At 38.9% G+C, this 72,089-nt stretch overlaps 2 protein-coding genes and 2 long non-coding RNA genes across 4 annotated transcripts; 3 read left to right on the forward strand and 1 right to left on the reverse strand.

The window, feature by feature from the left end:
* Positions 1-15,986: 15,986 nt before the first annotated feature.
* Positions 15,987-18,890, reverse strand: LOC104113866 (uncharacterized). The gene is made up of 4 exons (XR_690283.4): positions 18,533-18,890; positions 18,345-18,416; positions 17,134-17,201; positions 15,987-16,533 (listed from the first exon to the last, which is right to left on the reverse strand). It is a non-coding gene; the product is annotated as an uncharacterized lncRNA (long non-coding RNA).
* A 7,241-nt stretch (positions 18,891-26,131) lies between these two features.
* On the forward strand, positions 26,132-29,572 carry LOC104119713 (patatin group D-3-like). Its single transcript, XM_033652415.2, has 5 exons — positions 26,132-26,410; positions 27,836-28,021; positions 28,127-28,429; positions 29,026-29,168; positions 29,286-29,572. The coding sequence occupies exons 1-5, from the start codon at positions 26,132-26,134 to the stop codon at positions 29,341-29,343; spliced, it is 969 nt and encodes a 322-aa protein (XP_033508306.2). The 3' UTR covers positions 29,344-29,572.
* Positions 29,573-30,950: 1,378 nt separating this feature from the next.
* LOC138903464 (uncharacterized) lies at positions 30,951-35,106 on the forward strand. The gene is made up of 2 exons (XR_011412555.1): positions 30,951-31,476; positions 34,837-35,106. It is a non-coding gene; the product is annotated as an uncharacterized lncRNA (long non-coding RNA).
* Positions 35,107-36,040: 934 nt separating this feature from the next.
* On the forward strand, positions 36,041-36,511 carry LOC138902364 (uncharacterized). Its single transcript, XM_070190222.1, has one exon. It carries the CDS (start codon positions 36,041-36,043, stop codon positions 36,509-36,511), a length of 471 nt encoding a protein of 156 aa, XP_070046323.1.
* Positions 36,512-72,089: the final 35,578 nt, after the last annotated feature.

Consider the following 72,089-nt stretch of genomic DNA (forward strand, 5'->3'; position numbering starts at 1 on the left):
CCTGTTATGCCAAACATGCCTATGTGGTCTCACACCTGCTACCAAATCCTTCGCAGGGGCGATCGCACTAGACGTGGTGCACTTCAGCAATTCCCCAAGTCAATTCTCAATCCGTTAACCATCCGAGGTCCCCGGGACCTCAACCAAACATACCAACAAGCCCTAAAATACGATACGAACTTAGTCGAAGCCTCAAATCATGTCAAAAAATATCAAAACTATGAATCGACAATCAAACCTTTCTTTAAACTTTTCAACTTTCAAATTTCGACGAACGCGTCAGATTCATACTTAAACATTCAGGAATGATGCCATACTTTATGCACAAGTCATAAATCACAATACGAACCTATTCCAAGGCTCGGAATCCAAAATGGACATCGATAACACCAAAGTCCACTCCAACTTAAACATAGGAATTTCTAAAACTTTCAAAATGCCAACTTTCCAAAATAAGCGCTGAAATCCTCTCGGACCACTCGATACTCAACCCGAACATACGCCCAAGTACGAAATCATTGTACGAATGTATTGGAACCTTCAAATCCTGATTTCGAGGTCGTTTACTCAAAAGTCAAACCCTACTCAACTCTATCAACTTAAAGCTTTCGAACTGAGAATTTCCTCCTGAATCAATTCTGAACTTTCCAAAATTCAATTTTGATCACATGTACAAGTCATAACACATGAGGTGAAGCTACTCAAGGCCTCAAACTGTCGAACGGCGCACTAGAGCTCAAAACGACCGGTCGGGTCATTACATTCTCCTCCACTTAAACATACATTCGTCCTCGAACGTGCCAAGAACCATTCCGGAGTTGACCAAATCACTATTTATCACCTCGTGCACCTACCCGTGCCATCACAACCCACGTGAGCATATTAGCACGAGCCATACTGAAGATCCTCCCTTTTACCTTAGCCAATAAGCCTTAGGACCAGATTCCAACATCTGAAATACTCCACGAGACCTGATTCGAACATACGAACACCGTAACAATCTCAAGCCACTGTACCAAATATGATCATGCACCTATGATGAGATCACACAATGCACCACACAATTAGTATGTCCATAATAACACCATCCGACTATAATAGCTGAAAATTCATGAACCAGATGCTCGTAGTATACCTCATAACACATATAATCCCGGTCTCAACCCTAACAATACTCCAACAATGAAAGAGATGTGCAGGAACTCATAACCACTCATCAAATCAATAATGCATGGAGTTTCTCCGCTTGAATAGAACCATTACCTTATTCGGAACTAAATAGTGACTTTTTCTCTTTAATATACCTTACATAAATCTGATCGCACTGATTTCAGGTCCAATAATCTCGTATCACCCAGTACAAGCTGCTCAAATAATAAGCCACATCAAACACTGACTAAAATCTCATATGAATCCATCAATGCACCAACAAGCTACAACTCGAATATGACATATAAGGAAGAACAAAGTCTGGCAAAGAACTACCCATCCCACGTAATGAATAAAATGGCCAATAGATGATATGAACCTTTATCAGGGATAAGGAACAAGACACACAAAAATAAGTATAGGGAACCTTACTCAACATCTCACTATTGCGGCGTGCAACCCGATCCACATATGATACCATTGCGGTGTGCAACCCGATCCAAACATCATACCCGTGGCGGCGTGCCGCCCGATCCAAACATAACAATCAATAAGGAGATACCCATCGATCCATGATTCTAATACCCACTAAATGCCCGAATGCCGAACACAAGCACGTTAAGTGCATAAACACAACTCTGGGGAGACAGATAGTGCCATACGCTACAAAATTCCAAACACGACTAAGGCGCAATAAATGCCCTGCATTTCAAGAGACATCTTGCTCATATCACATCACAAGCTACGGGGATCACAACAAATGTACGAATAATCAAATCGTCTCGCAACCCACATGGCATTATAGAGTATTACAGAGAATAGCTAATGACAGGAATAACATCCAACACCCGAAGATTCCTCCAATAAGCAATGCTATGATGAATGAACACATCCGACCTGATGTAGAGCATATATTCATATTAGATCTACTAGTGGACCTCAAGTCGATTCTGATAATCCTATACTGGGCCAATAACCTTTCAAGGATCCACAATGACACTATTCACGACACATAAGAGCAGCCGTCAAATCCGGAACAAAGTCCCACAGTCCACAACCAAAGGAATAGAGCGCCTCTCAGTCATAACCTCTCCCATTGGCAACAATACCAAAATCTCCATACCTGATTTCAATCTCTAACAATCAAATGAATAACACATCACATTTATATGATCTTCCCGTGGGATATACTCCCACAACCTTCCGCACCAGGTAGTAAAATATGAACATTAATGGCCATCGACCATGCTATTTACATAGTGCTAGTCAAGCATCCGCATTCCAATACCTAACACTTCTTCCACAAAATAGACCATCCTCAGGCTACCTGAAAATAATTCCATCATACTCTAAACATCTGAATTCTTCCCCCGCTCCTCCGAGCTCGTGACATTCTTATCAAAATCGAACCGCAACCTTGATCCTCAACTTCTAATTTCCATACCACTCACTGCATTTATCATGCTGCTACGCGAGAGTCCAAGAATTTCATCATAACCCCTGAACCACAAGTAGAATAAACACTTCATCGGCTAGAACCCCTTTCACTACTTATTTTAGAAGAACAATTGCAACACGTAACCAAATTCCCATAACTGCATAAAATCAAACCTCAAGTTGTGGTCTAAACCACCATTACTCTTCCGGGATCCATTTACACATAACAGGCCATCATAATCAAATACCTCCAAATAATCAAATTACAGTGGTTGTCATGCTCGCGCACACAACCACAAATCACATGTATAGCCTTAACACACCGAAGGAACTGATCATTTTCACAACCATGCCGATTCAAACCATTACGAACTGACTCAACTTCTTCCAACTTACTCTTGACTTGCCTTTGAAATAATAGTTCTATTCAAACACATAACAGACCTCAAGCAACACTAATCCCGACTGACCCAAATCACGAGGCCACATCGTCTCAATACCCATCAGCCATCTCACGAGCGCCTTCTTATGAGTGACCTCAAGCAACACTCATCCCGTTGCTCAGCCAAATTTCTCAAAAGTTCTTGTTGGAGTAATGATAACATATCCCGAATTACCAGCCACAATTGCACACTCGACCTCTTAACAGTCACACCATCTTCTTCAAGCGATCCAAGCTCACATCGCAGTACATGCATACCATGTTGGGAAGAAAGAAGAACTCTTCGTAGGAACCTCATCAAAACCACGCAACCGCTAACCTGCTCATAGGAGATAGCCCACCTGTGTAACCTCATATCGACCTCCTCCAACGTCATTGCTATAGTTACCTCCATCATGAAATCAACTAACCTCCCTGGATCCACACTGATTCGTCAGCCATAAGAATCCCTTCATTCATTAATATCACCTGAAGGTCCAAAAAAATGTTTGAAACTCGAAGCCGTATTGCATCCAAGACAATGATCGAATACTTCACTTTATCGTACATTCCCATCAAGCCCTTCTCGTCACATTCAAAATTCCTAAGCATAGAAACTACCTCATAGATCATCTCACTCGAACCATCAATAATGGAAACGCCGATTCGATCCTGTAGTCGCAACACACAACCATCTCTGATAATTTCCTCTTAGGTTCCATCTCACAACACCATTCCCAGAGGCAAGCAAATGAAGACCAACATGCCGATAAGCCGCAATGAATTCAATCAAGGACGACGACTCCACAATATTAACAAGAATTCCACAAAATTTTGAAATATCAAATCTCGACCGTAGGCCACACCAAAACTGGGCTAAAATGACAAAACACCCTTCCACAAGGCGACGATAATATCCCACTCGAATACGCAGGGAGTAAAATCATGTACCACATCTGCAGTATCATTACAACTCCTCGAAGCCCAATTGATAAAAAGCGCTCAACACTGTATAAGAATGAGTAGGAAGGAAATGAATGCATAAACTTCAATGGAATCAAATCGCACAACGAGGAATCAAGAAGGGAATTGCTCCTAACAGCCATGTAGCCTCTCAACGATAAGTACAGATGTCTTTGTACCGATCTGCAAGACTCTGCTAGACATGCTTATGACTCGTGAGAACTAAGTGAACCTAGTGCTCTGATACCAAACTGTCACGACTTAAAATCCACTATAGGTTATGATGGCGCCCAACGTCGTCGTTAGGCAAGCCAATAGTGAACCACCTAAATAATTATCCATTTTTAATTTTTAGTATCAGGAATTTTGTTAAACAAATAAAATAAAATGTGGCATTCATAGGAACATGTGCTTTTCTTTACCAAATTCCGAATGTAGACAAATTGTAAAGTGAAATGATAATAATACGTGGACTGCAATAATGATCCTCTACTAGGGACCCCCAAAACCAGATGTCACAAGTGCATGGGTATCTATGAGAAAGTACAATAACAATATAACATATGTCTGGAATATAAGATAGATAGGAAAACTAAATAATTATGATGGAAACTCTGTGTACTGTGAATCTTAGCATGGAATGCAGCTCACCAATGAACATGTCAGATCTTGCACCTACATGCCCAAATGACCCCTCGGCAACTGCACCTACATGCCCAAATGACCACCAATGAACATGTCAGATCTTGCACATTTAGTGCAGAAGTGCAGCATGAGTACGTAAATCAACGCATACCCAGTAAGTATCGAGCCTTACCCCGAAAAGCTAGTGACGAGAGGTCAACATTGACACTTACTAATGGTCCATTAAATCAAATATAAATAAGTAGACAAATATGAAACATGGTAAGTAAACAGTGAGTACAGATATAGGGAAATAATATGGTCTACAGCAGAACAGTGAACACAAAGTCCTCCAATACTGGATACCTCTCAAATGGAGTATGTAATGGGCAACACCAAATCAACGGTCACATCTCAAGTTTGGAAAATTCATGAGTACGCGGACTTCTTATCAAGTGTTTCACACGATTCTGCAGAGGCGAGCGGCCCGATCCTATAAGAGTGGTTTATAGAAATGCCGAGGCGAATAGTCTAACCCCACAAGAGTGGTTTATAGAAATGTCGAGGCAAACGACCTGATCCCATAATAATATGATATATGATACTGCCGAGGCGAACGACCCGATCTCATAAGAGTGTGTTACAATATCCTGTCGAGGAGAACGAACCGATCCCATAAGAGTGTGTTACAATAATCCTGTCGAGGCAAACGACTCGATCCCATTAGAATAAGAAGCTTTAACAGGTCCTTCACCCCACTCATAAATGTACGTGTAAGTTATGAAATTTAAGGAAACTTTTCGACGAATACGCACAACGCGGAAAAAATTCGTAAGGGAAGCACAATTTCCACGGTTAATCAAGTAGCTCGTCAAATTTCTAATATAGAGAGCCCATTACTCTACACAAGTCTAGTCTCAGGTCATAATGCGAATTAAAGCATTAAACAAACAAGAATAACTCAAATAGTATAACTAAGGCATGACGTGAGTCTAAATCTACCCGGACATATTCAGGAATACTAGCATATGCATAGACACTCGTCACCTTATACGTGCGTAACTCCCACAACACGTAGCACATAATAGTTATAACACCTACGAGGTAAATTCTCCCTCACAAAGTTAGACAAGAGACTTACCTCGCTCTGAAGTTCCATAATCGGCTTCAACGCCTCTCTAGCACCTCAAAACCGATACCCATCGATCCGAAACTGGTCAAACAACATGAAAACTATTAAAAATATACTTTAATACTCATAATTAATCAGTTTATAACAATTCCCAACTCCGCTCGGAAAGTCAACTAAGTTAACCCCCAGGCCCACATCCCCAGAATCCAACAAAATTAACAAAATCCGAATACCTGTTCACTAACGAGTCCAATCATACCACAATTACCAAATTTCGACATCAAATTGCCACTCAAATCCCCAAATCTTACTCTCCAATGCCTAGCCCAAAAATTTCCAAATTCCACCTTAAAGACACATAATCTAGGTGGACAATTCAATGGGTATTCAATACTAATAGATAAAAATGACCACAATTTGCTTACCTCTTGAAATATAGCAAAACCCCTCTCAAAAATCACCTCCAACCGAGCTTGCAAGGTCCAAAAATGAAGAAATCTCGAAACCCTTCGAATTAGTTCGCTGCCCAGGCATTTCGCACATGCGGGTCACTCAACCGCTTCTGCGGCCTTGCAGGTGCGGCCAAATCCTCGCTCCTGCGGTTCCCCCTGAAGGCCCCTGCCTTTGCTTTTTCAGACCAGATTTTGCATCTGCGGAGTCGCACCTGCGACCTGGGCTCCTCTTCATCAGAAACGCCTACCTCACGCCACTTTGCACCTACGCATCTCCCCCCGCATCTGCTTTCTCACAGGTGTACCCAAAACCTCGCACCTGCACATCCCCTCTGCCCAGCAAGATTCCGCACCTGCAATGCCAAACACGCCTCTGCGGTCACGCACCTGCGACCAAATCCTTCGCAGGTGCGATCGCACCAGACCTGGTGCACTTCGACAATTCCCCAAGCTCAATTCTCAATCCATTAATCATTCGAAATCCATCAGAGGTCCTCGAGACCTCAATAAAATATACCAACAAGCCTTAAAATATGATACAAACTTAGTCGAAGCCTTAAATCACGTCAAACAATATCAAAACTACGCATCGACGGTCAAACCTTTCTTTAAATTTTCGAACATTCAAGCTTCGACGAACGCATCCGATTCATACTTAAACATTTCGGAATGACGGCAAACTTTACGCACAAGTCATAAATCACAATACAAACTTATTCCAAGGCTCAAAATCTCAAGCGGATATCGATAGCACCAAAGTCCACTCCAAGTCAAACTTAAGAATTTCTAAAACTTTCAAAATGCCAACTTTCCAAAATAAGTGACGAAATACTCTCGAACCACTCGATACTCAACCCGAATATACGCCCAAGTCTGAAATCATCGTACGATTCTATTGGAACCTTCAAATCCCCATTCTGAGCTGGTTTACTCAAAAGTCAAACCCTAGTCAACTCTTCTAACTTAAAGCTTTCGAACTGAGAATTTCCTCCCAAATCAACTTCGAACATCCTGGAATTCAATTTCGACCACATTTACAAGTCATAATACATGAAGTGAAGCTACTTAAGGCCTAAAACTGTCGAACGACACGCTAGAGCTCAAAACGATCGGTCGGGTCGTTACAGTTACATGTCCTTACTTGTTATTCATGCCTTATTCGTTATTTGTCATTTAGTTGTTACATGTTTCAGTTTATTTATTTTTCGATAAAAAATTTCTTACCTGCTATTTCTTCATATCTGTATTAATTGTATATCTTCGTTGTTTCATGACCGTTCTTGCCTTTATTATTTTTGCTTTACTTGTTGCACTTTATTATGTTGTATTTGATTATGTGAGTCCTTTAGCTATTCTTGCGTTAATGATTTGTCGAGATTTGCGAATATGAGATATTGGTTGTTCTCTGTTGTACTGGTAGTTCCTTGGTGTTTTATATGCTTTAGTACCTTTTGTGTTGAGGTTACGAAATTTGGTTATGTCGAGTTGTTCATGTTGATGAGTTGATATTGGGAGCGAGTTATGCCGCAGCAATATTGAAATGAATTGATAATGAGAATGAGTTGCACACCACAATAGATATTGATATAATATTGGGATCGGGTTATACTCCGCAATAGATATTGATATGATATTGGGATCGGGTTGCATGTCACAATAGGTATTGAAATGATATTGGATTGGGTTGCGCGCCGCAACAGAGTATGGTGTGTTGTAACTGTTTGTAGCTGTGATGTTCTATTTCTGTACTGTGATATGAGTTTATGAGCTGATATTATTTTGGGGCCCTCTGTTAGTTGACCTTTGAGTCCCGTTCTTATAAATTTACTTGCTTTCTCTATATTTTTATTGTTTTTATTATTATTTGTACAGGTTTATAGTGAGTGTCTTGTCATAGACTCGTCACTACTTTGTCGAGGTTAGGCTCGACACTTACAGAGTACATGGAGTCGGTTGTACTCATACTATAGTTCAGCACTTCTTGTGTAGATCCCAATGTTAGTCCTAGCGGCGCATAGAGGAAGTTGCTCGGATCCGACTCACTCAGGAGACTTGAGGTAGAGCTGCACATCGTTCGCGGTCCTTGAAGTCCCCTTCTACCGTGCTTTATTGTTTATCTAGTTTCAGAAGGTTGTATTTCATTTCATACCATATTTGTTGTATTCTAGTCGCTCATGTACTTGTGACTCCGGATTTATCGGATTAGCATAGACTCCATTGTTTATGTAATTATTTCATGCATTTGAGAGTTTATCAATCGTTAATTATTATTATTCTGCTTTTAAATTGTTAAAATTGGTTAATTCTTTAGCTAACGTTGCCTAGAAAATGGATGTTAGACGCATTACGGCCCGATGGTTAAGATTTTGGGTCGTAACAGGGTACCGGTTCACTACCGAACCGGTACTGCTTCGGTACCTTAAGGATACTACCGGACCGGTACTATCGTTTCTTTTTCCGGTGCCCTCCTAATTCCCGTACCCTTAACCTAAATCCCCTACCCCAAACCGGACCGATACAAAGCGGTATCGGTATGGTCTAGGTCGGTTATGGCTACTCCCCTCCCCTTAGACAGCCTGAGTACTAATCTATAAAAAAAACATATACTCTAATTATCTGAAATGGCAACTACTGGATCTTTAGTTATTTTATTTTTTTTGGTACCGACAACTACTGGATCAACATCTCCTGTGGTGGGAGCAGCTTTAGAAATAGTGTTTGAAACTATAGTATACTCTAATTATCTGAAATGGCAACTACTGTTTCTTTTTTTTTTTGGTACCGACAACTATAGTATACTCTATCATAGTTCATAGCTTGAATTATGAACGTGCATCATAGCTTGAACCAATATTACAACATAAGTCTCTGTTGTGATTAAAATGAGAATACAACAAATACATACTATTTGAATTGTAAATCTTTGTGTGCATATTGCATTTCACGTGTAGAAGTTTTTTATGTTAAAGCTTTCAAATCTAGTGTTTAGTAAAAGAGTCATCTCGTGTAGACGATAATATACACTTCTTCTGTTTCAAATTAAACGAGCTACTTTCATTTTTGGTCTGTTTCAAAATAAATAATACATTTCTAAATTTGAAAATAATTTAACTTTAAACTCTTCATTTTACCCTTAATGAGAAGCTTTTATAACCATACAAATGTCATGGCCCACAAATCTTTTACCCCTTAAGATTTTAAGACCACAAGTTTCAAAAGTCTTTTTTTTTCTTCTTAAATTCCGAGCCGAGTCGAACTACTTCATCTAAATTGAAACGGAGGGAGTATATGTAATTTGACAGAATTTGCTCTAAAATTTAGATATATTTATTGCGTCACGTCAGATTTATACCTCAGCAAAAAATATAAAGAATTATTAGTAGTTATTATTTTAATTTTAATTATTTATTTTGTAAATAACATATATTGGCCTAAAATGAGTTTAAATGGAGAAACATGGTCACTGATAATTCACATATAACTAAGCCCAACAAGTTTAGGGCTGAGGCGCATTTATTATTCTTCCATGTACTTTTATTACATTAGGTTTAGAAGGGCCTTATAAGAGGTTTATAAAGATTAGAGTTATTCGAAAAATTATGCGGCTTAGAGTTTAGGGTTTGGAGTAAGAAATTCTTTCACTTTCCATAAATATTACGATTAGGATTTACGAGTTTTGTAAAGGCTCTAAATCACTCTCTAATTATCTTAAGACTTTGTAGTCAATTTCTCAAAAAAGTTATACTTTATGAGTAAGAGAATAAATATTTTAACATGTTTAAAGCTTATAATGGGATGCCTTTTACTAAGAAGACTAAATACGAAGATATCCATATAAAAACTAGAGTAAATTTAGAATGCACAAGCACTATTGAAAAAAAAACATTACTTCATAAATTGCCATCTTTGTATATATGAACATACTAAAACTTATACCATAAAAGAATGGCACATGCAGCAATTATTTTTATTACTTTTCTTTAACTTCTAAACAAAATAATAAATGGGGTCTAAGTGCTATCCAATAACATAATTCTAATAAATTAAAATATGTGTAGTCTAATTATAATCATTTTGGATTAGCACAGACGATTAAAGAAATCAAACAAAGAATGCGGCATGGATTTGTTTCAAATCCTTCTCGAAAAGGAACTAACATAAAAATGTTTGATTCCCTGGTTATTTGAATTCATTTCCATTCAGACAATGAAATGATTTTACAGATATAAATTAATTCTTAGTGGTGAGACCCAAAATCACCTTTCTCTTAGTTTCTCAAATCATAGGTTTAGCCATGGGAAGAAAGAGTAATGGTCGCAAAAACATTGACATGGTGAAGATACAAAATGAGAGAAACTTACAAGCGACTTTCTCTAAAAGACACGATGGCCTCTTCAAGAAGTCTAGTGAACGTTGTACACTAAGTGGTGCTGAAGCTGTTGGTAATCTGTGTTCAAAATCAGAAAAATATGTAAAGTAAAAGAGAAATAGAAATGCATAGGAAGAACAAAATTAAATCCGAACCCACTGAATTCATAGTGAGTCCCTAAGGAATTTAATCCCCTCACTGTTGCCCAAGGTATAAGGATTAATTCCTCCCAGGATAGAACGGAATAACTATTCTGTGATAGCGGCACTTCAAATCACAGAACTTCGGCGAACTCAACAAATGAAGCAAATTATACTTGACACTTATGTTTATTTAGAAAATAATGCAACAATGTAGGAAAGAGGGGAGAAGATTTTAGATTTTTCATTTCTAAAAATAAGGCCAAGCCTCTAAATTTATAGACAAAGGAAGGGTGAGATAGAGAGGTGCAATCCAAAAGGTGCCTCTTCCATTTCCCATTCACACCCTTTAAAGAAAAAATGCAACAATCCCCCACATGAATGGAGAATGGACAAATGTGGAAAAACATGCATGAAAATACTGTGTGATTCGCAAATAAGAATTAATCGCATCTGGATAAGTAGGTTTCCCTTTGAACTTTCCGTAGTGAACTTATGTCGGATATGCTCGGTCAATCGGTAGATTTGATATCTTTGAACCGTCGAGCTTTGGTGTATACTTAGACAACCATAAGTCATACAATCAATCCTTAACCGTCTTTGGTTCTCACGATTGTGTTCGTTTCAGCCATGAATACCGCATGGTTTCATGAGTGCTTAGAGAATGGGCCTTTACTTTTATTCCCCTTAAAGTGGCTTACACTTCACACTCACATAGGTGATTTCTAAACGTGTAATCCTATAGACACACTATCTGGTCATATCCTGCCACACTTAGCAAATCATTAAAAAGCTTTAAGCTTTATCGGCTCATCAAAAAACCTTAATGCTTTACCCAGATTTCTGAACATTGTCTTCATCACGAGAATGGGTTGAGTTAGTTGACAATGTTGAACCATCATTCATAACATTATTTTATCTCTTTGAACCTAGCTCTTGGGATCTCCAGTCTGCTAGGTAGAGTTACCGCCATGATGACTTGTCCTAGGCCTTAGCCCCATTCTCTTCGATGATCTTTCAACTGCCTCTCTAGATAGGCCTTTTGTAAGTGGATCTGATACGATATCTCTTGACTTTACATAGTCAATCATGATAACACTACTAGAGAGTAGTTGTCTAACGGTATTATGTCTCCATCGAATGTGACGAGATTTTTCGTTATACATAACGCTCCCTGCCCTACCTATTGTCGCTTGACTATAACAATATATACATATAAGTGCCAAAGGTTTGGGCCAAAATGGAATATCTTCCAAGAAATTCCGGAGCCATTCGGCTTCTTCACCGTCCTTGTCTAAGGCTATAAACTCAGCCTCCACTGTAGAGCGGTTAATGCATAGTTGTTTGGACGATTTTCAAGACATCGCTCCTCCACCGACTGTTTAGAATCGGTTGAACCGGTGATCTATTTTGCATCACTATACCCCTCTATTATCGCGGGATACTTATTGTAGTGCAAAGCATAATTTATAGTATATTTCAAATACCTCAAAACTCGTTTCATTGACAAAGTTCAATGCAAACTTTCTTATGTCGTAGACTAATACGTCTCGACTTTCGATTGCATATCAGATTATTGATTAAGCTTAATGTAGTAATAGTATATTATAACAATAGCCGGAATGATTGGCATCAGTTGTGGCTACAACCTTTTAATATATAACACATTTATCAATCACTCTGCCATTTTCAAGCATTTGTATGTTATTTATTCATACGCCTATATGATATGCAAATTATAGCACCTCCATTCATGAAACAAATCCAACTTACAATGGATTTTGGTCATGTTCATCGATTGGTTCACCTCATTATAGACCAACATATTAATACATTCGTCCATGAACGGTTATGTTTATACAAAATATATAAATGCACTTTTCATGAAAAGTTGTAGAGTTCCCGGTGACACCCTTTCATAAAAAAGCTAAACATTATAAATGTTCAAGAAAGAACAAATCATTTCTGGAATGGCACGTAAACAAATTTCGAATTTGTAGTTTCATCACTAGTCATCACTAAGACTGAGCAAGCAATGAATTCACCGACTATCATATCAATATCCACTAAGTATTGGTGGGGTTCAAAAAATTATATCATTTAGACATTACATCTAACATTGGCTTTTTTCATGCATAAGCTAAAAGCCCCCACATTTTAAATACTTCATCAACATATCATCCACATATAATTAAATAATGACTATATGATTTGAAGTATTCTTAAGGTAAATACATTTGTTTACACTCATTAATTTTGAAACCATTTGATAATATTATTTGGTCAAATCTCGCATGTCATTGTTTGGATGCTTGTTTTAGTCCGTAAAATAACATAACAAGTCAACACACCTTCTTTTCTTTTTTAGGAACCACGAACCCTTCAGGTTGTTCCATTTAAATTTCTTCCTCTAAATCTCCATTTAAGAAGATTGTCTTTAAGTCCATCTGATGGATTTCAAGGCCATACACGGTGGCTAACGCTATTATCATCCAAATAGATGTAATTCTCGTTACCGGTAAGTATGTGTCAAAGTAATCAAGACCTTCTCGTTGTCTTAATCCTTTGGTAATTAATCTTGCCTTATATTCGTCAATAGTACTATCAGCTTTCATTTTCCTTCTGAAAATATACTTAGAACCCAAAAGTTTATTTTCTGGAGGAAGATCAACCAATTACCAAGTATGATTACTTAATATGGATAATATCTCACTATTGACTACCTCTTTCTAACATTGTGCTTTCGAGCAAGACATTTCTTTTTTAAATGTTTGAGGCTCACTTTCCAACAAGAATGTTAGAAAATCTGGTCCAAAGAAAGTAGTTGTCCTTTGACGTTTACTATGTCTTGGATTAACCTCATTAGGTGTACTTTCCTTTGCTTCTTCCCGAGATCGCTTAGATATTTTACTAGATGACTCACATTCCTTTTTATACGGATAAATATTCTCAAAGAATTCAGCATTATTTGAGTCGATTACCGTATTAATATGAATATCGGGATTTTCTGATTTATGAATCAAAAAGCGATATGCCTTACTATTTGTTGCATATCTTATGAAAACGGAATCGACAGTTCTCGATCCGATTTTTATCCTTTTGGGTTTAAAAACTTGTATTTTATATGAAATATTTCAAGTTGGGTTTTCTTCCTTTCCATTTTTCATATGGAGTGGATTGTGTCTTGCTATGGAGAACGCGAATGAGTATTCGGTTAGCTGTAAGCATAGCTTCCCCCCATAAGTTTTGGGTAAACCAGAACTTATCAACTAGGCATTCATCATCTCCTTTGACGTTATATTCTTTCTTTCAGCAATTCCATTAGATTACGGTGACTAAGGGGCGATCGTTTGGTGAATAATTTCATATTCTAAACATATTTCTTCAAAAGAAGATTCATATTCGACGCCCCTATTATGTTGTTGAGCCAACCACAAGAATTGTTGTTTGTGTCACGACAGAGCCAGAATTAATAAATGGTGAACTTTTTAATCTTCAAAACCAATCTAACATATTCAGAATTAATAAACGGTGAAGTTTTTAATCTTTAAACCGAGTAACATATGATACAACATGATCTACTAAACGGTGAAATTTTTAATCGTCAAATCGAATAATATATGACACAATCAAATTTAATAAACAGTGAAGTTTTTAATCATCAAATCGAGTAACATCTGATACAACTTGATCTACTAAACGGTGAAGTTTTTAATCTTCAAACCAAATAATATATGACACAATCAAATTTAATAAATGGTGAATTTTTTAATCTTCAAACCGAATAATAAATTGGAGTAAAAAATCACTAAGATTTTAATCTCCAAAACGAGTATAAAGTCATTTAGACTTTAATTTCCAACAAATGAGTAGAAAGTCACGAAGACTTTAATCTCAATGAACGAGTAAAAAATACGCAGATTTTGATCTCGAAGCAGGAGTAGAAAATCATGAAGATTTTATTCTCCATAATGGGTATAGAAAAACCAAGAGAATTTTAATTCCATTTCCAAATGGTTTTCCAACTAAACCATTATAACATTTTAAACCGTTTGATCTCTTTCTCTAATCAAACATATATATGTACATATTTACATATATTCTATTCATGATCTCAAGATACTTCAAGTATTACTGTAAGCCTAATTCATATCTTACGACCTTAAAAATAATATCACATAATTTCATGCATGCTACCAAATTGTCTACCAACCAATTAGTTTCACAGCATGCAAATAGAACATATTTGAGATCATAATAAGCATTTAATCCTATTTATAGAATATTTTATATATCACATAGGACACAAAAATTAAAGAATGAAGAGAAAAAATAGAACCCGATATTTTGGCCACTTTCTTCTTGATTCACTATTTTGAATTTGCCATTTGTGCCATTTCAAAATCATAATCGCTTCTGATTTTCTAAAGAGGCACAACCTTTCCTTTTGCACCCTTTCACGCTCAATTTTGCTTTTCCCTCGTTTGGCGTTTGTGCCATACGATAACTACCGATCATCACTATGACCTTCATCTATATGATGACCAGTAAATTTGCTCGCGCTTCGCGCGATCATAAAATGATATATTTAAATTTATAAAAAAAAAAAGCATGCTTATAATGTTAGGAGAAAATTATAAATAATTAACATATATTTGGGTTAATTCATAAATTTTGTTCGATTAGAACGTATACTTCTATATAACTTTTAGTTATTTATCTATTACTAATGAAGCTTATTCACGTTCTATGTATTTAAGAAAGATTCAAAGAATAGCAAAACATTGTTGCTCTTGGACCCGATTCTTTTTACTTTCATGTTTTGTGTTTTTTTGAATGTCAAGCTACTCAAGTCACACCTTTTATAATATAATATTCTAGTTTCTCAAATTATCTCAAAATTATCTTGTAATATGACATAGCTAAATAACAGTTGTTGCTTTTATTTTAATATTATTCTTATTATTTTTGAGTTCGTCACTTTACTCCCCGTGACTTGGGATATATGCAAATATTTTCTTTTGCCAAATGCACATATAAGTTAAATGATGAATATTTACTTATTCATATCTTGATGCATATAAACTGTATTAGTTCTTTCTCTTCCTCCTCTTGTTCCTTTTCCATTGTCTTTTTGTTTACCTTTCTTTTGGTCCTGATGATCTCAATTACCGTAAAAAATACAAGTCGTATATATAGGTGCTGTTTTATTTTTTTTTTGTTGTGACAGTCAATGAACTTTGACACAATGCAAAAAGAAGCATAATACAATCACAATCAACTTAAGGACAACGAAACATATAAGGAATATTAAAATAATAAATAACAGTTAAAGAATATGTACATATTGTATGTAGATGTTTTATATATTCCTAAGACATTTTAGATTGTTCTGCAATATAAATGAATAGTTTAGGAATCAGAGAACAGTATTTGGCAATGTACTCCTAAAATGACAAAGCAACCTGTGATCTCAATTCAAGAGCACTTAAGCTGTAAGTAATCCAGTAGGTCAGGCTTCATATTTCAATCTTACAACCCCTAATGAAGCAGTGGCATCCAACAAGTAATGCAACTCACCCTATTATTGAAAACTATAAGATATAAACCCATAATTTTCATCTAATAAGTATCATAATTTACTGTATCAAAGTACAGATCAACTGAAAATGTGCAGATTAATGCTCCTAGAATAGCAAATATGTTTCTTCAAGAAATCTGAAAGGTTCATGTATTTCAGGTCCCAAGCCAACTTTTGTAGAAGTATAGAATCATCGACGCATCAGTTGGGTAGACGGTATTCAATTCATATCCCTGTGCTCCTAGCTCCTCACAACTTACTTTATCTATCAAAAAGTACTATGTCATAGAATAGATCAAAATGCACATTTAAAACACGTTAAAACACAAATTCAGATGCAATAGTGCAAATGTAATTATTTTAGTAAGAAGTGAAACATCCGATATTATGAACATGAATAGCATTTAGCACCACCAGCGTTAAATTTATGAACATGATATGATGCAGACCTAAAAGCAGTCCATGGAGGAATGTGTATTATCCAAAACATAAATATATTTCAACATGTAAGGTTTATCTTACTTGACATGCAACCAAATAATTTCTTTTTTATATTAATCAATCTTCTCTTTTTTCCATTTGCTCTGCTTGCCTTTATATCTCTTCATCAATAGTATTTAGTACTTGTCCTGAGCTAATAGTCATGCTCGTTATATTTGAAAATAAGTCAAGAGGCATTAAAAATATATTGACTTGCTTTGTCTTCTAGCAAATAGTAATCAGGTTCACAATAATCTCTAATTACATAGGAGTATACAGAAGAAAAGTAAAATATAACAATTAAGTAAAGGATACAAACAATAAGCATTGAACAAAGAAAACTTACATTTTTATTGTCACAAGCAATCATATCTCCAATAGATACCTGAAGGATAAATCAGCAACTTCAGAAGGGAGCAAGAGCAAGACAAGTTGTTGCAATAATATGATGATCTATAATCAAGCATCAATAGTTTAGAACATAAAAGTAAAGTAAGATATCAATATTTTAAGTCATTAATAGTCATATCATTTAAGGAGTATTATATAAATTGAGAACACATCAATCATATAGCCGGCAGAAGGATACATAACAAAAGCCAACAAAATCACTTTAACAGTATTGATTTAATGAAAAGACATGTGCGAAAGAAGAGAAGCTAATAACTTATGTTCTGTTTTCTGTAAAAGCTTTTGTTCAACTGTTCTACACAAAAAAGAGTCAAAAAAATATAACATTATTCCACTAAAGTCCAAAGACAGTTAAAACTGATGGACCACTCATTATACTGAGAACTTGTAAAATAATAGAAAGAAAATTTGAATTTGTCAATCACGTTTTCTTTTTTCAGTATGCTCTTGGGCAAAAGATATTTATGCATATATGGAATATAGCTTTATCTTTGATAATGCTGCATCAATAGTATGAAAGCAGTATGAAAGATCAAGATGTGTATTTATGGTTATTAAAGATCTAGCATTTGAAGCTTGATAAACATAAAGAACCCGTGATACCTTTCTTTTTCCATATAAACTCATTATTTATTTGCGCGTCAAAGTGAAAGCCTTTCTCATGCCTTCTATAGCTTTCTTGAATATTACACTCTTAGCCTTTCTCATGCCTTATATAATTTTCTTAAATATCATTCTCTTCTTCTCTCACTAATTTATAAAATTTTATGTAAACTATTTCTTCTACTCACAGCACAGGGAGTCAAGATTAAGACTACACCACCGTGTGCAAATTTCATATTCATAGTTCCAAGCAAAGCCTCAAATGAATGCACATTAATAAGATACAAACTACCGAAATGAACTGGAGCTTCTAGTTAAAGGCAGAAAAAAGAATTGCACAAAAAGAAAAGTAAAGCCTAATGCCGAAGCACTTTACTGCATCAATCGAATAAATTTCTCATTTCCTTCTCTTTAGTCCTCCTAGACCCCACTTGTGGGAACTCATTGACTTTGATTTTGCTCCTCCTTAGTCCCAGATATGTCCCTACTACTACTACTACTATCAAAATCAACTTAAAACACCTTACAGGAAATAGATCAAACTCTATAATTGGCATCCATAATTTGTAATTTTATACTCACCTGGGCATATAGACATCAGAAGTAAGATTGGATCTTCCACCGCACCATCTTTCCGAACCCAATTGAAGTAAGCTGTTAATGTTTTACATACATTGACTAATTTCTATCAAAGAGTCGAAGACAAAATAGGAAATTGAAACTCAAAATAAATACAAGAAATGAAGAACAGAAGGACGGTAAACATTTACCTGTTGTCGTAGGTCGTAGGAATGTATTCAATCTGAAATCACCCTAATCCGCCTTTGAATTTTGATAACCAAATCTTCCATTATCCTGCCGCAAACGATTCGCCCTATGAGGCTGAAATCTTCAACTAATAAAAAAAAAATCAACTATTCGTGGTAATTTAGAATAGAGGAGAAGGCTCTGAAAGGGCGTTGTATAGAAGGGCGAAAGGCATCTGCGACAGGAGCGAGAGAGTTGAATAGCAAAGGCGTTGCAAGCAATTTCAGTTACAAAAAGGATTGAAGAGAAGAACGCGACGTTTGAGTTTTTTCTTTTCTCATAAAAGAACATAAATAGGAGAAAATAGGGAAAAACATAAATAAACAAGGAAAAAGAAAAATATCAACCCTCTTCCGTGGAAGGTGCCACATCAGCTATACTATTCCCGCAATTATATAGATATATAGATTGATTGTCTTTCCACGACGACGTGCATGACCAAGCACTTACTGTAGTAACAATATCTCTTTGCCAATTTGAAAACTTCACGTCACTTCTCTTCTCTATCAAGGTTGAAGGAATTGTGTATTCTTCCATGGATAGGACACATTAGATTAAGCTTACTTTATATATAAACCAGAAGCGAAATTCTTTTTCTTCGTTTCATGCCTGAGAGCTAATTATTCTCTGACATTTAATTTCTAGGACCACGGTAAGTATCCCAATGGTTGATAAAGCCAGTTCTTTTTAAAACATCAACACCTTCCATTTCTTCAACACCATGAAGTTTTTCTTTGCAATCTTTCCATGTACTTATGATTCCGCTCCGTTTTTTCCTTTTATCATCCTTCCAAAAATAATACTAAATTTCTTAAGATTGTTGGTAATCTGTATTCAAAATCAGAAAACATGTAAAGTAAAAGAGAAACAGAAATGCATAGGAAGAACAAAATTAAATCCGAACCCACTGAATTCACAGTGTGTCCTTAAGGAATTTAATTCCCTCACTGTTGCCCAAGTTATACGGATTAATTCCTCCCAAGATAGAACGGAATAACTATTCTGTGATAGCGGCACTTCAAATCACAGAACTTCAGCGAACTCAACAAACGAAGCAAATCACACTTGACACTTATGTTTATTTAGAAAATAATGCAACAATGTAGGAAAGAGAGGAGAAGATTTCAGATTTTCCATTTCTAAAAATGAGGCTAAGCCTCTAAATTTGTAGACAAAGGAAGGGTGAGATGGAGAAGTGTAATCCAAAAGGTGCCTCTGTTGGGATTTTAAGCTTGTGTAGCTTAAAGAGGGAGAATGAGAAATGGAGAAAAAATAAAATATTTGAGTTTCCCTTGGGAAAGGGACATTGTCCCTTATCGGAAGAAGAAAAGGCTTTTGATGGGTATATATATAATTGCTCTTCTTCTAGCTCTTAAAGAGTTAAGAAAAAGGCAAGCCTCGCGCCGTCGTCGTCGTCGCTCGCTCGGCTTCGGCTTCGGCGCGACCCGGTTCGGTCAGGCTAGTTTTTTTTCCCGGATTATTTTAAATATATTTTTTCCGCAATATTTCAAACACCCCCATTGAGTGGTTCGCAGTTCATGAGAGTTTTGGTACCTATACACTGGTGAGTTAAATCATTCTATCCTGTGAGGATATATTCCAGCACCTTGGGTACTTTAGGGGAATAATTTCCTTAAGGACACACTGTGTATTCAGTGGGCTCGATTTATTCCTATACTGTTTTCTTGTTTTCCAGAATCTATTTCGTTAAATAAGTATTACTAACTTTCTGTTTTATTTTTTCAGAAAGTTTAGTTATTTATTATAGCAATACAGAATAATAATAATCTTAAGGAAATTAATTTTTTTTTATATTCTGTATTTTGTTTGTAGAGATTAAAACCTGTGTGATTTTATACTCCTTCTGAATTTTACTATTCTGATTTAAAGATATAAAAACTTCATCAGAGTATTGAAATTCGTAAGACGATTTGAAGAACATAAAAACTTCATCGTTTTTCTGTAAAACAGTATATAAAAACTTCGGTTTTTATACATACTGTTTTTTTTTTTTAATAACAGTATTGTGTACTGTTCTGATTTTTCCATTAATTGAACTCTTCTGTTGTTTACAGTGAGAAATGGCAATTGATAACGGAAATTCTTCTGCGACTATTGCGGGAACGATGAAAACCTCGTCAAGCCGGACTGCCGTTCCACCGGCAGAGAAATCGGGGAAATTTTTCGGAGCCAACTTCAAAGGATGGCAGCAAAGAGTGTTCTTCTGGCTTACCACACTTGGTATGCAGAAATTCACTAGTGAAGAACCTCCAGTGCCTGCTGCGGACATGCCGGACAACGAGAAATTCATGACTGTTGAGGCATGGAAGCAGGCAAATTTTCTTTGCAAAGACTATATCTTAAGCGCTTTAGAGGATGACTTGTACAATGTGTACAGTGCGATGAATACTTCGAAAGAATTATGGGACGCACTTGAAAAGAAGTACAAGACTGAAGATGCATGCTTGAAGAAGTTCGTGGTTGCCAAGTTTCTAGACTATAAAATGATAGACAGTAAAACTGTTGGAACCCAAGTTCAGGAGCTTCAACTTATTTTTCATGACCTTATTGCTGAAGGTATGGTCATGAATGAAGCATTTTAAGTGGCTGCAATGATTGAAAAATTGCCTCCTTCATGGAGAGATTTCAAGAACTATCTTAAGCACAAGCGCAAAGAAATGAAGTTGGAAGATCTTGTGATTCGTCTCAAGATTGAGGAAGACAACAAAACAGCCGAGAAGAAGTCTCGTGAAAATTCAACGATCATGGGAGCTAATATCGTTGAGGAGACTGCTCCAAAAAGCAAGAAGAGAAAGAGGTCTTCTGGATAGACTAAGGAGCAGAACAAAAAAAAATTCAAGGGCAGCTGCTACAATTGTGAAAAAACCGGTCACAAAGCCCCTGATTGTCGTCTCCCGAAAAAGTATAAGAAGAAGGGACAGGCCAACATAGTGGAGAAGAATTATGATATTGATGATCTGTGTGCAATACTTTCGGAATGCAACCTAGTTGGAAATCCGAAGGAGTGGTGGATTGACTCTGGAGCCACTCGACAAGTTTGTGCTGTCAAGGAAGTATTTGCGACTTATTCTACTGCTGGTCCCGAAGAAGAGCTTTCCATGAAAAATACTGCAATAGCCAAGATTGAAGGTTATGGGAAAATATTCCTGAAGATGACTTCCGGCAGGGTGTTAACGCTCAACAATGTTCTTCATGTTCCTACTATTAGGAAGAATTTAGTTTCTACTTCTTTGCTTGTTAAGAACGGATTCAAATGTGTATTTATTTCTGATAAAGTTGTTGTAAGCAAGAATGTATGTTGGAAAGGGCTACCTCACAGAGGGCCTCTTCAAACTAAATGTAATGGTTGTTAACAGTATGAATAAAATTGCAACTTCTTCTTATTTATTGGAGTCAAATAATTTATGGCATATTTGTTTAGGACATGTCAATTACAAAACCTTGCGGAAGTTAATTAATTTAGAAGTGTTGCCTAAATTCGAGTGTAATAAATCAAAATGTCAAATATGTGTTGAGTCTAAGTTTGTAAAACATCCTTATAAGTCTATTAAAAGGAATTCAAATCCTTTAGACTTAATTCATACTGACATTTGTGATATGAAGTCGACACCATCTCGAGGTGGGAAAAAGTATTTTATTACTTTTATTGACGACTGCACTCGATATTGTTATGTTTATTTGCTTAAAAGTAAGGATGAAGCAATTGAAGCATTTAAGCAATACAAGAATGAAGTGGAGAATCAATTGAATAAAAAGATCAAAATGATTAGAAGTGATAGGGGTGGAGAATATGAATTTCCATTTGCATAAATATGTTCGGAATATGGAATTATCCATCAAACTACTGCACCTTACACACCTCAATCCAATGGAATTGCAGAAAGGAAAAATCGGACATTAAAGGAAATGATGAATTCTTTATTTATAAGTTCCGAATTACCGCAGAGTTTGTGGGACAAAGCTATCCTTACAGTTAACCGAATACTCAACAGAGTACCCCACAGCAAAACGCAATCTATTCCATATGAAAAATAGAAAGGAAGAAAATCCAACTTAAAATATTTCAAAGTGTGGGGGTGTCTAGCAAAGGTACAAGTTCCTTTACCTAAAACGGTTAAAATCGGACCAAAAACTATTGATTGCATTTTCATTGGATATGCTAAAAATAGTAAAGCATGTCGGTTTTTGGTTCATAAATCTGATAATCCCGAAATTCACATTAATACGGTAATGGAATCAGATAATGCTGAATTCTTTGAAAGCATCTATCCGTATAAAACTGAATGTGAGTCGTTAAGTGAAAGAACTAAACGAACTCGGGAAAAACCAAAGGAAAATACTCCAAGTATAGAAGATCCAAGGCGTAGCAAACGTCAAAGAACATCTACTTCCTTTGGACCAGATTTTGTGACATTCTTGCTTGAAAATGAGCTTCAAACTTTTAAAGCAGCTATGTCATCTTCTGATTCAGCGTTTTGGAAAGAGGCAGTCAATAGTGAGATTCAATCAATTTTGAATAACCATACATGGGAATTGGTAGATCTTCCTCCAGGAAATAAGCCTTTAGGTTCGAAATGGATCTTTAAACGGAAAGTGAAAACTGATGGCACTATTGACAAATATAAGGCAAGACTTGTTGTCAAAGGTTATAGAGAAAAGGAAGGCCTTGATTACTTTGACACTTACTCGCCAGTAACGAGGATAACATCTATTAGGGTGTTAGTGGCAATAGCGGCCGTGTATGGTCTTGAAATCCATCAAATGGATGTTAAAACAACTTTCTTAAATGGAGAATTAGAGGAAGAGATTTACATGGAACAACCTGAGGGTTTTGTAGTAACTGGTAAAGAAAAGAAAGTGTGCAAACTTGTTAAGTCACTTTATGGACTTAAATAAGTACCCAAACAATGGCATGCCAAATTTGACCAAACAATGTTGGCAAGTGGGTTTAAAATCAACGAGTGCGACAAATGTGTTTACATTAAAAACACTCCAGGTCATGAAATCATTGTTTGTTTATATGTTGATGACATGTTGATAATGAGCAAAAATATGGAAGATATAAATTCTACAAAGCGCATGTTGGCTAGCAAATTCGATATGAAAGACTTAGGAGTTGCTGATGTGATCTTAGGAATCAGAATTCACAAGACTCCACAAGGTCTAGCATTATCACAGTCTCACTACATTGAAAAGGTACTTGACAAGTTCAAGTATTTGGATTTCAAAATTTCCAAGACTCCAATTGACGTGAGTTATGCACTTCAAAAGAATGAAGGTGAAAGTGACTCACAATTGGATTATGCAAGAGTATTGGGAAGTTTGATGTATATCATGAATTGTACACGACCAGATATAGCATGTGCTATTAGTAAACTGAGTCGGTTTACAAGTAATCCCAATCACATACATTGGATGGCAATGAAACGAGTTTTGGGGTATCTCAAACATACCCAAAATTACGCTTTGCATTATAACAAATATCCCTCCGTGATCGAGGGATATAGTGATGCAAATTGGATCAATGCATCATCTGAAGTTAAATCCACGAGTGGATATGTTTTCACAATTGGAGGTGGAGCAGTGTCTTGGAAATCATCCAAACAAACGTGCATCGCCCGTTCTACAATGGAATCTGAATTTATAGCTTTAGATAAGGCCGGTGAAGAAGCTGAATGGCTCCGGAATTTCTTGAAAGATACTCCATTTTGGCCCAAACCTTTGGCACCTATTTGTATACATTGTAATAGTCAAGCGGCAATAGGCAGGGCAGGGAGCGTTATGTATAACGGAAAATATCGTCATATACTATGGAGACACAATACCGTTAGACAACTACTCTCTAGTGATATTATCAGAATTGACTACATAAAGTCAAGAGATAACGTGTCGGATCCACTTACAAAAGGCCTATCTAGAGAGGCAGTTGAAAGATCGTCAAAGGGAATGGGGTTAAGGTCTAGGACAAGTCATCATGACGGTAACTCTACCTAGCAGACTGGAGATCCCACGAGCTAGGTTCAAAGAGATCAAACAAAGTTATGAATGACGGTTCAACATTGTCAAATAACTCAACCCATTCTCGTGATGAAGACAATGTTCAGAAATCGAGGTAAAGCATTAAGCCTTTTTGATGAGTCAACAAAGCTTAAAGGTTTTTTAATGATTTGCTAAGTCTGGCAGGATATGACCAGATAGTGTGTCTATAGGATTACACGTTTAGAAATTACCTATGTGAGTGTGAAGTGTAAGCCGCTTCAAGGGGAATGAAAGTAAAGGCACATTCTCTAAGCACTCATGAAATCAGGCGGTGTTCATGGCTGAAACGAACACAACCGTGAGAACCATAGATGGTTAAGGATTGATTATGTGACTTATGTTGTCTAGATATACAACAAAGATCGACGGTTCAAAGATATCAAATCTACCGATTGACCGAGTATATCCGATATAAGTTCACTACGGAAAGTTCAAAGGGAAGCCTACTTATCTAGATGCAATTAATTCTTGCATGTAAAACACACACGCGTCCGTGCATTCCTTTATTCCAGTCATGTGGGGGATTGTTAGGATTTTAAGCTTGTGTAGCTTAATGAGGGTGGATGAGAAATGGAGCGAAAATGAAATATTTGAGTTTCCCTTGGGAAGGGACATTGTCCCATATCGAAGGAAGAAAAGGCTTTTGATGGGTATATATATAATTGCTCTTCTTCTAGCTCTTAAAGAGTTAAAAAAAAGGCAAGCCTCGCGTCGTCGTCGTCGTCGCTCGCTCGGCTCGGCTTCGGATTCGGATTCGGATTCGGATTCGAATTTGGTCAAAGATCGATTGATTGATTAATCTTTTTGGACAAAATTCCTTTCAATTATTTAATTAATTAATTAACGAAAAATTCAATCCGGAATAACCCATGACCCGTGACCCGATTCGGTCAGGCCCGTTTTCTTTCCCGAATTATTTTAAATATATTTTTCTCGCAATATTTCAAACACCCCTTTTCAACAGCCATGGCTGTTTCTGAAAGGTTGCAAACCTTTTCAGAAACATTGCTATCAACTCTATAAATAAAGTTTGAATTTCAGAATCTTTCCTTACGAAATTTTTTGAGCTTCTTCTTCTTCTTCTTCTGCACAATATTTTCCAGTGTGTTTTACGACCATTGAGTGGTTCGCAGTTCATCAGAGTTTTGGTACCTATACACTGGTGAGTTAAATCGTTCTATCCTGGGAGGATACATTCCAGCACCTCGGGTACTTGAGGGGAATAATTTTCTTAAGGACACACTGTGTATTCAGTGGGCTCGATTTATTCCAATACTGTTTTCTTGTTTTCCAGAATCTATTTCGTTAAACAAGTATTACTAATTTTCTGTTTTGTTTTTTCAGAAAGTTTAATTGTTTATTATAGCAATACAGAATAATAACAACCTCTTCCATTTCCCATTCACACCCTTTAAAGAAAAAACGCAACAGAAGTTGCCTTAGTGATTTTTTCCCCAGGCAACAAAGTCTACTCGTTTGGCCACCCTTCTGTGGATTTGATCATGGATAGGTTCCTCGCAGAGAACCCTCAACCCAATATTGATGTTTCTAACCATCGAAATGCTAATGTTGGTGAGGTCAATATGGATGAGTTGATCGACAAAGAGGGGATATTGGAAATGGAGAGAAGCCGCGGAAAAGACTTACAAAGAACCCGGAGGGATGTGCGTTGGTGGAAAGCTCCAATTGAAGAACTCAACTTTTTTCAACTTCGAGAAGTGGCGGAGGCAATGGAAATGACAAAGCAGCAATGTGAAATAGAGGCGGAACACCAGGAAAAGGTGCATGGTATTGCATTTCCATATCGTACCCTTGGAAGTGCCTTGGCTCCTTATGGGGGGGCTAGGGCGAGCTTTTCGTATGGCTCCAATGCTAGGGCATCTGAATTTCGTGACTAGCTAGCTCTTTCTATTTCAACACTAAATAAGGCTCCATGATTCACCTTTGGTGCTATTAGGGAAAATGGATAACTAATGGTTTAATTTTACATTTATAAAACCTCAAATTGAGGGTTCCTCAAGTTTAGGAGACTAGGAATTCTCACAATCTTCGTTTTATTTTAAATATTTATAGTTATCTTATATAGACATAATTGATGTATATTTTATCCATATTGTTAGCAATTGCTCGGTGTGGATAAACTATCAATTAAATTTGTATTATCTATAATTTTAATATTATTTTCAGTGAATAAACAGTATTTATGCCATCTATTTAGTCTGCGGGTTTAATCACTCAATGAAGTAAACATTATTCCCTAAACGCTTAATTAGTAAAAGATTAAATTTGAATCTGACAAAAAAGTTATTTAAGTTAGCTTGAAGTGTTTATTTACCAAAAAAAAAAAAAAAAAAGTTAACTTGAAGTACAAATTATCTCATTTAAGGAAATAAATATCTAATGGAGTGCATATACCTATACGCATAAAAAAAAAAAAAGCAATACATCGATGAGAACTTTAAGCTTGATTGTACACATATATATTTAAGTATTTTGAAAAAGTATAACATTACTATACATGATCTAGTGTGGGGAGCACGGCAGAGGTAGGGATGTCAATGGATATTTAAAACCGACTAAACTAACCGAACTGTACCGCATCGAACCGATTTTTAGGTTTCTTTTAATAAAACCATAAGTTTTTATATAAATCTATAACCGTACCGATAATTAGGGTAGGTCTTTTATTTTATGAAAATAAACCGAAAAAATATCGAACCGTACAGAATAAATTTATATGAAAAAATATATTTATATATTAAGTTTAAAATAATAAAGCATTAATATTTTTCTTGGGCCTTGAAATAATGAAAACGATTACAAGCAAACAAGTAATTAAACTCAAAATTCTTATTCCCAAACCTATTATACTACTATTGAAACTAAATTATTGTAAATATAGTTTGTTGAAACTACTCGAATCTAGCTCAAAATTCCTACTGTAAATATAGTTTGTTGAAACTAAATTATTGTAAAAATAATGAAACTACTCGAATCTAGCTCAAAATTCCTTTCTACGTTAATTAAACTCAAAATTAACGTAGATTCGCCCCTGCGTGTACTCCACGCAATAGTTCAAGGGGGTAATAGAACCTCGCAAAATTTAAGTGTGTATTTGAAACCCTGCTATAAGTGATGAGGCAATTATGCATTTTCCCTAACCTATCATTTGGATATGTAATTGCAAATATTGCCGTTAGTAATTATTCTTTATTAGGAAACAAATACAGATAGCAAACTCTCCTCATTTGGATGCTAAGTTGTCTGACATATGCATTGGCACCTCGGCTGCCCCAACTTATTTTCCTCCATATTACTTTGAGAATGATGATGGTAAAGGAAATCAGTATGAGTTCAATCTTATTGATGGTGCTGTTGCTGCTGCCAATCCGGTACATTCCCTCAACAAGCATACTCATTACCTATACTTTAGTAACCATAATGGGTCTTTGATTATCATAGAAAAAATCACTGTGTCAATTAATATTGGTTGACAGGCCTTAATTGCGCTAAGCACAGTAACCAGAAGTGTGGAAGCGGAACCATCATTTGCTTCTATCAAGCCATTGGACATCAAACAAATTCTGCTGCTCTCATTAGGGACTGGCACTACTGCAGATTTTGCTGGGACATACACAGCAGAGGAGGCAGATAATTGGGGTCTTGTTTCTTGGCTATTTCATAATAATTCGAACCCTCTTATTGAAATGTCATCTGAAGCAAGTGCTATTATGAATGATTATTACATCGCCACCATCTATCACGCTCTTGGTGCTGAAACGAATTACCTCAGGATTGAAGTAAGGCAATCTCGCTCAAAAACACCGTAACACTCCTAGTTATTCCCTCCGTTCCATTTTATAACGGAGTTTAGAGAAAAATGAAGACTTTTGAAACTTATTACGTAAAACAAGTCATAGATACCTGTAGGACTATAAAAGCTTTTCATCAAGGGCAAGATATGAAATTTAAGTTAAATGGTTACAAACTTAGCTAGCGTTTGGAAATAGATTTGGTTGAAACTTGAAAAATTAGTTTTGAAAGTTGAAGTTGTGTTTGGACATGTATTTTATTTGAAATAAAGTTGAATTTTTGTGAGTGAAAGAAAATATTTCACCCAAAACTGTCCTATCTTGAATTATTCTTTTTAAAAAATTGATCATATTCTATGAACAAACAGTGTTTTCAAAAAGCTTTTGAAAAAAATCCCAAACTTTATAGCCATACGGGAGCTTAGAAAGTTGCCATTCTTTTTGCAATAGACTAAAAATTAAATATTGTCCTATAAATTGGAACGGCGAGAGGATTATTTCAAGTTAGATTAATGTAAGAGAGAACTTTCTTTACCATTTCGTCTCCTTTTATTTTATGTTCCTTTCTTTGTATGTAATACCAGGAAAGGGCATTAACTGGCACTACAACCCAAATGGATAATGCTACAGAGGCTAATATGAACTTATTGGTACAAGTTGGTGAAAACTTGTTGAAGAAACCCGTATCCAAAGAGAATCCTGAAACCAATGAGGAAGCTCTAAAGAGGTAAGACATACTATAATTATCTATGCACCATTATTCTTTATCTATTTAGAGTTTTAACTTTAGTTCTAATTATAAATCTATTTTATTGCTAGTTATAATACTGTCCTTTGTACACAGGTTTGCGAAATTGCTCTCAGAAAGGAAGAAAAAACGTGCAAACAAAGCCGACTCTTAATAATTATACTACAGAATAAGCGCTTGTAAGGCATGCATTAGCCCGTCAAGTCTTGTGTTGTTTTAGAATAATCGTGTTTTTCAATTTCAGAAATAAAAAGAAGAGAGGGATAAGTTTCAATAGAAATATCCCTCTCTATGTAATACGCTAATTATAAGGACTACGTAAACTTTTGGTTGTATTATTCTAAGCCAAACCAATGAAAATGAAAATAAAAACATTTGTCGTACATTGTAACGCGTTTTGGCCAACCCCCATAGAGGTACCACGAGGGAGGTTTGGTACCAGTTTTGGTTCATTAATTTTTTCAACTTTTAATCCTTAACTTCAAAGTTCAAACAAGTGCGGCAAACAGACGGGTTGGGTCGAATATGACGGGTAAATAATAGGTAATATAAAAACGGATAAATTATTCGACCCGACCCATATTTAATATGGATAAAAAGTGAGTTAACCGGCGGATAATATGAATATCCATATTATTAATGGCTTCTTGAATATGATCACTTTTGGGACAATTTCTAGTCTCCCAAACTTGAGGAACCCTCAATTTGAGGATTTATAAATGTAAAATTAAGCCATTAGTTATCCATTTTCTAAGTGGATAATATGATTCTTATTCATATTTGACCCGTTTTTAAAAAGTTCATTATTCAACCCATTTTAATGGATAATATGAGTGGATAATTATTTTCTTTTATCCATTTTGCCACCACTATTCAGAGGCGGAGCCACAGTGTCGGTTACGGGTTCAGCCGAACCCAGTAGCTTTGGTTCAAATCATGTATTTGTCTTAAAATTTTTATTAAATAATTACAAATTATTAATTAAAACCCCAGTAACTTAAAAGTATTAGGAACCCGAACCCATAAGTTTGAAATCCTGGCTCTGCCCTGCCACTAGTTCAAACCATGCATCAAAATATTTGAATAACATTATTATCCTCACGTGTGGGTACATCTCGGCGACACTGTAATTGTATCAATTAAGCTTTAACTGACTCAGAACAATTATCCAAAATTTATGGAACCTGACAATATGGCCAAGCGCTACATAAACAGAAAGAACGTAAAAAAAAATTCGTCATACTTGTTTTTGTTTTTCCAGTTCTTCTACAACTTCAGATTAGTGAACATGGGTGAAACCTTCCAAAGCAACTTTAGAGCTAGTGGTCTAATGTTTGGTCATAATTTTTTTATGGTTATTTTACAACGTTAGACCATCGAGTCTAAAATTCCTAGCGAGCTTGGGTGCGCCACTACAAGAGAACATGCGATTAGCTAGGGGCTTTTGTATCTATATTTGATTTTGGGGTCAGAATTGAATTGGTTGTTTTTCTTTGCATTTTAGTTAGTAATTCAATTAAAGCTTTAGGTGATAATTAGTTAATTATTAGACAAATTGAATAATTAGGTTAGAGTCAAATTAGAACTTCAATTTAATTGGCCAAGTTTGAATTAGAATCAAAAGAAAATTTGTTGGGCAAGCCATGAGGCCCAAACTCCTTGAATAATACGCCTAGACCACCCTCAAAATCCGGCCCAGATCCCTTTTAATACCAAACGACCCCGTTTTGTCCCTGATCAATCATAGTCATCCCTCAAAATCAATCTAACGGCTACGAACTGAACTCCAAACCCCCTTAAAACTGTCTGAAAGAACCCCCCAAACCCTAAAGACCAGTCCCAATTCCTCATCCCTCTCACCCTTAGCCGCCTACCACCCCAAAGAGTATCTTCGTCGATGGCTCATCTCCAAATCCGCCAAAATCATCACCAAATAACCTCTGTTCCCTCCTCTTTCCAAATCTCTTAGCCTCATCTCTCGAATTCCTCTCAATTGATTCGTATAGCAGATCTAAAAACGGATAGAAACCCTAGTTTGCCTATTTTTACCCAATTTTTCAGTGGTTTATGAACTCGTTTTGACCGCTTAGATTACCTCCGAAGCTGTTTCTTCTTCTTCAAATTCGGCATGTAATGAATATTGTTCCATGTAGCATTGGCTCGCATGTGAATTTGGCGGCAAGTGCTCACGTTACAATCTCCATTACCTGCCGGAATTCCTGTATTTGTTGGTGTTCGTTTGGCTTGCCGGATTCCAGTTTTACGGATTTGTTCAAGGTTAATCGGGGTAAATTTTTGCTGCTCCAGTCTCTTTAGTTGTCATGTTCATTTTGTTTGACAATAATGACTTTCTGTTCATGACTGGCTATGTGAATTCGTGTAGGTCGTTTTAAGATCTTTTCTGCTATTAAATTGCATTCGATTTACTGTTAGTTAACATTTCTTGTTTTTGAGTTGTAATTGTCTAAGTTCAAGTGTTTGTTGCCTTATTTAATTTACAAATTGGTTTAGTTGATTTGTTGGGATTAATTGGAGCAAATATGTTATTAGGTTGATTTGAGTATAGAGAGAGTAAGAGGTTTGAGATAGGTTAATTGTATTTTTATGCAATTAAAAGATGTAGAGGTCCAGTTATGATTATTGGACTAAGGCCCAATACTTGTTTCTTTTGGGTCAGTCTAGTTTAAAAGGACGAGGATCTAGGGGTAATTGCTTAATTTAGGGAATATTACTGAAAGGTTCTAGAAAAGGAGGAAAAGGACTAGTCTGCAATAAAACAACACAATATGGCAAGTGTTTAGAGGGATGAGGGGTAAATACAGAAGTAAAAGGGGATAAAAATGAGAAAAGTATATCTGAAAGGGGACAATTATCCAAATCTGTTAAAAAGATGCCTTTTCCCCTTTGTTTTTAGGGCTGACAGATTTCATGATCATTCTCTCATATTTTTTTGCATATAGCACACACGCATATTCTCTAATAATAGACTCTGCATATTCTCTCTCCTCACAGACCTAACCCTCATCTTTTCTTATATATATATATATATATATATATATATATATATATATATATATATATATATATATATATATATATAGACTCTGCATATTCTCTCTCCTCACAGACCTGACCCTCATCTTTTCTTATATATATATATATATATATATATATTCCCTTACTCATTCTCTCATAGACAGACCTTCCTTTACAATAACTCTCACTCTGCATTTTCGCACTCACACACACAAAAAACAGCTGAGAAAAAAAGTTGAAAGAGATTCTGAGATCTAAGCAAACCAAAAAAAATGTTCTGGAAAAGGAGAAAGCAGTAGAATCTGAAGTTGTTTTTATAATCCAAACAAATCAAAACCCGTAGTTTGTCTTGAAAGCTATGTTCCTTCTACATTTCTGGGTTTCCAAGTTGATTTAACTGGGTTTTATTGTTGATTCATGGCTGTTGTAGCTGTAACCAGTAGTTGAGCTCATTCCTTGCATTTTCAGACCTTTATTTGGTCCTTTGCTTTTATTTCTGCCTTTAGATATGTAAACCCTCACTTATCCTCTTGTATTTTGAGTTAATGAACTGAAAATGTGATCTGCTCTATGTTACATTTGTGCTTGATTACTTAAGATTTTACATGTTTGGCTGTTAAAGGTGGCTTTGATCTCTAGTTTGTTATGCAACATTGCCTGTGTGTTTGAATTAAGTATTTTCAGTGTTATTTGTTTGGCATGAACATGCTCACTGTTGGATCTTCTACCTCATTTTAATAATAATGATTCATGCTCGTAAGGTGATTTAAAGGGTGGTACGCCTGTGTGACTGACCACCAGTTGGTCAAATTCATTTCGGAAGAAGCCTAGCTCAATAAGTTCTAAACACAGAAGTTTAAAGTATGATAAATTCCATAGCTGTCGCATGAATGTGAGCGTTAATTATAGAGATTTACACTACTAGAAAACTGTCAAATTTCATCCACCAAAATCGACCGAAATCGATCGAAATTAAAGGAAAAACGACCGATTTTCGACCGCTTTTAATTAGTCAGAAAAATAATGGTCGCTAAAGTGTTGCGACCGAAGTCGACGACTCCGGAATAGACTCCATTAGCTCCATTGGGCGATTTTGGACTTAGGAGCGTGTCCGGACTGTGAATTCGAGGTCTGTAGCTAATTTAGGCTTAAAATGGTGAAAGTCAAATTTTTAGGAAGTTTGACCGGGGGGTTGACTTTTTGATATCGAGGTCGGATTCCTATTCCAAAAGTTGGAGTAGGTCCATAATATTGAATATGACCTGTGTGCAAAATTTGAGATCAATTGGACGTGGTTTGGTATGATTTGACATCGGTTGTAGAAATTTGAAGTTTTAAGTTCATTAAGTTTGGATTGGAGGGTGATTCATGTTTTTGTTGTTGTTTGACATATTTTTAGGGATCGACTAAGTTCGTATGGTGTTTTATTACTTTTTGGTGTATTTGGTTGAGGTCCCGGGGGGCCTCGGGTGTGTTTCAGATGCTTAACGGGTTGAATTTGGACTTAGGCAAATTGCTGAAGCTTTGAAGCTTCTGATATAATCACGCATGCGGTGGGTGGCCGCTGGTGCGGGCACGCGCGTGCGTTAGGCCAAGCGCAGAAGCGAGGGTTGAGGAGATGGCCAGGGGTCGTAGGTGTGAGGGAATTTCTGCATCTGCGAGCCCGCAGATGCGCTTGAAGCTCCGCAGATGTGGAGAGTGAGATAGAGGGGACGATCGCAGAAGCGGACCTTTGTCCGCAGGTTGGGCGTGCACCGTGGAGGATTGTGACTTGGTCCATCCCGTGAGACTGTAAAGTCGATTAGCCTATTGTTAATTGCTTGTTCTCTCTATCTTCTAGAAATTTGACTGTCGTTCATGTTAGAAACCATGCTTAGGCCATATGATATCACTGTTGGGACCCTTAATGGTCCGGTTCTTGGTTAATTAGCCGCTATTTGATGTCTTGTACTCAGTCACAGATTTACTTGCGTGTCATATCTTCGTATCCTCTTATTTTCTTGTTGATATTTATTATTATCTCTTTTGGCTGATTTGTATGATTTCTGAAAGCCCGAGGGGACTGGAGATGTTAATGACTAAGATCGGGCCTGAGTGCCAAGCTGTGAGCTATGTGAGGGTATATGGATCGGGTTGCACGCCGCAACGAGCCTTATGGATACTTATATGGTTGGGTCGGGCTGCACGCCGCATCGATATAGCACTTGGGCTGAAAGGAGCCCCTCCGGAGCATGCACACCCCCAGTAAGCGCAAGTACCTATTGAGTGTGAGTACTGAGAGCTGAGAGACGAGTGATTGAGCTTTTGTGATGAGTTGAGTGACTGTTGCGCTGAGAGGATATACTTGCTTTTCATTTGTTGATGCACTTAGTTGCTATCTGTCATTGTTGTAAAATTTTTGAAAGATTCTATATCCGGATTACTTGAACTGTAACTGTATAAAACTGATTTGACTTAAACTGCAGGATTTGAAAGCATGTCTATTCTTTGCTGGAATTATTAAAAATGAACTGTATTTGTATAGCTCGTCACTACCTTCTCAGTTCCTTATTTATTTTTGTTACTTACTGAGTTGGTTGTACTCACGCTACACCCTGCACTTCGTGTGCAGATCCAGGTGTTCCCGGTCATAGCTTGTGTTGATATTTGAGCAGCTAATTCCGGAGACTATCGAGGTAGCTGCATGGCGTTCGCAGGCCTTGGCTCTCTTTCATTATCTTATTCGTATTTCAGTTCTTTTTCCTTAGATGTTGTATTAGACTGCTCCTGGTATAGATGCTCATATACTCAGTGACACCCCGATGTCGGATGTCGGGCTAATTTTCTGCACTTATGCTTTGGGTTTTACCCCGTTTTTATGAAAAATTCTGGTTATTTTAAATGTCTTAATTCATTTCTATTAAATGTTGAAAGTGTTTTGGAAATATCGGCTTGCCTAGTATCACGATAGGCGCCATCACGATGGGTTAGGTTTTGGGTCGTGACAAGTTGGTATCAGAGCCTAGGTTACATAGGTCTCACGAGTCATGAGCAGGTTTAGTAGAGTCTTGCGGATCGGTACAGAGACGTCTGTACTTATCTTCGAGAGGCTGACGAACCTTAAAGAAACTTCACATTCTTGAATTCTTGTTGTGCAAATCTTTTGATTCTGGTAATTAAATTTTTGTTGTTCTAATTCTCTCACAGATGGTGAGGACACGTACTACGGGGTAGGATGGACAACCACCAGTACCACCGGTCAGGGCCGCAAGAGGCCGAGGTCATGGTAGAGGCCGCGGTAGGGGCAGAGGTGCAGCTCACACTACAGCTAGGGGCGCACCTGCAGACCCACCAGTTGCCCAATTTCAGGAGCAGGCTCCAGTTGTGGACGAGCCTGTGGCACCAGCTCAGGCACCACCTATGCCTATTGTGATTCCAAGCCTTTAGGAGGCCTTAGCTCAGATCCTGATGGTGTGTACTAGTCTTGCTTAGGTAGTCTCTATTCCAGCTGCATCAGCCACTTCTTAGGCTGGTGGAGGTACTCAAACGTCCGCCGCCCGCACACCAGAGCAGGTGGTACATGGATTCCAGACACCGGGGGCACCACCAGCCCAGTCGATTACAGCTGCTCAGGACTATGCGGTTCATGTCATGCTTGATGATGAACAATGTCGATTGGAGAGGTTTGGAAGACTCCAGCCTCCATCTTTCAGTGGTCCGAGGGAGAGGATGTACAAGGCTTCTTGGACAGGTGTCAGAGGATACTCCGTAAAACAGGTATTCTAGAGGCCAGTGGGGACTTGTTCACTACTTTTCAGTTCTCTGTGGAGAAGTTCATGCCACAGTCCTGCAAAGAGGAGATGCGCAGGCAGTTCGAGTCGCTTCATCAGGGTGATATGTATATGACGCAGTATGAGATGAGATATTCAGAGTTGGCCGGTCATGCTATCTGGTTGGTTCCCAAAGACAAGGAGAGGGTCAGGAGGTTCATAGATGGCCTCACTTTCCAGCTGCGATTGCTTATGACTAGAGAGAGAGTGTCTGGTGCTACTTTTGATGAGGTTGTCTATATTGCTCGTCAGATTGAGATAGTTCGCATCCAGGAGAGGGTCGAGAGGGAGGCCAAGAGGCCTCGTGGACAGGGTGTATTTAGCGGTATTCCTTCTGGGGGTCAGTTCCACCACGGTAGGGGTCGTCCTTTCAGATATGCTCAGACGGCCCGTCTAGTTCACCATGGTGCATCATCTGGCCATGGTTCACACATTTTTCAGCAGGGCCATTCATCTCTCAGTGCTCTCCCAGCTTAGAGTTCGTCCCCTACTCCATCAGGTCAGGGCTCGTCTATGCCAGGACCTTCTATCAGTTATCCCGGTGCTTGGGTTCCCTCCAGTCCCCAGCACCAGCACCGGAGATTTCCTATGAGTGTGGAGAGTTTGGTCACATGAGGAGGCAGTGTCCCCGCCTAGTCGGAGGTCCAGCTCAGCAGAGGAGCCAGTCTATGACATCAACACTAGTTTCTTCACCACCCGCTCAACCAGTTTGAGGTGGAGCTTAGTCAGCTAGGGGCCGTCCGAGAAGGGGCTGGCCAGACCCGTTTCTATGCTCTTCCTGCTAGACCAGATGCCATTGCTTCGGATGCTGTGATTACAGGTATTGTCTCAGTTTGCCATAGAGATGCCTCTGTATTATTTGACCCTAGTTCCACTTATTCATATGTGTCATCGTATTTCCCTCATTATCTGGTTATGCCCCATGAGTCTCTAGTTTCATATGTTCACATATCTACTCCAGTGGGCGATACTATTATTGTGAACCGCGTATATCGGTCATGTATAGTGACTATTGGGAGCCTGGAGACTAGAGTGGATCTCTTGTTGCTTAGTATGGTCGATTTTGACGTGATTTTGGGTTTGGATTGGTTGTCTCTATGTCATGTTGTTCTAGATTGTCACGCTAAAATTGTGATATTGGCGATGCCGGGGTTGCCGAGGGTTGAGTGGAGCGACTTTATAGACTATGTTCCCAGTAGAGTCATTTCATACATGAAGGCTCAGAGGATGGATGAGAAGGGTTGTCTATCTTATCTGGTCTTTGTGAGGGATGTTAGTGCAGAGACGCCTGCTATTGATTCTGTTCTAGTGGTGTGAGATTTCCTAAATATGTTTCCTGTAGACCTGCCGGGCATGCTGCCTGATAGGGATATTGATTTCAGTATTGATTTGGTACCGAGCACTCAGTCCATTGCTATTCCACCGTACGGTATGGCACCGACTGAGTTGAAAGAATTGAAGGAGCAGCTTTAGGAACTCCTCGATAAGGGGTTTATTAGGCCTAACGTTTCACCTTGGGGTGCACCAGTTCTATTTGTAAAGAAAAAGGATGGTACTATGAGAATGTGCATTGATTACAGGCAGTTGAACAAGTTCACAATCAAGAACAAGTATCATTTGCCGCGTATTGATGATTTGTTTGACCAGCTTCAGAGAGCGATGGTGTTCTCTAAGATTGATTTGAGATCAGGGTATCACTAGCTGAAGATTCCGGATTTAGATATTCTTAAGATAACTTCCAGGACCCGATATGGCCATTATGAGTTCCTTGTGATGTCTTTTGGGCTGACTAACTTCCCATCATCATTCATGCATCTGATGAACAATGTGTTTCAGCCTTATATTGACTCATTCATTATTGTATTCATTGATGACATCCTGGTGTACTCTCCTAGCCAGGAAGAGCATGCCTAGCATCTGAGGATTGTGTTACAGCGTTTGAGGGAGGAAAAACTTTATGCAAAGTTATCAAGTGTGAATTTTGGCTCAGTTTAGTGGCGTTCTTGGGACACGTGGTGTCCAGTGAGGGTATTCAGGTAGATCCGAAGAAGATAGAGGCAGTTCAGAGTTGGCCTAGACCGTCCTCAGCCACGGAGATTTGGAGTTTTCTCGGTTTGGCTGGTTATTACCGTCGTTTTGTTGAGGGCTTCTCATTTATTGCATCGCCCTTGACTAAATTGACCCAGAAGGGTGCTCCTTTCAGGTGGTCAGAGGAGTGCAGAGAGAGCTTTTAGAAGCTCAAGAATGCTTTGACCATGACTCCAGATCTACCATCAGCTTCTGGTTCATACACAATGTATTGTGATGCCTCGCGGATCAACATTGGGTGTGTTTTGATGCAGGAGGATAGAGTGATTGCTTATGCTTCGCGCCAGTTGAAGCCCCATGAGAAGAACTATCCTGTTCACGACCTTGAGTTAGCAGCTATTGTTCACGCCTTGAAGATTTGGCAGCATTATTTGTTTGGGGTCCATTGTGAGATTTACACTGATCATCGGAGTTTGCAGCATCTATTCAAACAGAAGGATCTTAACTTGCGACAGTGGAGGTGGTTGGAGCTTCTTAAGGACTATGATATTACCATTTTGTACCATCCCGGGAAGGCCAATGTGGTGGCCGATGCCTTGAGTCGCCGGGCGGAGAGTTTGGGGAGCTTAGCATTTCTTCCAGCAGCAGAGAGGCCATTGGCATTAGATGTTTAAGCCTTAGCCAGCCAGTTTGTTAGATTGGATGTGTTTGAGCCGAGTCGAGTATTGGCTTGTGTGGTCTCTCGGTCTTCTCTTTATGATCGTATCAGATAGCGTCATCATGATGACCCCCACCTTCTTGTCCTTAAGGACACAGTCCAGCACGGTGATGCTAAGGAGGTCACTATTGGGGATGATGGTGCATTGAGGATGCAGGGAAGGCTATGCGTGCCCAATGTAGATGGTTTACATGAGTTGATTCTCCAGAAGGCTCACAGTTTGTGGTGTTCTATTCACCCGGGTGCCACGAAGGTGTATCAGGACTTGAGACAGCATTACTGGTGGAGGAGAATGAAGAAGGACATAGTGGAGTATGTGGCTCGGTGCCTAAATTGCCAACAGGTGAAGTATGAGCATCAAGGACCAGGTGGGTTGTTTCAGAAGTTAGAGATTCTGGAGTGTAAATGGGAGCGGATCACTATAGATTTCATTGTCGGGCTTCCACGAACTCAGCGGAAGTTTGATAAGTTTGGGTGATTGTGGATAGGCTGACCAAGTCAGCTCATTTCATTCCTATCATGACTACCTATTCTTTCGAGCAACTGGCTCGAGTGTATTTAAGCGAGATCGTCAGGCTTCATGGCGTACCGGTATCTATCATCTTTGACCGGGGCACGTAGTTCACATCATGGTTCTGGAGGGCCGTGCAGCAGGAGTTGGGTACTTGAGTGGAGTTGAGCACAATATTTCACCCTCAAATGGGCGGAGAGTCCGAGCGCACTATTCAGATATTAGAGGATATGCTTTGTACGTGTGTGATGGAGTTTGGGGGTTCGTGGGATTAATTCTTACCACTAGCGGAGTTTGCCTAACACAATAGTTATCAATCGAGCATGCATATAGCACCATATGAGGTTTTGCATGGTAGGCGGTGTAGGTCTCCACTGGGTTGGTTCAAGCTGGGCGAGGCTAGATTATTTGGTACAGACTTGGTTTAGGATGCTCTGGAGAAGGTTAGGGTGATTCAGGATAGACTACGCACAGCCTAGTCCAGACAGAAGAGTTATGTAGATCGGAAGGTTCGCGATGTTGCATTCATGGTTGGAGAGCGGGTCTTGCTCCGGGTGTCACCCATGAAGGGTGTTATAAGGTTCAGAAAGAAGGGCAAGCTGAGCCCGAGGCTTATCGGTCCATTTGAGGTATTGCAACGTGTTGGGGAGGTTGCTTATGAGCTTTCCTTGCCTCCCAGTCTAGCAGGAGTTCATCCAGTATTCCATGTTTCTATGCTCCGGAAGTATCACGGTGATCCGTCTCACGTGTTGGATTTCAGCTTAGTCCAGTTGGACAAGGATTTATCTTATGTTGAGGAGCCAATGGCTATTTTGGACGGGCATGTCAGAAAGCTAAGGTCAAAGAACATTGCTTCCGTGAAGGTTCAGTGGAGGGGTCAGCCGGTCGAGGAGGCGACTTGGGAGACCGAACATGATATGCGCAGCCATTATCCTCATCTTTTCACCACTTCAGGCATGTATCTATGCTCGTTCGATTCGGGGCATCAGAAACTCCGGAATAGATGAGGATAAGGGGCATCAGATACAGATGGGGCATATGTATGTAAGTGTAAATTATCATAAATGAAATAAAATTGTCACCGCCCAATTTCCCCTCCGTTGGGTATCGTGATGGCACCTAGTCTTAGGGACTAGGTAAGACTAACATTAATTGAAACAACAATATTATTTAAATAACATCTAACAATTTGAAATAGAAATCTCTTAAAAATTTAACATTTCCAAAACTGGTAGTACAAGTCATAAGCTCTATAGAGTGTTTCCTAGAAAACTTCTAAATACAACTGTCCAGAAATAAGAATAGCAGTGCAAAACAAAAACTTAAAGGTGACTCCGAAGCCTGCGAACGCAGCAGCGGGTTTACCTTGAGTCTCCACAGCAACGACCCACACAGCTACTAGCGAACAATACCTAGATCTGCACAAAAATGTACAGAAGTGTAGAATGAGCACACAACAGCGGTGCCCAATAAGTATCAAGACTAACCTCGGTAGAGTAGTGACGAGGAACAGTCAAGACACCCACTGGTCTAATAAACTGAACAAGTAAAAGTATATGAACAACAGAAATATGATTTCTACATAAAGACTATGCAATATGTCTCACAATACAGTAATGGCAATAAGAAAGGAAACAACAAGTATCAGCGATATACCATAAAAATGACACAGAAAAATGAATGGAACACAACCTAAATCCAGAATCACAAATACAACAAGGACAAGTAATAACTCAGCAACTACAACTGCGTTTACATAAGGTTTTATTCATCAACTCCACGAGGTACCGAACCTCGGACAATCACAACTCACAGGTCTCAATACCTGAACATTAACACCTGGATTCCTGTGCCCTCATAACACCTCATAACCGCACTGACGACTCACGTGCCAATAGAGCCAGTCTCAAATAGAAGGCAAGTAAACAAGGGTGAGCATCTATGCTCAAATATCAAGAAAACCTCTTATCCGATAAGAGTACTTAACTACGTGTATGCTTGTGAAAGTGTCCTAACATAGTCCATACCAGGAAATAAGCAAAAGGAAAAAGAACGAATAGCACGTAGAATATTTTCTCACAGCTTTCACAAGATAAAGCTCACACAGGTAAGTGTACCACTACACAATATCAACAACAAGAATGCCCCCATGCCATCACAAATCATCACAAATCAATCCCTGACACAATCCACTTTGTCTCGCCATGTGTGGAATAATAAAGTAAGTGCCCGCCTTGTCTCGCCACGCGTGCATAACAATATTCCCACCTTGTCTCGCCACATGCGCAACCCACATATATATATATATATATATATATATATATATATATATATATATATATATATATATATATATATATATATATATATATATATATATTCCACCTTGTCACGCTGTATGTGTAAATATCAATACTATCAACCGCACGACAGAAACCTCGTGCATCACCACAACAAGTACAACAACAACAATGAAATAATAAATAAGATGTTTTATTTTCTTTCCAGATAGCCAGTGTAAAACAAATGCATCATTATGCCCATATGTCAACATGTGTGAGAAGTCAAGAATGACCTGATACCGTACAACATGAGGAAAATATATCTCTATGCATGTATGTCATGTGTGCATCTCAATGCAATGTATCTCAGAGATGAACTCATGTACTCATACTCTTAGAGTACTCAATCTCACTTTCTCACATATTTCACTCATCATGCTCAATCACTCGGTACTGTATATGGCCAATCCGGCCCAGGGAAGATCCATCCCGGAATATACACATCAACTAATCATCAGTTACTCAGTACCGAGTAGGGCTAATCCAACCCGCGGGGAATATCCATCCCCAAGTATAAATGCTTCGGAGAAGATCCATGTCCAGGGAAGATCCATCCCTCAATATAAATCAACCGCGCTCACTGGGGGGGGTGTACAGACTTCGGAGGGGCTCCTTCAGCCCAAGTGCTATCATAAATCAGTATAACTGATGCAGCGTGCAGCCCGATCCCATAATGTCACTCATAATCAGGAACTCGGCCTCACTCGGTCATCAATCTCTCCATTCTCTCTCTCACGGGCTCACGATGTCATGATACTAGCCAGAAAAAATGATATGATGCTTCAATAAAGAACAATATAGACTAAGATATGATATGCAATGAAATGAATATGACTGAGTATGAAATTTTAATTTAAACAAATAATTCAACAACAATATGACTTCTGCGTGTCTCAATAATACTGGCACATAGCCTCAACATGGTTTTTAATATGATTCTCAGCTCAATTTCTTTAACACATAAAACTACATAGAAAATGCCAAGAATATTTTACTACAGAATTCCACGGAACCAATTACGTCACAATTTCTATGGTGCACGCCCACACGCCCGTCACCTAGCATGTGCGTCACCTCCAAACAATTCACATAATACATATATTCAGGGTTCATGCCCTCAGCTCTAAGATTAGAAGAGTTACATACCTCGAACAAGACGAATCCAATATCGAGCAAGATAAACAATGCTCCAGAAATTTCATTTTGCGCGTATCAACTTCTGAACGACTCGAATCTAGCCACAATTAATTTGATTCAGTCCACATAATTATAGGAATTAATTCCATGTCAAAATACTAATATTTTCCCACAAAATATGAAATTACACTCCAAATTCGCCAGTGGGGGCCACGTTTCGGAATCTGACGAGAAACTCACAAAATCTGACAACCATCCAATTACAAGTTCAACCATACTAATTTTGCTCAAATCCGACTCTGAATCAGTGTTCACAACATCCATTTTATGAAATTGTAGAAAATTCCTCTGATTTCTCCCGAAAATGAGGATTAATTCATGGAATATAATCACAAGGGAGTCAAGACCACTTACCCCAAGTTGTGTGGAAAACTTCCTCTCAAAAATCGCCCAAACCGAGCTCCAAGGTCCGAAAATGGGTGAAAAATCACGAAACCCTGAATTTAAGGCTTTTGCCCCGCGACTTCCGCATCTGCGGTGGAATAGTCGCATCTACGGATGAAGCTCGCACCTGCGAAGGTCGCTTCTACGGCGTGTAAATCGCATTTGCGATCGCACTTCTGCATGCGTTGGGCCGCTTCTGTGCCCTTCGCTTCTGCGACTGCCTTGTCGCATTTGTGACCATCGCACCTGCGAGCCCATTTCCACAGGTGCGATCACACCAGAACCAAAAATCTTCAGCAATGCAACATGAAGTGAAAATGATCCGAACCTCATCCGAAACTCACCCGAGCCACTCGGGATCCCGTTCAAATATACCGACAAGTACCATAACATAACACGGACCTACTCGAGGTCTCAAATTACATCACACAACGTCAAAATCACAAATCATACTCCAATTCAAGCCTAATGAACTTTGAAATTTCCAAATTCTACAAACGACGTCGAAACCTATCAAATCAAGTTCGATTGACCTCACATTTTGCACACAAGTCATAAATGACATAACAGACCTATTCCAATTGCAGAATCGGATTCCGACCCTGATATCTAAAAGTCAACCCCCCGGTCAAAATTTCTAAAAATTCAACTTTCGCCATTTCAAGCCTAATTCCACTACAGACCTCCAAATAATTTTCCGAATACGTCCCTAAGTCCAAAATTACCATACAGAGCTATTGGATCATCAGAATTCAAATCTGATATTGTTTACACATAAGTCAGCATCCGGCCAACTTTTCTAACTTAAGTTTTTAATTATGAGACTAAGTGTCTCATTTCACTCTGAATCCCTTCCGGACCCGAGCCAACTAATCCGGTAAGTCATAAAACAACTGTAAAACATACGTTGAGTAGTAAATGGGAGAAAAGGGATGTAATACTCAAAATGACCGGCCGGGTCGTTACACTTACCTCGACGAAACTAAGTCAATACTTTAATTGATCTTCGCGAGTGAAGCCACCTCCAGATGGCTTAGATCTGAAATCCGCCCCTTAATAATACTACGATGGTCTACCATACTAAACAAATTTCAATCTACAATAATGAAAGACAATTGCACCAATATTAGTAACAAATTTCTAGATTTTTGGTCATTTAGGGATTTTATCAAACACCTAGGGTACATAGCATTTTACTACCTCTAGTAATGGTGTTTCTTCATCCAACAATCCCTCCTTCCTACCAACAAGAGATACTAAACCATAATTTGTCTACAAACAACCTTCTTTAGCACCATTAAAATCTTCAATGAACTCACATCCACCCAATTGTTGCTAATTAATTCATTACAAAATCTCTACAACACCCAATAATCTAGTTTAAGTATTTGTGGCTTTCAAGAACCATCCAATAAGTGTTAATACTTATTACTTGCTCACATACTCATAATAAATCCATACATGTAAGTCTAAGGGTGAAGGATTACCTTTTTGGCGAAAATCTTGCAAAACCCTCATATGAGTTCTTGAAGAAATTTCTTGAAAATCTAAGTATTTTATGTGTAGATTTCATCAATACTAGTGTTGAAATTATGTAATTTCATATCAAGATAATGGGGATTGCTTACCTTGAAGAAGAGAGGAATTGGTGGTCTTGAGTGAGTGGAGAAGAGCTCCAAAATCCGTCCAAGTGAAGTGGGAAAAATGAACCCCGAAATTGTATCTATAGGCCCAGATTTCTGGGTTTTAGATGCTGCCCGGATGCTATGGCAGCATTTCACTGCCAGTCCTTTCGGATGCGGCCCCGGATGCTTTGCATCCACAGTCTACTATGCCATCCTTTGGTAATTTGGTCATAACCTATTGTAGAAATGTCCAAATGACGAACGGTTTGAAGCGTTAAAAACTAAACTCGAAGATCTTTCATTGGATAGGATTTCCATCACAAAACACCTTATATATATATGTAGAAACCCTTATCCTAAGTTAGGTCTTGTGCCGAAACATAACAAATTGATCCATAATGACCTTAAATTTTGCACACAAGTCGTAAATGACATAACGAAGCTATTCAAATTTCCGGAATCAAAGTCCAAGCCCGATACATCAAGGTCAACTCCTGGCCAACAGTTTTCTTAAAAATATTCCATTTTTCAACTTTTGCCGAAATGCGTCGAATTATCCTACAGACTTCTAAATCCAAATTCGGACGTACGCTGAAGTCCGAAATCACCATACGAAGCTATTGACACCATAAAATTTCCATTCTGGAGTCGTTTGCTAAAATGTCAAACTCTAGTATTTTATTTAAGCTTCAAAAATAAGAATTATTCTTTCTATTAAATTCCGAATCTTCCAGAACCAAACTCGACCGCACACGTAAGTCATAGTACATATTACGAAGTTGCTCGGAACCTTAAGTCGCTGAATGGAATGTTAATTCTCAAAACAATAAGTTAGATCGTTACGTGGGCCCGAAGGTTGATTTTGTAGACTTTTCGAGCGGAGTTGAAAATTATATAAATTGATTAATTATGGGTATTAGAATATATTATTACTGGTTTGCATTTGTTTGAATAGTTTTGGATTTACGGGATTTGGTTTGAGGTGTTAGAGAGGCCTTGGAGCCGGTTATGGAACTTCAAAGCGAGGTAAGGCTCCTGTCTAACTCTGTGAGGGGGAAACCACCCCTAGGTGATGTATTTGTTATGTGTTACTTATTGTGGGGGCTACGTATACACCAGGCAACGAGATCCCGTGCGTAGCTAGATTCATTTTATGTTCGGGTAGACTTAGGTTCCCGCTATGCTATAACTGTACTATTTGAGTTGTCTCTTGCTTATTAAATTCCTTCATATTACGTTGCGACTTGAGACTAGACTTGTGTATAGCGATAAACCTGCTATTGTAGAGATTCTACGGGTTTCATGATAAGCCGAAAATTTAATTGTACTCTCCTTACTAAATTCTCCCGCATTACGCGTTCTCATCGAAAAGTTCCCTTAGAAAAAAATAAATATCTATAACTCACACGAATATTCGTGATTGGGGTCGAGGACCCATCAAAGCTTCTTATTATAATGGGATCGGGCCGTTCGCCTCGGCATGATAGATACATCTATGGTTCATGCCGTTTGACCCTCGGTGGTGTGCACACTATGATGGATCGGGACGTACGCCACGATATATTTATGTACCACACTCTCGTGGGAGCGGGCCGTTTGCCTCGGCAATAAAATAGATGTATCTATGGTTTGGCAATGTTATGATGGATCGGGTCGTACGCCTCGACATTTCTATAAAATACTCTTATGAAATCGTGCGTAATAATTAGCAAAAAGCTAGCACGTTTATGAGTTTTCCTGATTGCACTGTGACGACGTATTTGGTAAGGTCTATTAAGTATACTCCAATTGAAGAGGTAGCTAATAGATGAGAGTTTGAGTTATTGTTGAGAGGAGGATTGTACCACGCATTATATTTTCTACTAATAAGCGTCTATGTCGACCCCTTGTCACTATTTCTTTGGGGTTAGGCTAGATATTTACTGGGTACGCATTGATTTACATACTCGTACTACACTTGCTACACTTTTTGTGCAGGTACACATATGTATGGTGGTCTTTGGGCGCAGAGGCGCGGCCATTACAGGGACTTTACCGTGAGTTTTATCTTATGTTACGATCCATAGTATGCAGAGTCTCCATCAGAGTTATTTATATTTTCCTATCTAACTTATATTCCAGACAGATGTTGTATTTTATTTTATTTCCTAGTTGATGCTCATGCACTTGTGACACCGGGTTTTGGGAGTTTCCTTTAGGTTATTCATTATTGTGGATCATGTAAATATTTTTATTTACTCTCTAAATTCTCTTTTATACTGTTCAATTAAGGAAAATGATGATTTCAGAATACTAAAATAAGTAATTAAATTGACTAAACACTGTTGGCTTGCCTGACGGCGGTGTTAGGCGCCATCACGACCACTAGTGGATTTTGGGTCGTGATAGCTTGGTATCAGAGTGTTAGGTTTACTTAGGTCTTACGAGTCATGATCAAGTCAAGTAGAGTTTTGCAGATTGGTAGAGAGACATCTGTACTTATCTTCCAGAGGCTACAGGGCTGTTAGGAGCACTTCCCTTCTTGATTTCCTCATCGTGCGGTTTGATTCCATTGAGTCTTGTGCCTTTATTTTCCTCCTACTCAATCTTATGTGAGGTGAAGTGTGGGTTTTCAATTGGACATCAAGTAGTGGTGTTGATACAGCATGCGTAGTGCAGGATGATTTTTCCTTGCGTGTTCGGGCAGGCTATTGACGTCGCCTTACGGAAGGATGCTCTGTCATTTCAGCTCAGCAGTTGTGTTTCCGATGGTTTTGAGGCTATGCACCGATTGATATGATGTCCATGCGTTATTATCGCATGATGTTAGTGTAATTTTAGGGTGCTCGCTTAAGTGTTGAGGCAGTGAATAACTTAAAAGAAGGATTTTTTAGTGCATAATTTAGAGGTTCAACATTTAATTCCAGCAAAGGAAAGGCAATCGGGCTATGGATGTTCAGGTTTTGGTTGATGGAGTAACGAGACTTGGTATTTTCGAGCGTGGTGGAATTTTCATTATGATACGGTGTCGTTATCCTTGTTTGAATGCATTAAGGTTCGCCGGTGGTATGGTCTTCTTGATTTTTGCCTTCGGGGTAGGGTGTTGTGAAATGGTTCCTGAGAGGTGGTTGTCAGAGGTAGGGTGTGAAACGGTTTAGAATCGAATTGGTATTTCTAATATGGATGGCTCGAGAAAGATGATCTTCTCGGAGGTTTAGAGTTGGTGGCAATTTATTAACTCCGGTGCTACAGATAGGGAGTTGGTATAAGGCAACAGTTGGGCAGCAAAATATGAGGGAGGGAATGGCAGGAAGTGTCTCGCGGTAGTTGAATCACTAGCAGGTCAAGTATGAGCAACAAAGGTCAAAAACTTGCTTAAAGGAGATAGTCTGACCGGAGTGGGAGTGGCAGAGTAACATATAGATTCTGTGGTAGGATAGCCACGTGCTTCAAAAGAGTGTAGCACGGGTTGGGAATCATGATGAAAGGTGATTTGGCCTACAAATTTTATTTGGAGTGATGGTTACTGTACGAAGAAAGGTTGAATATGGCAGAAAGGAGTTTGTTTGAAATGAAGAGAGGTGTGAAGATCTGATTATCGTTTCAGGTACAATATGACTTGAGTTCGGAAGGTATTGTTGAACTTTCAGTTGATGTCAAAAGGGAAAAAACAAACTTACACAGCTGGTGGGTAAGCATGAGCTCAGGAGAATTTACTGATTACGTGGTAGTTGTACCTAGTGCAGCATCATTGGAAGATGTCGGTAAGGAATTCCACAGGTGGGTTATCTCCTATGAGCAGGTTAGCGGTTGTGTGATATTGATGAAGCTTCTGTGAAGAATACTACTTGCTACCCGGTAAAAGGTCGAGTGTGTGACTGTGACTGATGGTTTGGAATGTTCATGAAAAGCTTAACAAAAGACTTCAAGAAATTAGCGGGTTAACGGTGCGAGATCATGGTAATTGAGAAGGAGGAATCGTTGTGGGCTCTGCATTATGTGATGGTAGCTAAAGTTAAGTAGGGGATCCCCACCATTTATGATTGGATCGCACGGTTGTCTGCTTGTGCGATTTCTAGTTATCGGTGTGTTCGCAGATTATTTATGACTAAGAAAAGGAAATATCAAGGGTAATTCAGCAAAGAACTTGAGGGAAGCGTGCTATAGATGGCTTTACCGATGCATGTTCAGGTTTTGGGAAGACTCAGAGTTTATGCTTTGTGGATATGACGTACAAGGAAAGGAATTCAGTCGGTTGTTTCTTTGAGAGGGTGTTCATGCGCTAGCAGAGCGTTAGAGTTTAGTTATATCAGATTAGGTCGGAGTGGGTAACTCTCAACAATAGTCCTAGTGGATTCAAGAATTTAAAGTGCATCGCCTAAAGATTTTGGGACCATCGTGTGGTTAAGGACTGAGTTTTCACAGCAGATTGCGAACGGAACTTGGAATGTTCTACGTCATCGTCGGGTATGCGGTGCAGTATTGGAGTAAAGGAAGAAATAGCTTCGGATTCGTAGAAGGTCTTGCAAATGGGTGTACCAGTTGGAGATGCTATTGTGCACGTAAAAAGGGTATGAGATGACTCCTGGGTATTGAGACGATGTGGTCTGGCGATTCGGGTCACTCGGGATAAGTGCCGATTGAGTTCGTTATGTTGTGAATAGAACTATCATATTTCTAAGTCAGGTCAAGGGTAAATTGAAAGAAGTTGGGTCGGTTAGTAATGGCTGAATCATCATGATTGTGGCAAGGATCAGTTCATTCATTGTGTGAAGTTATACACGTGGTTTGTGGTTGTACGTGCGGGCTTGACATCCATCATGGCCTGATTGATTTGGGAGGCATTTGATTCAAATGGCTTTGTTGTGTGAACGGATTCCGGAAGAGTTATGACGGTTTAGATCACGGTTTGAGGTTGTATTTTCTGCGGTTTGGGATTTTAGTTGCATGTTGCATTATTTTTTCCGAAATGAGTTAAGTGAAAGGTTCCTAGCTGATGAAGTATTATTTTACTGGTAGAACAGGGGTTATGATGAATTCGTGTATTCTCGTGTAGCGGCTTGATAGGTGCAGTGAGCAGCATGAGAATTGGAAGTTGAGGACCAAGGTTGCATATCAGTGTTGATAAGAATGTCACGAGCTCGAGTGAGCAGGGAAGAATTCAGATGTTTAGGTGAGCTGGCGTTATCTTAGTGTTGCCTGAGAAAGGTGTTATGTGGAAGAGGCATTGTGTATTGATTTGCGTATTGTGATTTGCCTTACAGGATTAGTACGGTCGGTGGTATGGGTATGCGGAGTTTGATACCTGAGCGGGAGGTTGTGGGAGCGTACCCCACGGGGAAATTGTATGAGTGTGACATACTCGTCACTTGATTGTTAAAGATCGAAACCAAGTACTAAGATTTCTGGTACTATCGTTAATGTGATGCCTGGAAGGCACTCTATTCCTGTGATTGTGAACTGTGGGGGTTGTGATGGATTGAGACGGCTTGATTATTCGCACATGTGTTAAGGCCCCGTGTAGCTTGTGGTGTCATATGAGCAGGATGGCTCTCAAGATGCAGGTCATTAATCGCACCTTAGTCTTGCTTGGGTTTTGTAGCGAATGGCGCTATCCGTCTCTCCAGAGTTATATTTTTGCACTTAGCGTGTTTATGGCCGATATTCGGTATTCCGTAGGTAGAAGCATTATGGCTTGATGATTATGTCCTTATTTATTGTTATGAGTAGATCGGGTGGCACGCCGCCACAGGTACGTTATTCGGATCGGGTTGCATGCCGCAATGGAATCATGTTTGGATTGGATTGTAAGCCGCAACAGCGTTATGTTGGGTACGGTTCCCTATATCTATTCCTGCATATTCTATTTCTCGTCCTCTGAGGAGGGTTCATAACATCTGTTTGACCATTTTATTCATTGTGCGGGCAGGGTAATTCTTTCCTAGAGTTCGTTCCTCCTTATGTGTCATATTTGAGTTATAGCTTGTCGGCACATTGTTGGTGTCATACGAGATCTGAGTAAGTGTTTGAGGTGGCTAATTGTCTGAGCAGCTTGTACTGGGGGAGACGAGATTATTGGACCTGAAATTTGTGCAATTAGATTTACATAAGGTACATTAAAGGGAAAATATCGTTATTTAGTTCAGAATGAGGTAATGGTTCTTGTCAGAAGAGAGACTCCATGAATTATTTATTTGGCATGTGGTTATGAGTTTTTACACGTCTCTTTAGTCGTGGCAATATTGCGAGAGTTGGAACAACATTTATATACTTCATGAGATGTATTGCGGGCATCGAATTTGTGAAATTACAGTTGTTATGGTCGAAGGATGTTATTATGTGCATGTGAATTATGTGGGGCATGGTGTGAATTCATCAAAAGTTGTACGATCGTGTTTTGGTATAGTGTGTGGTGGTTGGTACGATGTTCATGTGTTCGAATCAGACCTTGTAAAGAAATTCAGAAGTTGGAACTTGGTTCTGAAGCTTGTTAGCTATGGTTATAGGGAGAATTTTCAGTTTGGCTCGAGCTAATGTGTTCAACTGGGATGTGGTGGCACGGGTAAGTACACGAGGTATTAATCTGTGATTTTGGACAACTCTGGAGCGGTCCTTAAAACGTTCGGGGACAAACATATGTTTAATTGGAGGAGAATGTAACGATCCGACTGGTCATGTTGAGCTCTAGCGGGTCGTTCGGCGGTTTGAGGCCTTGAGTAGATTCACTTCAGGTATTATGACTTGTACGTGTGGTCAGAATTGAATTTCGGAAAGTTTGAGATTTGATTTGGAAAGAAAATTCTAATTTCGAAAGCTTTAAGTTGGAAGAATTGACTAAGGTTGACTTTTGAGTAAACGACCTCGGAATAGGTCCGTAATGTCAATTATGACTTGTGTGCAAAATTTGAGGTCAATCAGACTTGATTTGATAGGTTTTGGCGCCGAATGTAGAAGTTTGAAGTTCTAAAGTTCATTAAGCTCGAATTGGGGTGCGATTCGTGGTTTTAGCATTGTTTGATGTGATTTAAAGGCTCGACTAAGTTCGTATGATGTTTTAGGACTGGTTGGTATATTTGGTCGAGGTCCCAGGGGCCTCGGGTAGATTCCGTATGGTTAACGGATTGAATTTGGCCTTATAAAAATGCTGGTGGTATCATATCTGGTGTAACCGCACGTGCGAGGTTTTGGCTGCAGGTGTGGAGCCGCAGAAGTGGCACTGTGGTCGCAGAAGCGACCTTTGGACTAAGCTGGGTGGCCACAGATATGAGTGTATTTCCGCATCTGCGAGCCCGGAGATTCGAAGGGAACTTTGCAGAAGCGGAAAAGGAGAGGGGCAGCTGGGTCGCAGAAGCGAAGTAGTATCCGCACATGCGGGAGCGCAGAAGCGCGTGGTGGACCGCTGAAGCCGTCACACAAAAGCGTAAAATGGTCCGCAGAAGCGGATTTCGTCTGGCTTGGAGGAAACCGCAGCTGCGATAGTTTTTTCGCAGGTGCGGAAGGTCGGCTGGGCAGATTATCTTAAAAATGGGACTTGGCCTATATTTCTTCCATTTTTCATTTGGTTGGGGCGATTTTGGAGAGTTTCAAGGGGAGATTGTTGTCAAGCAACACAAGGTAAGTGACTCCCACATATTACAAGTTAAATACATAGTTTGTATATAGATTTAAACATGGAAATTTGTAGAAATTGTGGGTTTTTGGTAGAAAACCTAGAATTGATATTTTTGGATTTTGACCACGAAATTGGACATAGAATTTGGAATAAGTTATATATTTTAATTCTTGGTGTTATGGGTAAAGCTTACCTTCGAATACTTTCGGGATCCGGACACATGGGCCTGAGGGTTGATTTTGTAGACTTCTCAAGCGGAGTTGGGAATTGTTTAAATTGATTAATTATGGGTATTAGAATATATTTTGACTGGTTTACATTTGTTTGAATAGTTTTGGATCGACGGGCTTTGGTTTGAGGTGTTAGAGAGGCCTTGGAGACGATTATAGAATTTCGGAGCGAGGTAAGTCTCCTATCTAACTCTGTGCGGGGGAAACCACCCCTAGGTGATGTATTTGTTATGTGTTACTTGTTATGGGAGCTACGTACGCATCAGGTGACGAGATTCCGTGTGTAGCTAGATTCATGTTATGTCCGGGTAGACTTAGGTTCCCGCCATGCTATAACTGTACTATTTGAGTTGTCTCATACCTATTAAATTCCTTCATATTACGTTGCGACTTGAGACTAGACTTGTGTAGAGTGATAGACCTGCTATTGTAAAGATTCTACGTGCTTCATGATAAGCCGCGAATTTAATTGTACTCTTCTTACTAAATTCTCCCGCATTATGCGTTCTCATCTAAAAGTTCCCTTAAAAGAAAATATATAACTCACACGACTATTCGTGTTTGGGGTCGAGGACCTGTCAAAGCTTCTTATTCTAATAGGATTAGGCCGTTCGCCTCGGCAGGATAGATACATCTATGGTTCATGTCGTTTGACCCTAGGCAGTGCGCACACTATGATGGATCGGGTCGTATGCCACAACAGGATTTATGTACCATACTCTCATGGGAGCGGGTCATTCGCCTCGGTAATAAAATAGATGTATCTATGGTTTGGCAATGTTATGATGGATCGGGTCATACGCCTCAGCATTTCTAGAAAATACTCTTATGAAATCGTGCGTAATAATTGGCAAGAAGCCAGCATGTCTGTGAGCTTTTCCTGATTGCACTGTGACAACCTATCTGGTAAGGTCCATTATGTATACTCCAATTGAGGAGGTAGCTACTAGCTGAGAGTTTGAGTTATTGCTGAGAGGAGGATTGTACCACGTATTATACTTGCTACTTCGTTTATCTTCTCTGATTCACATCTGTTTACTTCTATTGTATCTGTCTTATTGGACCACTAATAAGCGTCGATGTCGACCCCTCGTCACTACTTCTCTGGAGTTAGGCTAGATATTTACTGGGTACACGTTGATTTACGTACTCATACTATACTTGCTGCACTTTTTGTATAGGTACATATATGTCCGGTGGTCTTTGGGCACAGAGGCGCGGCCATTACAAGGACTTTACCGTGAGCTGCATCTCATGTTACCATCGATAGCCTCCAGAGTTCCATCAGAGTTATTTATATTTTCCTATCTAACTCATATTCCAGACAGATGTTGTATTTTATTTTATTTTCTAGTTAATGCTCATGCACTTGTGACATCGGATTTTGGGGTTTCCTTTAGGTTATTCATTATTGTGGATCGTGTAAATATTTTTATTTACTCTATAAATTCTCTTTTATACAATTCAATTAAGGAAAATGATGATTTTAGAATACTAAAACGAGTAATTAAATTGACTAAACATTGTTGGCTTGCCTAGTGGCGGTGTTAGGCGCCATCACGACTACTAGTGGATTTTGGGTCGTGACACATGGAGAGTCGAGCCACGTCCCTCCTCGTTCACCTAGCTCCACCTCGCAAAAAATGGCTATTGAGGAATCACTTTCCAAGTTCAACATTCAAAAGGAAAAGTAATCCACTTCAGTTGCGGCATTATCTATCCAACAATTACAAGACATGATAACAAGCACCATCAGAGTTCAATATGGAGGACCATCACAAAGTTCGTTGTACTACTCTAAGTCGTACACTAAGCGAATTGATTGTCTAACCATGCCAACCAATTATCAACCACCAAAGCTGCACCAATTTTATGGCAAAGGAAACCCAAGGCAACATATTGTCCACTTTGTCGAGACTTGTAGCAATGCTGGAATGCATGGTGACCTTTTGGTAAAAAAATAGTTTGTTCGTTCGCTGAAAGGGAACGCAGTTGATTGATATATTGACTTAGAGCCCAAGTTTATTGATAGTTGGGAGCAACGTGAGATGAAATTCCTCAATCGTTTTTTACAGTACCTGAAGAATTGTAAGCATGATAAAGTTGACAGGCACCAAGCAAAGGAAGGACGAACCCGTAGTGGATTACATCAATCGTTGGAGAGCGTTAAGTTTGGACTACAAGGATCGCCTTTCAGAAATATCTGTTGTGGAGATGTGCATTCAGGGAATGCACAGGGGCCTTTTGTATATCCTACAAGGGATCAAACCGCGAACTTTTGAAGAACTTACAACACGAGCTAACGACATAGAGTTAAGCATCGCAAGCCATGAAAAGGCATCTCCATTTGCTGATCAAAAGGAGTTCAAGAAAAATATTACATCAAAGAACCAAACCAAATAATCTATGGAGATGAAAGCAACTCCTGTGAAAGCCACGACTAAACAAAAGGTGAAGGAGGATAATACCCCGAGTCAATATCCCAAAGAGGAGAAACGTCGTCCAACCTTGAAGGAATTGGAGGCGAAGGTTTATCCGTTTCCAGATTCAGACGTACCCATGATCCTTGATGAATTGCTGGCCAAGAAAGTCATCAATCTACCTGAATCAAAAAGGCCTGAGGAAATTAGTAAAGTTGGCGATCCGAAATACTACAAGTTTCATTGCGTCATTAGCCACCCTACAGAGAAATGCTTCATCTTAAAGGAGAAAATCATGGCTATTGCAAGTGAAGGAAAAATCATCATAGATATGGATGAAACAACAGAAGCAAACCATGCAAGTGTAGCACCCAAGGAAAAGAAGCGTTCAAGATTGCAGGACATGTCAAGCAATGCCTACTTACAATTTGGAAGTTTTGAGCATGTTGAAATTGATCTTCCAAGGAAAACTCTTGAAGGTTCACTCGATCTAGGCAATCAGTCCAAAGATAATGATGATGAGGGTTGGACTCTAGTCACTCACAAGAGGCGAAAACATCAGGCAATTTTGAGGCTACGAATTCCTAAGCCAAGAGCGATAATGAGCAATATGGATAAGCTACAACCACCAAGAATTATCAAATCTTCTATTAGCAAGAAGATTAAGGGTGCCTTATCGCCGAATATCCGAAAGTCCATCACATTGCATGAATTCTTTCCTGGAAAATTCCTCCATGGAGGTCACGTTGATGCAACTCATGTAGTTTCTAGTACTGATGAAATAAAGGAAAGCAACGATGAGCTTGCTCCAATGAAAACACAAGAACATCATGATAAAGAAAAAGTTGTCACATGTTGTGCAACAATTTCCTTAACAGATGATGACCTGCCGATGGGGTCTAAGCCACATAACAAACATTTGTTCGTTGTAGGGCCATTCGGGAACAACATGTCAATCGAATACTTGTTGATGATGGTTCAGCTGTCAACATCATGTCGAAGATGGTTCTAACAAAGCTTGGGATCTCTATCGATGAGCTATCCAAATGTAACCTAACAATCCAAGGTTTCAATCAAAGAGGACAACGAGCCATAAGTATGATCCACCTAGGATTATCCATTGGTGAGATGAAGTCAAACACCTTGATTCACATCATAGATGCTAAAACATCATACAACTTGCTGCTTGGACGTCATTGGATTCATGAGAATGGAGTGGTATAGTCTACTTTGCATCAATGCCTGAAGTACATAAGGGATGGATAGATAGTCAAAATTGATGCAGACACCAATCCCTTCACTAAGACAGAGTCATACTTTGCAGATGCAAAATCCTACCTAGAATTCTTGTGAATCTAGTGTGGAGAAACCATCATCAGTCGACGAAGCTGATGTCAAGTCAGAAGAAGAAAATGACGCTCAATGGACTACCACCAAGATGCCTAAGAAGAGAACTAAAGAAGTCTCCATTAAGCTATCATCATCTAAAGGTGACATACAGATAAAGACTGATAAGGAGCATCTAGTTTTCGCTATGTACCGCATGAGCGTCGAAAGAAAGGGCAACCTTTGTTACAGGAATGTACTCCAAAGAAGCAAATGAGTCACAAAGTTATCCAACATTTAAAGGAGCATATGCCTGTCCCAGTTGCACAAATCACATCCGTGACTTGTGAGTCTACTAAAGGCAATCTCCAAGCTGATAAAATTAAAGGGCACCTTGATCCTAAGGCCTTCATACTACTTGAAAAGTCTGATTACGACTTCTCAAATCCATCAAGACTAGGAGAACTCAAATATGAAGTCATTGGTGAAAAGATACATGGGCTTACTGAGTCCCAAATGAGATTGAGAAAGCAAGGGCACTACGTCATCACTCCTAAGTTTGGGTTAGGATTTAGTTTGGCAGAGCCTCTTTGAATTTCATCTAAGAGAAGTAAAGAGATAGCTGCATCACTACACACCTTGGCAGAGAAGACAAAGGAAGTTAAAGACTAGAAAATAAAACTACGGGCTTCAGTGTTTGAGTGTATTAGATGATCAACACCTCGTGCCTCAGTGTTTGAAAGGCTAGGTCACAAAAGTGAACGTGTACCTCCCAAACATCTAAAGGGAGTGGCCTCTATCTCCAAGACCTCCGTATTTTGTTGCTTGGGAACTACAAAGAAGTCACCATCTAGAAATATGTTGTCAAAACATGAGAAGCATAGTCATTGTGATGTTGCTGACAAGGAAATCTGTAGTGCTTTCCCATCATGTATGAAGAGGAAGTCCATTTTGTCAATATCTACAGATGGTCCGCTGAAGGTAAAAAGAAGTACCATCGTTTACTCTTGCCAGCCTCATAGAGAAACAAAGAAAGAGGAAGAAGCCATGCCGACAATCCAAGGAAGTCAAAGAGAAAAGTCAGACTTTGTGGAAATATCTTATCACATAACTATGGAAGATAGCCCATGCCTTGACGTTGATGATGAAGCACACGAGGCTCCCCCTCACCAGGCAATCAACTGTAGATGAGCATAAGGAACTCAATTTAGGCACTCCGGAAAATCCACTCCCCACCTTCATTAGTGCGCTTCTTACGCCTCAGGAGGATGACGAATACTCCAAGTTATTGACCGAGTACAAATATGTCTTTGCTTGGTCATATAAAGAAATGCATGATCTTAGTCCTAAGGTAGTCGTTATTCATTTAGGGATCAAAAGTGGAGCATGCCCTGTCAAGCAGTCACAACGCTTGTTTCAACCCGAGCTAGTACCATAAATTAAAGTCGAATTCAACAAGCTCATCGAGGCGGGATTTATTCAAGAGGTGAAATACCCATCATGGATATCGAATATTGTACCTATCAAGAAGAAGAATGGTCAAATATGTGTTTATGTTGACTTTCAAGACCTGAACAAGGCATGTTCGAAAGATGACTTTCCGCTACCAATTATTGAACTCATGGTTGATGCTACAACTGGGCAAGAAGCTATGTCTTTCATGTATGGGTCCTCCAGATACAATCAAATCAGAATATCTCCAAAAGATGAAGAACGTACTGCTTTCCGAACTCCAAAAGGGATATACTGCTACAAAGTGATGCCCTTTGGTCTGAAGAATGTTGGTGCCACCTACCAACGCGCCATGCAAAACTTCTTTGACGACATGCTTCATAGGAGAGTTGAATGCTACGTCGATGATTTGTGGTGATATCACGACCCCAAAACCAACCGTCGTAATGGCGCCTATCGTGGAACTAGGCAAGCCAACTACTCAACCAAGTCACCAAGTAAAAACTTTGAAAATAAAACAGAAGCAGTTAATATTTAAGAAACCATTTAAAAACAGAAATAAAACAACTACGCAATACGAATCCCTCCAAAATATTGGGGTGTCACCGAGTACATGAGCATTTATGTCAGAATATAGTCTACTACAATGTCTGAGGAGTAAAAATTGAAGTACAAATAAAGATAATGAGGGAGAGTCAAGGCCTACGAACGCCATGCAACCACCTCGATAGTCTCCGAGATATCAACTCCTCACTCAGCAACCGCCGTAAACAGAAGTACCTGGATCTGCACACGAGGTGCAGGGTGTAGCGTGAGTACAACTAACTCAGTAAGTAACAAACCCTAATTGTGGGCGGAAAGTAGTGACAAACTCAACCGTCACAACTCAATACAGAAAATAACGGTGTAGCAATGTAGACGTACTTTCAAGTTCGATAGATATCTTAAAACATTAAAATGGATCAATCTGAATGATATGAAAAATATAACTCCTCTACGTCTACCATGCCAATGCACATGCTGTATATGATGCACCAAGCTGACAGCCTCATGTGCTCACACTCTCAAATACTCAATCACTCGGTACTGTATATGGCCCAAACGGCCCAGGAAAGATCCATCCCGGAATATATACATCACAGACCATCAGTCACCTAGTACCAAGTAGGGAAAATCCAGCCCGTAGAGAAGATCCATCTCCAGGTTTAAAATGCTTCGGACAAGATCCATGTCTAGGGAAGATCCACCCCTCAATAATATAAACTGCGTTCACTGGGGGTGTGTGCAGACTTCGGAGGGCTCCTTCAGTCCAAATGCTATCATAAATCAGTATAATCGCTGCAGCGTGCAGCCCGATCCCATAAATGTTACCCATAATCAGGCCCTCGGCCTCACTCAGTCATCAATCTCTCCAGTCTCTCTCTCACTGGCTCACAATGTCATGATACTAGTCCGAAAACAATGATATAATGTATCAATAATTAACAACAGAGACTGAGATATGATATGAAATGAATGAATATGACTGAGTACGAAATATCAACGAAATCAATAAGATAACAGCAAGAAACGACCACTATGGGTCCCAACAGTATCGGCATAAAGCCTAAACATGATATCTAGCATGAGTGACAGCTCAATTACTTTATCACATGATGAAAGCATGGATATCAATAAGATAGAACCACTAGACAGTGTCGTGGAATCGACCAGGTCACAATTCTCACGGTTCACGCCCGCACGCCCATCAGTTGGTATGTGCGTCACCTCAATACCAATAACATAACACAATATTCGGGGTTTCGAACACTCAGAACCAAGTTTGAAAGTGTTACTTACCTCAATCCGGGCTAAAATCTACTCCAAAATGCCCTTTCCCCTCAAATCGATCTCCAAACGTTCTGAATCTAGCCACAAGCAGTACAATATAATCAATATAGGCTAAAGGAATCAATTCCACAAGAAAATATAAAATTATAGCCAAAATCCAAAATCAATCCAAACCCGGCCCCCGGGCCCACGTCTCAAAATCTAACAAAAGTCACAAAATCTGAAATCCCATTCACTCACGAGCCTAACCATACCAAATTCATCAAAATTCGACACCAATTGGTTATTCAAATCCTCAAAACGAACTCTCCAAATCCCTAGCCTCAAACCCCTAATTTACACCCCAAAAACACACCATCTAGGTGGGAAATTAGTGGGGAAAGATAATTATCGAAGAAAAATGAACACAAGTAACTTACCTCAAGAATCCCATTGAAAATCCTCTCAAAAACCTCCAAATTCCGAGCTCAAAATGTTAGAGATGGTGAAAAATCTCGGAGTCTCGCATTTAAAGACTCTGCCAAGGCCTTCCGCACCTGCGGCAACTTACCCGCTTCTGTGGTCTCGTAGGCGCTCCCCCAAAGCCCGCTTCTGTGCCAAAATCCGCACCTGCGCCCCATTTTTCCGCACCAGTGCACTCGCTTCTGCGAGACAAACCTCCACTTCTGCGGAGTCAAGCTTCAAGGACAAATCCGCTTCTGCGACCCTTCTGCCACATCTGCGGTCGCGCATATGTGAGAACACCATCGCACCTGCGACCTTCTGCTGCTTCACTCCCTTGGCCACTTCTGCGGCTTACCTCCCGCTTCTGTGGGCACGTACCTGCGATGAGACTTCTGCGGGTGCGATTACACCAGCTAAGTCCAAACTTCAGCAGCCTTACAACTTCAAATCTTGACCCGTTAATCACCCGAAATAGACCCGATGCCCCCGAGACCTCAACCAACCATACCAACAAATCTTATATCCCAATACGAACTTAGTCGAATCCTCAAACCACCTCAAACAACAACAAAAACATGAATTACACACAGATTCAAGCCTAATGAACTTCGAAATTTCCAAATTCTACAAACGACGCCGAAACCTATCAACACGCCTGATTGGCCTCAAATTTTGCACACAAGTCACAAATGACCCCACGAACTTATTGCAACTTTTGGAATCGGAATCTAACCCCGATATCAAAAAGTCCACTACCTATCAAACTTTTCAAAATTTTAATTTTTGTCATTTCAAGCCTAATTCTACTCCTGACCTCCAAATCACAATCCGGATACGCTCCTAAGTTCAAAATCACTCAACGGAGCTAACAGAACTATCAAAATTTAAATCCGAGGTCGTTTACACATAAGTTGACATCCAGTCGTCTTTTCCAACTTAAGCTTTCAATTAAGAGACTAAGTGTCTCAATTCACCCTGAATTCTCTCCAGACTCGAACCAACTAACCCGATAAGTCATATAACAACTATAAAGCACAAAGGGAGTAGTAAATGGGGGAACATGACTACAACTCTTGAAATGACCGACCGGGTCATTATAGGTGAAGACAAAGCATAGGCACTACCACCTTGAAGACCTTCAGATTGTTTTTGAAAGTTTAAGAAAATTCGACCTGAAGATTGCAGCGTGCGAAGCCGCTCCTAAATAAATTTAACCTTCTCCAAAGCATCTTGAACCAAATTAGTACCCAATAGTCTAGCCTCACCCGGCTCAAACTAACCCACCGGAGACCGACACCGTCTCTCATACAAAGCCTTATACGGGGCCATCTGGATGCTCGACTGATAACTGTTTTTGTAAGCAAACTCTGCGAGTGGCAGAAACTTATCCCAAGAACCCCCAAAATCAATGACACAAGCGCATAGCATATCCTCCAATATCTGAATAGTGCGCTCAGACTGTCCGTCCGTCTGAGGGTGAAATGTTGTACTCAACTGAACCTGTGTACCTAATTCTCACTGCACTGCTCTCCAAAACTGTGATGTAAACTGCGTGCTAAGAGTTGTTCCTAAACCTTTGAATCACTATTCCACTTTACCATGCACATACCCGGGGGTGATCCCACGTCACCATATTCTATATAGGCCTGACAACACAACATAACTGAAAATCATTAATTTAACCTTAGCCCAAAAACCTTGGAGCCCAATTTCTAACATCCAGAATTCTTTTCAAGACCCGAATCTCACATCCACACAATGTATAAGTTTGAACAGGCTGTATCAAGCCATAATCATAATCCCAGATATAATGACATAACATACCACACAAGTCGCATACTCGCAGCACTATTCTCGATCACAATAACTACTCAAAACCAACCTGGTACTGGTATTAAACCCCATATCAAAAAAAATCTCGTTCTAAAACCTTCGTACACTGCTGATAATGAAAGAAACACGCGGAATCTCATAACCCCTTATCAGATTAACAAGTCATGGAGCTATCTTGCCCCAACCAGAATCATAATCACCTTCTAAGATGACTTTCAATATTATCCTCCCAATATAACGTAATAAAATCTGATAGTACCCATTCTAGGTCCAATGACTATATATTATTAAACACAATTATCCCACTGACATGCCACACTAATAAAACTCAAGCTACAATTGCGCAACCTTGTACACAAAATGGAAGATGTCTCAAAGTAGAGAACCGTATTGCAAGTTCAACAAGCACCACCACAACTGTAATGCTATAAGCTCATTATATATATTAGAACCAAGACACATGAATTTAATAACAGTAACCAGCTCTTCTTGAGATCACATTAACATCACTCGCACAGACAACTCACTTGCTATAGTATCAATATCTGGACCTGCACGGACAACTCACATGCCAATAATATAACCCGGCTGGCATGGTCACAGGCCTCCAGTCCAAGCATATCATACAGGAGCAATCAAATAAGTACACATGTATATGATAAATGAATTATGATTCTCATGCTCCTGGACTGGTATAAATAACATGCCATAGAGTAGGCAGGTGCAAAGTGTGCTATCACCACCCAAATCGGCAAGTTAGCACAGAAATAGTAACTACCCAATTTATTCATTGAATTAGCCTCTTTGTAACCTCAAGTGTAGTCCAAATAGTTCTTGACAAAGGTACGAATATGAGAAACGATGTAACTTTATGCTTAACAGTCAACTCTAGACATATCATAGCCTAGGCATTCTTCCGAGCATGAATAATTGCCTTGGTGCTCGCACATGGGCTCAAACCCCATACATATGCGCATTCATAGCACGTAGCTATCACAAATAATTAGCGCAGCTAGTACCACTACTAAGTTTAAATAAAACACTCACCTCAAACAGGCCACAACCCTGAAACAATATGTTGCGGAGAACTCCCAGTCTCCAAATTCGTAGAACACATGAACCACCGTAACTGATCCTAACTCCAGCATTCGAATGACTAACACATTTTTCATGCACGATCATCCCGCGAGGAATACTTTCATAATTCTTCCGTGCCACATAAGAATCATTTGAATATTTGCAGTCTATCAACTAGGTGAGTACCGCAATACCAATGAACATCCGTAAATCAAAACACAATGCGCTTTTTGAAATGCGCACCCTTCTCAGGGATTACCGAGCAGTTATAACATTCATCTAAATATATAAAACTGACCATTCTGTCCAGAATTCATGATCTTCCCTTCAAGAATGAACTGCTACCTTGTACATGTAAATCTTAACCCCGCACAACACAACACATTTATCATGCCATCATGTGACAAGCACAAGAATCTCATTATCAACTTTGAGTCACCAGCAATTTACATACCCGGTTAGTTAGAACCTTCCTCTTGCTTCCTTCCAGGAGAAAATTACAATACACAACACGTTCCCCACACTGGTAGAAAATATCCAGTTCAAACCATGGTAGAAACCATCTAGAACGCTTTAAAATCCATTTGCACCTAATCCAGCTATCAGAACTAAATTTCTCTAACTCATCCAAGCTACGCAGGTCATCAAACCCAAGAATATTGCCACCAAAACATCTGTAGAGCCTCACCACATCATAATTACCCTCAAGTTTACACTTCTCCTTGTCAGAACACTACCATCCTTACCCAAATCTCACTACAAGACATCCTAACATAAAATGACACCGCTCTAAGGCCCATAAGCCATTGTACTCTTCTTAAGCACCCCATAAGTACCACAACCGAAATGCCCACTCTGAAAATACCTTATCTGAATTTAAAATTGTTCCTTTTTACCTTTCTTGCACTGAAATGTAGAATCCATAGTCATACAGAATTACCGCAATTTCCGACACCATCCAGTGTAAATAACCGATTCTGGCGATATACAAATTCCAAAAAAATTCAATTGACATATATACATTTTGAATCCATTAGGACCCTTTCGAAAGTCACCCACTATGCTCAAATCTAAATTGCACCGCTCAAACAGGCTGAAAGACACAAGCCCAATTAGCACAACAACCCCCAAAGAAGTAACCCTGCCTTAACACCACCAATCAAATTCATAGTTCGTGTGCACTACATCCTTCAAAAGAACAACTTAATCATTCCATGATTTTCATATCTTTCATAAAGTGCAATGTAACCTGTATTATGGAATTTCCTTACTCGAGCCATCCTCGATCTCAACCTCTACAAGTCATAACTAATCCACAAGTATGTCTCGGACCAAAAACAATACAACACATAATCGTACAATCAAATCATAGATAGCAGACACTCCCACTTGGCTCAAAGCCATATAATAAAACATCTGCTAACTCATCATACCCACACTCTACTATTTTCATAATCCCACAGTCAATTCAAAGAAAATGCTTCACGAGCTCAGGTAATACAAACCATAAAATACCTTAATCATCCGCTAATCTCGCATTTATTCTCTTGACAGTCAAGTCAACCTTCTCACCTAGATTCAAATTCAAATCTCAACACATACACTCCGCTGGTAGAAAAGAAACTCTCCACTCAACATTATAAGGAACACACCTACATAGATTACTCTGCAAGAGATAACCCCTTACTTAACCTCAAATAATAATCTTGTTATACCCTTTCGCAGCCACAATTACTACGCAATCACTTAATCTTCCTAAGTCTAAACTCATTAACAAGACATGGGAATTTAATTTGTTCCACAATTAAACAACGCTAAATATCCTTCAATATACTCACAACTTGAGAAAATACATCAAATCAAGACAGAATTCAAATACCCCATAGAAAAATCTTGAGTCACAAGTAAACTTTATTCATCACATTCAACCCATATGAACACATCCCGCAGTCACATCATACTCATCATATAGCCATTCGATCGCTCATCGCCATAATTTTCCACTCATAGAGACACCACCGGTCGTATAAGTCCAAACTCACAAGTTCTCACAACCAAAACTACCGAGCTTAAGCTGCTGTCTAACCTTGGCCTCAAGTCCTCCAGACTGGCGCATCACCAAAACACAGAATACTTATCTCGAACCTCGTTCATGGAATCCCAAGCCGGCGATGCACAGATGATACCGAGTGTTCACATGCGCACACAAATACGTGGAAGGGATTTAAAGAGTTATGTTTCAAGATGAATCAATGTCGCACGATAGAATACAAGAAAGTGAAATTCCTAAGGGTTCGACAGCCTCTCGAAGATAAGTACATACATCTCCGTACCGATCCGTAAGACTCTACTAAACCTTCTCATGACTCGTGAGATCTATTTAACCTAGGCTCTGATACCAACTTGTCACAGCCCGAAAACTAACCGTCGTGATGGCGTCTATCGTGGAACTAGGCAAGCCAACTACTCAACCAGGTCGCCAAGTAAAAACTTTAAAAATAAAACAGAAGCAGTTAATATTTAAGAAACCATTTAAAAACCAAAATAAAACCACAACGCAATATGAATCCCTCCCAAAAATGGGGTGTCACCGAGTACATGAGCATCTATGTCAGAATACAGTCTACTACAATGTCTAAGGAGTAAAAATCGAAGTACAGATAAAGATAATGAGAGAGAGTCAAGGAATGTGTTGCGACCAAACACACTCACGCAAGTATACGCGGTCGTCAAGTAATAAAGTGACTCAAAGTCGGATGTCGAACCCACGAGGACTTATGATTAACTATTAACTAAATTAGCCTATCTTAATTATCTAAACAAGAATTAAATCTAAAAATATTTTATTCCAACTAATTAAATAAGAAAAATATAAATAATAGACTTTGAACAGAGAAAGAGCAGATTTTAATGATATCAATGTAATGAAAACGATCTAGGGTTATGGGCTATCTAACAATCCTATTGTATTCTTCAATTGAATTGACCGACTAATTTATCTAGCTTATTGGTTGACAGGGTTAATGCTCATAAGAATCTGTCGAGTTCTTACTCGCCTATTCAAGCTAACCTAACGCCTATATGTCTATGGAGTTAGAATCAACAAGAACGCATTTATAATTCCTGTAAATCAACCAAGCAAGGCAATTAGGTATATGTCTATCCTAACCACGAATCCGTTCCCCGATGCCCGAGTTCAAGAACTTGCCCTACTCAATCCTATATGCAATATAGAATTCCCACTTTCGAGTTCAATTCTAGATTCGTAGATAATATTCAATTGGTGATCAAGAAATTAAATAATTAAGTGCAAGATTGAATAAATAAACTAATATGATAAATCAAGAAGTCAAAATCAATATCCGAATAACAATAGTCATGAAAGAACCACAACCCTAGAACATGAAGTTTAGCTCCACATAGACATGGTAGCCAAACAACAAATCATATAAAGAAACATAAAAATTACTAAGTTTGGTGGGAGAAAGATGAAACTTGATGAATTCCGGCCTCCACAGCTTTTTCGTGGCTTTTTCCCCCTTCCCAATATGTTAGATAACCTAAAAGAGGCCTTTTTGGCTTATATATTGCGTACAAAAGTCGTGGGCCAAAGCTCTCCTATTCCTAGTCCAAATCGGCTTCAGGGATTGATGCTAAGGTGGATGCGACGCATCCACCTTGTCCTCCATTTCAATTTTTGCCTGCGAAGGTGGATGCGACGCATCCACCTTGTCCTCTATTTCTCAGCTTGCATGCGATGGTGGACGCGACGCATCCAGCTTCACTTCTACTTCCCAGTTTCGCATGCGATGGCAGACGCGATGGCCCAACTTCACTGCTAAGGTTGCATGCATGATGATGTTTTCCTAGGTTGGATGCGACGCATCCAACCCTTCTTCCTCTAGCTAAACCACCTTTTCTTCATATTTTGCACTCCGAACACCTTAAATCGTCACACATAACTTAATTAGTCATCAAACCAATAATTACACCATGTTGGGTGTTTTAAAGATTAAATAACATCAAAAAGTGGTTAAAGCATGGGCAAAGTAACATCAACACATATCGAAATATGCCAAACATCACTACCCCACACTTAAACCTTTGTTCGTCCTCGAACAAACCATCCTATAGTAGACGAGACAAAATTAAACTCTTATCCTTCAAAGCACACTACATCTATGACCATGGTTATTTGCTACAATTAGGCTCTAGACTATGCATCAACACACTTCCCTTTTCTTAGGCCCTTCTTTAAACATATTCGAACAAAGACAACATGCTCATAACAATCCTAACCTCAAAAACCGACTCAATGTCACAATGCACTCATGGCTTGAACACCCAACATCATAGAGAAGTCTAATAACGTTACCTATCCCTCGTGAAACCATGTGCCCTCACAACAAAAGCAAAGAGAGTAGAATTAATCCACACATTCATGCTCACAAAGAAAATCGCTCACTCTCACAAAAGAAGTCGCATGCATGCAGTTAGTACCATAGGCTTGCCCTTAATGTAAATCTCTACTAATGTAAGCTCGCTCGATCTAAAATCAATTAGGACTTTTTCATGGTTGTAATGTGGGCTAAGGGACGGGTAGGATATATTTAAGGAATAGTGATTCACCCTCCTAAGCACTTTAACACATCATCAAATAACTTAAGCGCAAATTCTTCAACACCACTTCAATTTCACAAATAATATCACCCCAACAATATTTCCTCCTTCTTTAAGCACTACTTTAATTCATACCCACTAGCAAGAACAAGACAACAATTTATTCATTTATATTTTTCTTTCTTTCAATTTCCGCTAGTGGTGTATTATTTTACAAAATAAGTGCACCCTTCTTTCTTTCATTGGTTCCACTCAAAAGTCACCCCACACTTAGTCCCTTCTTACTTCTTTTAGCGCTCATCTAACACTTAAAGTGCTTTAAGAGGTAAAAGGATCAAAACAATGTCAATTAAGAATAAAAAGGGTATAGGCTTGTAATGTGGGTACCAAATAAAAGGTCTACAGGCTCAAAAAGGTTTAACTAGGGATAGATTTTATTTGTGATAAGCAATAAGCTCAAAAAGATCAAAGAAAGCCTAAAATCATTTTTCAAACCGAGCATCACCTAAAATTTCGCTTCAACTCACATACCGGGCAAGTTCTAGACACAAGTACACTACATGGACTACACAAATACCTCACCACACATGGCACATGACTCATTAAGGACGGTTACATTCCGACTCTCAAACAATGCAAGTATTCACGGAGCAACGAGATATTAAGCATTAAGCGCAAAGTGAACATAAGTCATGTAAACGAGACATAGGCGCCACAAAACATGCTATCCATTTTAACAAGGCATCATCATTCTTCCTCCTTTTATTCCCTACATTCCTACTCTACTCTAAAAGAAAAAAACTACCCGGTTCAAACTACATCCCATGGAAAAGAACCGAGGCACAAAGAAAAACCACAGGGGATTATTACTACCTAAAGAAAGCTAAAAGATATATTTTGGATTTTTGTTTAGACTTTAATCCCTCAAGAAAACTGTCTAGGAGATCAATCGTCGGGAAAAGTCTAATTTTTCTACTTTTTCATTTTATTTTATTTTTTTTTCACAAAAGCTACTACACTTAAGAATGAGTACTACAACTAAGCTAAAATAGCACAGAAACTTATCCAAACGACCTCCTCACCCCACACTTAAAATTTTGCAATGTCCTCAATGCACATTATAAATAATAAGAGGGTAAACGAGACTCCCTGGTAGGCCAAAGGCCGAAGCAATAGCGGCTCACGAGGTACTCAGACTTCCCCCAGGCATCGTCCTTTGTGTGGGCACCCCACACTTAGTCCTCACCATCTAGCTCGCTTTTGCACTCTTCTAATGGCTTTGCTTCCTATGCTCATAATCCTACAAAACAAAAATAAATACTACAAAATAATAAAAATAAAATAAAATAAAAAGTAAACAAAAATAAAAGAAAGCAGTAACGCTGGGTTGCCTCCCAACAAGCGCCTGATTTAACGTAGCGGCACGACGTGAACCACTTTTTGCCTCCACCTCGAACTTATGAATTGAGCCCCTAACATGGCATCCAGTTTGCGGCTATGCTCCAGTGGTGGGGCTACAAAGATAACCAGGCCAAGTAATAAATTTTTCACTCTACACTTCTCGGCCTTTAGATGAGGAATGTATTTTTTGCTTTTTGGCATGACAAATTCAAAAATATAGGCATCATGTTCCTCTTCCATTGACTCCTCCAAAGGCTTAGATGACTCGATTTCCATGTCATCATCCAAATACAATGTCGAAAAATGTTTAGAATGAGGACCAACACGCCCCAACTTTAGAATTGTATTACTATTTATATCCTCATATGTGCACACATTAGAGTCTTCAAATATAACATTATCTGCTACCTCGCATGGCTCTAGTGTACTTTTCTCAACATGGGCATCATCAACAGAAATATGCTCGAATGATTGGCTCTCTACTTTTAGCTCCTCAATTTGGCGTATAAGCTCCTTTTCAGCTTCTGACAACTCATTACTATTTTGTTGGGCGATAGACGCAACAACCTTTGCATTTAATTTATCTTGCAAGTCGTGAATAGTAGTGACAAATTTATAGATCCCTTGTCCCAGTTTAGATCTTCCCTCTATAAAGTGTCTCATCCCATCAGTAAGTTCCTCATGTTGAGCTTCATATATTTCTAACTTTTCAGCCTGTTCTGCCAGCCAAGTTTGGCTCAAAATCTCCTCTTTTTCAAAAATTTTCTCTTGCTGGCACTCGCTCTCTTCATTCAATTCTTCCATATTGGCCTTCATTCTTGTGATTGCTGCCCTCATTCTTTTCATATCTTTTTTGAGTTCATCCTGTTGCTCTGCTACTTGCCTCAGAATATCCCTAATATATGCATCAGGCTCCATATCCTGCACTTCATTGCCCCTATCAAACTCAGAAATATCATTAGAAAGATCATAATAAGGGCTCAGAGAAGGATGAACAAAATTAGGACAACCATCCCAATGGCCATCTTGACCACCACACATATTACAAATATTCCACTCAAAGGATTGAGATTGTGCGCACAACTCGCTCCTGGGAACATTCTGACAATTTTTCCACCAGTGGGGTCCTCCACAATATGGACAAGGATCATCAAAATAAGAATAACCATCATTCGAACAATTTTTATTCCAAGATGCCATGCTAAAATAAATAAAAAATACTTAACTAAAATAAAATAATAAAAAAAAACATGAATAGATAAAAAAATGTCTAATCTAGAAAAATAGCAAATTTCTAAGTCCCCGGCAACGGCGCCAAAAACTTGTTGCGACCAAACACACTCACGCAAGTATACGCGGTCGTCAAGTAATAAAGTGACTCAAAGTCGGATGTCGAACCCACGAGGACTTATGATTAACTATTAACTAAATTAGCCTATCTTAATTATCTAAACAAGAATTAAATCTAAAAATATTTTATTCCAACTAATTAAATAAGAAAAATATAAATAATAGACTTTGAACAGAGAAAGAGCAGATTTTAATGATATCAATGTAATGAAAACGATCTAGGGTTATGGGCTATCTAACAATCCTATTGTATTCTTCAATTGAATTGACCGACTAATTTATCTAGCTTATTGGTTGACAGGGTTAATGCTCATAAGAATCTGTCGAGTTCTTACTCGCCTATTCAAGCTAACCTAACGCCTATATGTCTATGGAGTTAGAATCAACAAGAACGCATTTATAATTCCTGTAAATCAACCAAGCAAGGCAATTAGGTATATGTCTATCCTAACCACGAATCCGTTCCCCGATGCCCGAGTTCAAGAACTTGCCCTACTCAATCCTATATGCAATATAGAATTCCCACTTTCGAGTTCAATTCTAGATTCGTAGATAATATTCAATTGGTGATCAAGCAATTAAATAATTAAGTGCAAGATTGAATAAATAAACTAATATGATAAATCAAGAAGTCAAAATTAATATCCGAATAACAATAGTCATGAAAGAACCACAACCCTAGAACGTGAAGTTTAGCTCCACATAGACATGGTAGCCAAACAACAAATCATATAAAGAAACATAAAAATTACTAAGTTTGGTGGGAGAAAGATGAAACTTGATGAATTCCGGCCTCCACAGCTTTTTCGTGGCTTTTTCCCCCTTCCCAATATGTTAGATAACCTAAAAGAGGCCTTTTTGGCTTATATATTGCGTACAAAAGTCGTGGGCCAAAGCTCTCCTATTCCTAGTCCAAATCGGCTTCAGGGATTGATGCTAAGGTGGATGCGACGCATCCACCTTGTCCTCCATTTCAATTTTTGCCTGCGAAGGTGGATGCGACGCATCCACCTTGTCCTCTATTTCTCAGCTTGCATGCGATGGTGGACGCGACGCATCCAGCTTCACTTCTACTTCCCAGTTTCGCATGCGATGGCAGACGCGATGGCCCAACTTCACTGCTAAGGTTGCATGCATGATGATGTTTTCCTAGGTTGGATGCGACGCATCCAACCCTTCTTCCTCTAGCTAAACCACCTTTTCTTCATATTTTGCACTCCGAACACCTTAAATCGTCACACATAACTTAATTAGTCATCAAACCAATAATTACACCATGTTGGGTGTTTTAAAGATTAAATAACATCAAAAAGTGGTTAAAGCATGGGCAAAGTAACATCAACACATATCGAAATATGCCAAACATCAGAATGCGAACGCCACGCAGCTACCTCGATAGTCTCCGAGATCTTGACTCCTCACTCAGCAGCTGCCATAACCAAAAGTACCTGGATCTACACACGAGGTGCGGGGTGTAGCGTGAGTACAATCAACTCAGTAAGTAACAAACCTAAACTGTGGGCTGAAAGTAGTGACGAACTCAACCGGCAAAACTCAATACAAAAAATAACGGTGCGGAAATGTAGACATGCTTTCAAATTCAATAGATATCTTAAAATAATAAAATGGATCAATCTGAATGATATGAAGAATATAACTCATCAACTTCTACCATG

This window comes from Nicotiana tomentosiformis, chromosome 12 (assembly GCF_000390325.3).
Source record: "Nicotiana tomentosiformis chromosome 12, ASM39032v3, whole genome shotgun sequence".
NCBI lineage: Eukaryota > Viridiplantae > Streptophyta > Magnoliopsida > Solanales > Solanaceae > Nicotiana > Nicotiana tomentosiformis.

What these genes read in the sequence shown, in the direction of transcription:
- LOC138902364 (XM_070190222.1), top strand. Translation starts at nt 36,041, where the DNA reads ATGCCACAGTCCTGCAAAGAGGAGATGCGCAGGCAGTTCGAGTCGCTT.
- LOC104119713 (XM_033652415.2), top strand. Translation starts at nt 26,132, where the DNA reads ATGGATAGGTTCCTCGCAGAGAACCCTCAACCCAATATTGATGTTTCT. An exon ending in AGGCGGAACACCAGGAAAAG is followed by an intron (nt 26,411 to 27,835) that starts GTGCATGGTATT and finishes CGTTAGTAATTA; the next exon opens with TTCTTTATTAGGAAACAAAT. An exon ending in CTGTTGCTGCTGCCAATCCG is followed by an intron (nt 28,022 to 28,126) that starts GTACATTCCCTC and finishes ATTGGTTGACAG; the next exon opens with GCCTTAATTGCGCTAAGCAC.